At 35.3% G+C, this 69,515-nt stretch overlaps 1 protein-coding gene and 2 long non-coding RNA genes across 3 annotated transcripts; 2 read left to right on the top strand and 1 right to left on the bottom strand.

Moving 5' to 3' along the window:
• Window positions 1–10,514: 10,514 nt before the first annotated feature.
• Window positions 10,515–18,746, bottom strand: LOC149925361 (uncharacterized). Its single transcript, XM_090161734.1, has 2 exons — window positions 18,631–18,746; window positions 10,515–13,856 (listed from the first exon to the last, which is right to left on the bottom strand). Exon 2 carries the CDS (start codon window positions 13,827–13,829, stop codon window positions 10,515–10,517), a length of 3,315 nt encoding a protein of 1,104 aa, XP_090017860.1. The 5' UTR covers window positions 13,830–13,856; window positions 18,631–18,746.
• An 11,740-nt stretch (window positions 18,747–30,486) lies between these two features.
• Window positions 30,487–30,918, top strand: LOC149925360 (uncharacterized). The gene is made up of 2 exons (XR_016477054.1): window positions 30,487–30,668; window positions 30,754–30,918. It is a non-coding gene; the product is annotated as an uncharacterized LOC149925360 (long non-coding RNA).
• A 25,783-nt stretch (window positions 30,919–56,701) lies between these two features.
• Window positions 56,702–57,434, top strand: LOC149925359 (uncharacterized). Its single transcript, XR_016476832.1, has 2 exons — window positions 56,702–56,794; window positions 57,103–57,434. It is a non-coding gene; the product is annotated as an uncharacterized LOC149925359 (long non-coding RNA).
• The last annotated feature ends 12,081 nt before the right edge of the window (window positions 57,435–69,515 follow it).

Below are 69,515 nucleotides of genomic sequence, written 5' to 3'. Positions count from 1 at the left end.
AAATGAAAATAAAATCAAATTTGTGTGGATAAGATTTGTAAACATCATTTTGAAACTAATAATTTTCACGCTTTATTTAAGTCAAGCAAATTTATTTTTAAAAATGAAAGACGTAAAACAAAATAAAAAATTTTAAATATTGTAAATATTTTTAGACAATCTGTAAATATAATTTTGAAACTAATAATTTTCACGCTTTATTTAAGTCAAGCAATTACATTTATAAAAATGAAAGACGTTAAACAAAATAAAAATTTTAAATATTGTAAATATTTTAAGGCAATAAAGAAATTAAGAAATGTTTTAATTAAAATATCTTTTATAATCTACAATAGTAACCTTTTATTACTATAAATATTCCAATATTAAATAGGAACCGCGTATGCGTAACAATTCCAATTTGTAAATATACGTATAAAAATACGATAAAAACCGCTTACCTATATTTTAATTACGGTAAATTAAAAATACTTAATTGATGTACTAAGTTACGTTTAAAAGAACCTTTTGTAACAATTCAAATATGTAAATATAGGTATAAGGATGGAAAAAATACTAAAAGTAAGTGGTTTTACTGATACACTCTAAAGGAATTTAACTTTAAAGCGTATCTTAGATTATTGTTTTTAATTTTATTCAAGTTCAAAACCTATTAAGAGTCCTTCAAAGTACTATAAAAGGAATTTATTTACGAACTAAATTCATATTTTCATCAAACTTTCAATTCGTTATAATTTGAATTTAAATGAAAACATCATGGATTATAGGTGCGTAATCTACTATTAGACCGAATGGATTAAAAAAATACTTAAAATAAGTGGTTTTACTGAAAAACTCTAAAGGAATTTAACTTTAAAGGTATCTTAGATTATTGTTTTTAATTTTATTCAAAGTACTATAAAAGGATTTTATTTACAAACTAAATTCATATTTTCTTCAAACTTAGAAACTTTGTATGAAATACTTACTAATACCTGAAAAATGAACTTTATCCCTTTTTAAATTTGATAAAATACATTTCCGATATGTTAATAAGTAGAATAATAATATAAAAATTCCCTTTTCCACTTTTAATACGGCATAACACAACTCCGATACGCAAATATAGACAGAAAATACTAAAAAAAACTCTTTACTCTACGTTCGATTCGTTAAAATACGTTTCCGATACATAAAGAAATACTACAAAATTTAAAAAGGTAGAAAAATACTTCACATTAACCATTATGAATTTAATCTTACAACATTCTTTCCGTACACTCTTAAAATGGTTGGGTTAAAAATATATAGTTAAAATATATTTAACCCATCGCTAGTAAAAAATAACTACACTTTGGGTTTTGTCGATTAGATATTTTAAAATGGGCAAACCTTTTGTAGCAAGATATACGACCCAACTCTTAGTTAAAATTAAAAACACAATTTTAGTCACTTTTAAATATATTTGGGTGTTATTTAAAACATTCAACCCAATCCGGGGTTTCTTAAAAGATTCACTTGATCTTCTACGTATAAGACGACAGCGCTGTCTCATTTCAAGAAAGTTCGAAGCAGCCTTTTTAACGGTTGGATTTTTTCGGCCGTTTGTACTTTATTTAAAGTTGCAAAATTGACATTTGTCATCTTTGAAGGACTATAACCTAGGAAATGACATAGAAAAGGTAAGAACTGTCTTTAAATTTTTTTTTAGATTATAAATTTCATGCATCACATTTTGCTCTTTTAAAATAGGTTAGACCTTGGATTGTTGCTTAGCAAATTCTACATGGTCTTTTAAAACTCGTTATTGTAAATTTATAGATTTAAAGATAGTAATGCAAAAAGTGTTAACCGCAGTTTATTATTTAGAAAGAAATGATAAAATTGTTACTTGCCACCAATTTTTACCACGGAAATAACGACATATTTTGAGATTTTTGTACGTGTTGGAGGAGGTAGGACTGATGACGAAATAGTTTTAACGGCAAGACACTACTAAATTTAATATAAGAAAAAGAGAACCAAAAGACCGCAAAACAACACAACGCCAATGAAATTTGGACGAGGTAAAGTAACCGAAAGTAAAAGTGAAACATCATTTATCTGTCTAAAACAAATATACAACCGATAAGCAAGATCCAAATACCACTGTGAGCAATTCGGTTAGAGCTATGCGCCAAATTTTTCATAGAAATGTTTAATTTTTATATGTAACGACTACCCAAACGGTATTAAAATGATCTTGCCGTATTTCATTTGTTGTTTCTCTAATTTCAAAATATTTAACAAAAATACATTATTTTAAGGTTTGAGTTAATTGTGGCTTGTGCAAATTGTAATCCCTTAATATTTTTCTAATGTTTATAAGAAAGATTAAGTCTATAACCTGCAAATTGAGTAGATAATTAACCTATAATTGGGTGGGTTTCACTAGCTTTTGAAAATCTACACGAAATGGCTTTGAGCTTTTAACTAATAAAGTGTTAAGATGTCTGGCTGATTGTTCCAAAATTAGTTAGTTTCTCCAACCCAATATGGGCTAAAATAGAAGGTTAACTAAAATATGGTTGAATTTTAACTTAAGTTATGGTTACATTTTAACTAAAGTTTGGTTTTAAATTCGACCCATATTTGATTAAAGCCAAATATTGGATTGTAATAAATGACACATATTGGGTTATAATTTAAACAACCCAATAACTATATTTTAGTTGAGACTGAACCCAATATTGGATTGTAATAAATGACTCATATTGGGTTATAATTTAAACAACCCAATAACTATATTTTAGTTGAGACTGAACCCAATATTGGATTGTAATAAATGACACAAATTGGGTTATAATTTAGACAACCCAATAATGGTTTGAAATAAGTGACACAAATTGGGTTGAAATTCAAACAACCCAATTTTTAGTTGGTCGCATACGGACCCAAAAATGGGTTTCCAAAACAACCCAATGTAAGTTAAAAACAACCCAACCATGTAGAGTAAAACATATTTGTTCAGAGTGTACTTGTTTCCTCGTTATCTTTATCTCATGTGTTTTAAATAGCGTATGGAATAAGTTAAAAATGTATTGAAATGGTGTATGTTAAAACGTTGTAGAACAAAGTGTAAAACATACGCGGTTCCTATTTAATATTGGAATATTTATAGTAATAAAAGGTTACTATTGTAGAAAATAAAAGATATTTTAATTAAAACATTTCTTAATTTCTTTATTGCCTTAAAATATTTACAATATTTATTTTTTTTTATTTTGTTTAACGTCTTTCATTTTTAAAAATGTAATTGCTTGACTTAAATAAAGCGTGAAAATTATTAGTTTCAAAATTATATTTACAGATAGTCTAAAAATATTTACAATATTTAAAATTGTTTATTTTGTTTTACGTCTTTCATTTTTAAAAACGTATTTGGGTCAGTCCATGTCAAATCGAGAGGTTGGGAGGCACTACCTCACCGATTTGTACATCGAATTTTGGTGCGTAAGTAGCCTTGAAATAATGACCATTTCCAAAATATTGGCCCTCTATCGATAAAATTGGCCATTTTATGAACAATTGAAATTTTCCCACACCAAAGGCTCCGCCGACCCAAAAATCAACATTATTGGCCATATCTTCCAGCGAAATACCTTTAAACTATCGCAAATTTGTTTTCTAGGTATATTTTTGACAAGGAATCGTATTCTTGCTTCAAAATTTACCTGCAGATATTGGTTTAGAAGATATTAACGTTTTCGGGGGGTCTAAGAAACCCCCAAAAACGGAAATGACGTCACCTTCGATTTTTTTCATTTTTTTATATTTTTTAGCTATTGACCAAAGAAGCACACATTTAATGTTTCAACAATGAGAAATGTTTGGTTAAAAATGTATAAAAAAAATTCTAGTTCGAATTGAATTTTTGATTCTGTTGATAATAGAGATAATTTGTGAATGACCTTGAAAAAAGTGTTGAAGGTCATCAAAATTTACATTATCGCTGAGGCTTTTAAATGTTTAATGTGCCCTGAAAGTTTCATTTACTAGACATTATTAGCTTTAGAATTATTGACCCTTAAGTGCATCTTCTTGGACCATGTCTGTTTAACATAAACTGAACAATGTTCAATGTAAAGAGTTTATTTCGAAATTATATTAACTCTAAATGAATAATGTCTATGACCAAACACTTCAGGTATAATAAGTCTGAAACTAAAAGTGCCATATAATTCAAACTTTCAGGGCACATTAACCATTTAAATGGCCTAGCGATAAAGTAAATTTTGATGACCTTGAACACCTTTTTCAAGGTCATTCACAAATTATCTCTATTATCAACAGAATCAAAAATTCAATTCGAACTAGAATTTTTCTTATAAATTTTTAACCAAACATTTCTCATTGTTGAAACATTAAATGTGTGCTTCTTTGGTCAATGCCATATAATTAAAACTTTCAGGGCACATTAACCATTTAAATGGCCTAACGATAAAGTAAATTTTTATGACCTTGAACACCTTTTTCAAGGTCATTCACAAATTATCTCTATTATCAACAGAATCAAAAATTCAATTCGAACATTGAAATTGTTATTATTACAATTGGCATATCATTTTCGGCTCATCTTACACCATAGGTATATATAAATTTATCAGGTCCTCATACGGAATCGCGTGTACAATTACAATACTTGAGAAAGATACGTTTATCATACTAAAACTTGAGATATTTATTTTAACAAAATGCTTGTGATGTTGGCTAAAGCACTACTTTGGTATATAGGCACTTAATGATATTAAATGGAGTTTATGATTAATTTGATTCACTTTAACAAAACTCTTGTGACGTAGGATGATAAAATACGCGAAAAAGTAGATTAGTCCATAATTAAAAGGGATAATATAGCTAAATCCTAAACAAATTTGAAGAAATTAAAAAACTTACTAATAACTCGTACCCAATAGGTCTTCGAGCAAAAAACGCGAAACTCGGATCAAATAGATCTTCGAGTAATAAACTAAATTAAAATTAAATAAAATAGCCAGAAATTCCAACGGTAGACCGGTTTCGTTCTATTTGGAACTCATCAGTACCGTGCGGGAAATCTGGCTGGCGACTGTCAAATCTAAAGGAGAAACTAAGCCTAAACATTAAAAATTTCAAAACGCGTTGCATATAGCAACGGAAAGCCGAAAAGGGGGGAGTGTGGTGGAGAATAGAATATACGATAAGTTAAGTTAGAAGAAACCACCTATGGACTGTGAGAAGGATGATAAAATACGCGAAAAAGTAGATTAGTCCATAATTAAAAGGGATAATATAGCTAAATCCTAAACAAATTTGAAGAAATTAAAAAACTTACTAATAACTCGTACCCAATAGGTCTTCGAGCAAAAAACGCGAAACTCGGATCAAATAGATCTTCGAGTAATAAACTAAATTAGTAGAGAGAAGGATCTTTCAGACGACCTAAATTTTAGCATTTCTGATAAAAAAGTGTGTCACCGAATTACACGCAATACTATACAGCAAAGAAAGATATATCAAATGTTGTGTTGATAAAATTTTAAAACAAAAATTAATGAATTTTATTGAAATTGTGCATTATAAGCCGAATATTTTTAGCGTATTGTCTCAAGGAATATATGCGAAGGTCAAAAAATTAGCAGAACTCATCTAAACATAAGTTTATCAAAAAATTATACCCAATTCTGTATACAGCAAAGAACAATTTATTAAGTTATTTAAAGGGGAACGGCCAAGCTTTTCCAACTATGGCCTTATTTCCGTTTCAAAAGATTAACAAGACGTTCAATATACTAACACGTACCTTTTTTTGTCTTCAAAAAATAGCTTTTGGCCCAAAAAGTTGAAACGAAAAATAACGCCAGGTGTTTGGGTTTGCATTTTCGCCGCCATATTAGGGGCTGCCGCCAGCGCGCCTAACCCCGTATGAGCGATTTGCGAACTATCCTAACTTTTAAAATCGCGCAATTTAGGCTTAGGTCTCTTATAACTGGAACGCGCCGCGCGTGCGAAATATATTTTTTGCGTCTACAGCAGCGCGCGCTTTTACGTTGTTTTTCTGTCTCACCGACTTCTCACCAGGTGTCGCGGCGGACGCGCGCTTTTCGATTTCCCGAAATTTCTTTATTTTATTAAAAATTAACCACTCAATATTTTTTGAAGTGGTTTTCGCCATAAATTTTAGTTTTTAATGGGCTATAGGTCTATCTAACTGGTTAAAGCTTGACCGTTCCCCTTTAAATATTTTTGAATAATCTTGGGTTAGTCAAAATAAAGCAAAACAAATTAGTTACTATTATTTAAATTGTACATTAGCAGGCCAGTATTTTAGCGTATTGTCTCAAGGATTATGTGCGAAGGTCTAACACTAGAACAGGGTTGCCACAAAATTTTCAGATTCAAATTCCCTTTACTTTTTCAGGCCAGAATTTTCATGTTACATTTTACTTTTATCAGAAGTTAATAAACTTAAATGAACTTATATTTCAATAAAAAGGTTATTGTAATGTTGAAAAAATTAGCCAAATTTTCAAGAAAATAAATGATAATCCTTGAATTTGTCATAGATCTAGAGTTAAATTACCTTCAAAAGTAACGTTAAAAGGAACCACCTATGGACTGCAATGTAATTTTACCTTCAAAAGTGTCAAGAAAAAATTGAATTTCCTGCCTTTTCCCTTAATAACGAAAATGTCCTAATAGGCCAACCGCGTTCGAAAATTATTAGTTTCAAAATGATATTTACAAATCTTATTCACACAAATTTTATTTTATTTTCATTTTTGTGATTTTATATTGAATCTTTCCGACTATATTTGTGTATAAGAATTGTATTTTACCGTATTTAAAATATAGGTAAGTTGTTTTTATCGTATTTTTACCTATATTTACACATTGAAATTGTTACAATTACAATTGGCATATCATTTTCGGCTCATCTTACACAATAGGTATATATAAATTTATCAGGTCCTCATACAGAATCGCGTGTACAATTACAATACTTGAGAAAGTTACGTTTCTCATACTAAAACTTGAGATATTTATTTTAACAAAATGCTTGTGATGTTGGCTAAAGCACTACTTTGGTATATAGGCACTTAATGATATTAAATGGAGTTTATAATTAATTTGATTCACTTTAACAAAACTCTTGTGACGTAGAAGAGAGCAGGGGCGTAGGAACGTTCTAGAAGTTGGAGGGGTCAAAGAGCAAAGAAAAGGGGCCTAAAGAATGGTTTTGAATTTTTAATGGAGTGTAGCTTCTCCGAGTGTATGTGTAATTTTTACTTATATGTGAGTTGGTGGGAAAAGACTGAAAATTAAACACAGTTGTGGTTCTACAAGCTTTATATGCGTTTAAAATGAGCATTTGAGCCTTTTGAAGATTTCAACAGACCAAAAAGTTGGAGGGGGCAATAACATTAGTTGCCCCTCCCAGCAAAATTCTAGGGAGGGGCATTGCCCCCCTGCCCCCCCCCCTGGTTCCTACGCCCCTGGAAGAGAGAAGGGTCTTTCAGACGACCTAAATTTTAGCATTTCTGAACTTTTTATATTAATTATGTTTTATTACTTATAACCATATGGATTTCAATAAATTTGAAGAAGCGGGTAAAGTAGTGGAAGAGTATAATGAGACGTGGTTAGATGTGCAAGACATAAGAAAGCATTTGGAAGAAATGGAAAAGCATATTGAAGAGTGGAAATTTAAGCTTGATGAAGCTAGTCAAAGAGAAATTGTACTGATAAATAAAGTTAAAGATATAAAAACAGATATAATTGGATTGAAAATATTGCAAGATATTTGGAAGAGAGCAGAAAACTAGAAAGCGTGTTTACAAAAGGTTCTTTTAAACGTAATTAATTAAGTATTTTTAAATATTTGAATATCGGAATTGTATTTTGTTGCATTAAACGTATTGCGAGTAGAGTATATACATATATATATATTTGTACATTGGAATGTAATTTAACGTATTCTTATAGTCATTTGAAATGAGCTAGTCGAGAGCTTTTTATTTTCATTAACCCCTCACACGTCTTGTAACCAAAAATGGACCAAAACGGACCGAAAGTACCCTAAAAGCGACCAAAGTCACCATTACCGGCCCTATGTATCCTATTTCGGACCATAAGTACCCTCAACTGGACCTATTAGCTTTATTGTAATGTTAAACTTCCAGAGATTCACCTAAAAGAAAAAAAACTTGCGGTCCAATTTTGAAGTTTAAAAATATTTCCATTCTACGTCACTTTAACAACTACTTTGAATATTCCATGACGTCACTTTTTAAAACACTTAAATCCATGTTTTCATTTAAATTTAAATTAACCGCACCGCGAAAACCACGCCCCAGGAAATCCGCGTGTGAGATAGGTTCAAGTGCCAAGCGTACTACAATGAAATTAAAATGAAGTTTAAAAATATTTCCATTCTACGTTACTTTAACAATAAATATTCCATGACGTCAAAACACTCCATGTTTTCATTTAAATTAACCGCGCCTGCCGGGTAATCCGCGCACGCGCCGCCTGGGTTATCACTTTTTACATAATTTCATCTTATTACGTACGATAAAACGCGATAAGAAATACGTTCAAGTGTCACTCGCGATAAGCAGAGATAAATGAACAAGTTGGCCTGAACACCATATAATATCATAAATACATTGACTTTTTGACGATTTTACCCCCATTTCACCCCTTAAATCCCGGATCCCGATCCCGGGATCGGCGTCTCGCCCTCACTCTCCTTCTACTTATAGGGAATATAAGTAGATCAGATAATTTAACTTTTCTGCCAACGGGATTAACCCAAGCAAAGGATGAATGGCGCAAATTACGTTAAAAACGAGTCTTAGAGCGTGTTAGCAGACGATCTTTAATCCATATTATTTTTAACAACCATGCTTCTAAACGTTGTCCCTATACATTTTTCAAGCTTATTCGTTGATATTTAAAAATAATTCAGAAACCAGATTTATATCGTAAAATAACTATTTCTACGTGTTATTTTAAAATTTTGTTTTTAAAAAACAATTATTTTTCATGATTACGTCCTACGAATGCCTTTTTAAATAGCTATCTGTAAATGCAATATCGACAATAGAATTTACGTGTAGTTAGAACATCAAGCTAATCAACTACCAATTCATGATGTGTTAATTCAAATCCGTAGCTGAATCATTATTGGTCTACAATTAGTAATTCTTATTTTCTAGCAATGCCGTATCATTTACATTTGTCGCCTTGCCGGGTTCTGAGAAATCAAGGGCCCAAACGAGTATTGCGATCGAGACCGATTTTAATGTCCTATCAATTGACACTACTACTACTACATTTGCGGTACAACGCAGTCCTACTAAAATATAATTCGATGTGGAAGTAAATGCTGTCCGAGGAACAAAGCTGATTTAGATAGACGCATGCGCAGATGTTTCTATTTATAAGATATAATTCCTATCTGCATCACGACACCGGTTGCCCTTAAAATGCTGCAAGTCCCTGTAAGAGCCAAACCACACCAATCTATTATACTTCAATGTATTTCATAATAATAATAATCAGCTAGGCTTGTACCCAAAGCACCACCTTACGTCCAGTCAGCTAGCGACTTTTAATGGCTTTTTTTACAAAAGCAATGTAAATTCAGAACTAAAATCTTTATTTTTAATTAAATATAATTAAGGTTAATTTAAAATTTAGTTAACGCTACAGCTGCACTTACTTTTTTAATCACTTTGTTAAGCAAGATGTTAAAAATCAATAAATTAATCAACAATTAAAATCAATAAATATTGATTTAAATCAAATAAATCAATTTTTTTTAAATCAACAACCTCTGGCTACCGTAATTTAAATAAAAATATTTGTTTATAATATACAAAATTTAATAAAACAAAAAGTATTACAAAAATATGTTAAACAGTCTTTTTGTTTTTTTAAGAAATGAAAGTATTACAAAAATATGTTAACAGTCTTTTGTTTTTTTTTTTAAGAAATGAAATACTTTTGGTAGCGAGTATTCGGTTTTCAATTCATCCAGAGCTTCTGAAGCGCGTTGAAAGCATTACCGAAAACACCGGTTAAACTTTTCTTGGCAGTACGGTGATTGCGCCGTGGTGGTTGGTAAACCTGCTCGCGGTAATTGGTGTGCTCAGAAGCCCTGCCCTTCTCGAACATCTGCACCATCTTCCTAATGGTATCGCCGTTGATTTCCAGGTCGAACAGCTGACTAACGGCGTCGTTGATATCGTTAACCGTCACGGAATGCAAGACTTCCGTGCTTCCATCTTGCGCGGCGAAGTTAATGCTTTGGTCCAAACATCTGACTTCCGCCTCGTAACACTCCTTCATTTGCGTCAGTTCTAGGACCAACGCTTTTCTTTCGGTATCCCGCACGCTTTTCTGTTCTTCGACCGATATTAAGTGCTCCAGATAATCTTTCAGTGAGTCGTTGTACGGCGTGATGGCGTTGCGTTTTAGAAAATTGGCGAATTTGGCGCTGGTTTTCATGATTATGACTTGCTCTTTTTTAACAAATCGCTTCTTTTCTCCAGATCATCTATCAACGTTTTGGCACCCTCTTTGCGTTTCTCTTCGTTGTCGATGTCGTCTTGGACGCTCTTGTTTAATTTCTGCTTGAAAATTTGTTTGTTTTCGTAATAAATGTGCATATGTTTATCGTAATGACAACCGCACTGGCGACAGTTATCACCGGCTCCCATTGCACAGCAGTGCCTCAATTCCTGACAGTTAATGACCTCTTTCGGAACGCCGTTCAGGTAACAGTGATCGTGACAAACTTGCGAGTAATCAATTTTTGGTATTTCGTCAATGGTTTGCAAAGTGTAGCATTTGGAAGCTGCGCAAACCGTTCTCGGATAAGGAAATTCCATCGGTTCCAGATCGACCAAGGGGACGTACAGATTCTTCTTCAACTTCTCAATATCGTCGCCGGCTTTCTGGATTTTCTCCTTCTGATCTTGAACCATGCTAATATTCAACTGAATATTTTGGGTGATATCTCCCAGAGGTTTGGACAGAGCCACGATGAGTCGTTTGGCCTCGTTCAGAGAAATAGTTTCCCGCACGGAATGGGGCTTTAACTTGGACACGTGCGTTATCAAGCGTTCGCATTCGGCGACCGATCTTTTCCAGCTTTCGGAAAAGTTTGAACGGTAATCTTCGTCGAAAACCACTTGGTTCTTCAAAGCGACGAGAAAACGGAATGACTCGTTGTCCAGGCAATAAATGGTACTCATTTGCGTCTTAATTTCAACGTGAGGCTCTTTATCTTTGATCTCTTGGAGAAGTTTCTTCAGCGGCGGAAGGGTATCTCCTGGTCTGTAGAAGGTACTTCTTGCGTTGGTGAAAACGAAAATGATGTTTTCGCTGGCGCTTTTGTGCAAGTGACACAGAAGCTCTTGAATGCAAAATCGAAAAAATATGGACAGACGAGAGTTGTTTGGTTTGAGCAACATGAGAATGCCGTGAATACTCGAATAATGAGAGATGAAGCCGAGAATGTTTTCGAAGTTCTTGGCGTCTTGCTTGACGCCTCGAGTGTCACCGATTCCGGGTGTGTCTATGATGCGGACGACGCGGTCTTCGGAGGGAAAGGTATAAGCTCTACACATCTGCGTTTTACTCGCTCCAGTTTCTTCCACTTCATTCTCATCTTGTCCAAATTTAACGGTTCTCTCTTCGTAAAATTGGTCGGTGACCGTGAACGAAGACGGAATCAAACTAATCAAATCTGAATTCTCCGCTTCACCCATCGTCTGAAACGAGAGGTAATTGGCGAAAGCGTTGATGAAGGTGGATTTGCCAACGCCAGTTTCTCCGAGTACGAGAATGTTTATCTCCTCTCGAGGCTTAAGAGATTTCAATCTCCTCAAGCATTCCCTTTGGTCAAAGCTGTGGTAACCGCCGCGATGCGAGGCGTTGTTGCATCTGAAGGAGCAGCTCGTGATCGATCCACGTCCACAGGAGCAAGTAAAATTCTCTTCGAAATCGTATTCTAAGAATTTTAAACAGTCTTCGCAAAGGAACTTTTGCTCTCTAGACGCTTGGCAGCTTCCTCGCAAATATCCGGGACATACTAATTTTACAACCGCGCTACTGGATGGTTTGACGATGGCTGCGGCGTCTTCGAAGCTGATGTTCCATTTGCAGGAGGAAGGATTGTTATCCGAAGCACAACTAGCGCTGGATTGTCGACGATCGAATGGAATAGTGCTCGCTGAATGGTTGCTGTCTAGCTCAAAGTCGTAGTCGTCAACCGTCTCCGAGTACGGGGCAATTAGTTGTCCGTTCTCGTATTTTTCGATGACGCACCCAGTTTCGGTGATTGATGGCGAGTCATTTTCGGTGTCGTCGCCAAATATGGAGTCGAAATCGTTGCTCGAAGTTTCCTGTTGTTCGTAAACAAGGAAGGTCATTTGAAATTCGTTCGGAATTGTGTCTAAGCCGTTGCTTCTGCGCGAAGCGAATGCGCTTTTCTTCTTGTCATCCACGAGTTTAAAAAACGACTTTAATTGTTTTCCAAACTCTCTCGGGTGCTCCTCTTTATGTTTTCCTTCGATGGACAGCGCGTAAACTTCGTTGTACGCTTGGCACGCCTCCCTAAGTTTGACTTCTCTCTTAACGTAGCTGATTCCTCTGGCGGAGAGCTCCAAATAAAATTTCAATTCGTCGTATTCTTTGGAAAACTTTTTGATAAGTGTCTTAACGGCGCCAGTGGAAATCTTCGATGGCCCGAAACTAAATCCTTCATCGGCGACAGCGAACTGGCTTCTTCTCGCAACCAGCCATTTCTTAAACTGACTTCTCTTTTCCAAGTGATCTTCGGATAAAGTTTTATTGAAACTCTTAATTTGTTTCAGGCCGCTATCCGGCAAGACGAACGAGCCGTATTTGGAGACGGTATCGAAAAAGTTCTCGAACATTTGGACTTCGTTCTCGAAATCGCAAAGTGTCTTGACGCATTCTTTGGCGATGTCGGTGAAAGGCTCACCTGTTAATTTCGACTGGACTACGTTCCGTATGGGGACTAGTAGCAGCACGACGGGTCGTCCTTCGTTGCCGTCGACTATTTCGCGGTGCGTATCCTGTATGTGTCTCAACGAGTCTTTGAGGGTGACGGTTACGGCGTTATCTTCAAAACTGGACGCGTCGACGTCGGTGAATACTGCAGACGCCAGCCCGTCGATTTCGCTAAATTCATTTTCTAGAAAATTGGTGGCGTCGTCCCGTTCCATGGCTTCTTTGAAACGATCGAACGTGTTGGAAAGAGATCGAATGAGTGCCTGGTTCGATTCTGGCGACATGACGGCGCTCCTGTAGTTTACGACCACGTCGACTCCCCAAACCACTCCGTAGACGACGTGAGTCGCTTCGAACTTTTCGATCTCGTTCAGCTTCTCGGAACATATTTTCTGAAACTCTTCATCGGCAAGATTAACCTCCTCTTTCTTCAACCGGCTGCTGTATTTCAGGTATCCTTTGAAAACGTTCGGCGTAGAGTCGAGTCGAAGCACTGCTCCGGCACCTTGGCAATCTCCGATACCGACTAGAATGCTGGCGGCTTGATCCGGTTGTACTTTGAGAAAATTAAACAACTGCAACGGCGAATCTTCGAACGAATATTGCAAGTGGAAATTATCGGGGTCGTTCAATTGCTCCTCTTTTACCAGTGGTTGATTCAACGGCTCGAAAATTGAGTAGCCAACGAGACTCTCCGTCCTGGCATTGTACAGACTTCCGACGGTGGCGTGACGTCCGAAGGCGCGGCGATTCGTCACTTTCGCGTTTGGAATATTGGAAGGCATCGTTTCCACTTCGTTCTTGGCGATATCCTAAAAGGATAAAACAAGATGTCATGGACATTTAAGTACACACAATCCCCCCGATGTATTAACTATATTTTAAGTACTTAATAAACTCAAGAAGAATTTTATTATTGTTTGGGAAATATGGTACCGAAACGCGAACGCGTTAATTTAAATTAATTTTTAATCAACACGATTTTTCTGAGTTACCTGTTTTGGAAATTAGGTAGCGGAACGCGAATGAGTTAGATGGCTCCTGTATCAATTGGCACGAGATTCAAATATGACGATAGTGCGTACGTGGGTTGTGGGGTCAGAAATATCACTTCAAATTAAAATTTTTAAATAAACCGAAAACGTACGTAGTTCAGAAATAATCAGTACAAACCAAAAATATAACTTACAACTAAGTCTTAATTTCAAAAAAGTTATGTGCATTCGAAGTCAAAAATCGCTTGAAATTAAATCGCCAATAATTACTAAAATGGGCCGATGTCCCACTTCCGGGGCCCCGATATCACAAATGTTAGCAATGCCGATGAGGACTTACAATTGATTGACGTAACATGTGTCTTTGTACCTCTAACGTACCGCGAGAAATCGTGCGAACACCGGCGGCAGCGGACATCATACGTGAAACTAATACACACAAATCCTCTACGATTGTGTGTAAAAATGGATTGGTGCCTTAATAAAGAATAGTGAAAGTGCTCAAATGGTCGGCCATGGAGATTACATAGTATGTAGCCGGCATTTCAAAGAGGGGAATTTTAGCAAATCCTGCTCAAGGAAACGGTTGCAGCCAGACGGAGTACCAACTGTGATAATAACTCACTGTGAAATTTCAACATTCTCCCCAAAAACGCCTTTTTTAAATGCCGATGTTTTAGTGACATTTCAAATATAAATGTCATTGTCGATGCTGTTGATTGCACAATTCCAGTTAAAGCAATAAACGAGCTGCGGAGAAAGAAGATAACCGTACAAAATGAAAGGAATTCATACTCTTGAAAGAAATTGAACTGCCACAACTGAAGAATGTTAATCTAGTCTTATTATAGCAATGCAAACTGAAAATTCCGATGATATTCCTAGACACCTTATTTTTAACACATCAGAGATCAAAATAGGGAAAAAACGTACTATTTGCAATAAATATATGTTAAAATAGGGATTAAAATTTTCAAAGTTGAAACCAAATAGGGACTTGGTATTTATATTATTATTTTTTTTTAATTTTACAACCTAACAGGCACATACTGTCCTACAATTTAAAAATGTTACCAAACTAGTGGCTATGTTCGAACTATTTTATCGTTAATCCTCAGATTTGACTATTTTGTCCATGAGTAGACGTATAAAAATATTTTAAGCCTACGATGGTTTCCCCGAAATTCATGAAAATAGGATGCTTTACGAACCAAATCCCGATTTTAGGGTAGATTATTGAGCTTTAAGAAATATAAGGACTATTGGGTATTTTAGGGACTTAAATTAGACTTTTAGTATTTTACTATAATTAGGCAATTAGCAGTTTAATCATTTGATTTTTGAAAGTTAACAATTTGTAATAAGAGTAGTTAAAAATACTAAAATTCACAATTTAGTAATTTACGTAATGTAATTTTAGTAATTGACGAAATTGCAAATTTTGTAATTTCCTGTTTGTAGAAATTACGTATATTTACTACAATTAGAAAGTCATTTATTTATTACAATAAAGTAATTAAGTACTTTTATATTTTTAGTAATTTACTGTAAAATTTTTATAATCGATTAATTTATCAAATTCATAATAATAAAATTTTGAATTAAATAATTTACTAGTCGTTAATATACAAAATTAGAAATTTGGTTACTGGCAGCATTTTTGTCTAATTTTAATTAACTTGATTTAAATCACACTAGTTTTTAAAAACGTTTGATATAAATAAATTTGTTTAAAACAATTGTTTTTTAATAAGTAAAACATGAAAATCATTCAAATTGTTAGAAATTAGAATGTATATAAAATCTAAGCTATTTCATTTTCGAGTACTCTCGCCCCTCTCGGGGGTAAGTTTTAATTTTTTGAGCCGTCATTTTGTGGTACCTAGACATTTTATTTAACATTTTGCACTGTGATAGACTACGACTAACCAAAATTTCAAACGGGATTTTTTAACAATAGGTACTTTTGTTTTTTTTGTTTTATTTTTGTTTTTTGGGTTTGTTATTTGTCAAGGATTACAGTAATACAAAAAGTTTTAATCGCAAGTTATTATTTAAAAAGATATGATTTATGTAAAATTCTTACATGCCAGCAATTTTTACAACGGAAATAAAAGTTTTGTTAGTCCATGGTATACTGACCGCCACTTTTTCAGCTCTCCGAATATTAGTCGGACTCCCCAAGGAGCTAGAGCTCCCCTATCTACTTATCTGTGAGGCCAAAAATTTGGAAAATTTGGGCCTACCAGGGAAAAGCCTCTTTTAATTTAAACAGGTGTGGCCCGTGTGGGGAATAATTTTCATACATCGTTAGTCTTGCCAAGGATCCTATATGTTAGGATATAGGATCCTTGGTCTTGCTCTGTATTCCATTAGGCACAGTGCCATTGAAGACCTAAATTTAGTTTGATTAAAATTAATAAAGGTAGAAAAAATTAAGTCCGATGGGTTTGAAATAAAGACTTTAATAGTTAAATTAATTGTGAAAATATTTACGAGCATTTTAATTTACCCGATCAAGAATATATATAAAAATATGTAAACTTTGATGTTGAGAATATAATAATATATAATGAAATAATGCTGCCGTTCGATTTCTGTCTGTCTCGTTTATAATTACAATAAAAAACATTTTAGGCTTAGCCTGGTTAGGTGACATTTATTTTCGAATATAAAATGGAGGAATAAAGAGAGATTAAAGAACATATAAATTTAAACGAGGGGGGCGAAAAAAAGGGGAAGAGTCCGGGACTCGTCGAAAAATGGATCGGCGGAGGGGTCCGGGTCCAGCGGACTCTCTTAAAAATATACACTATTTACAAGTCTGGAAAATACGACGTATTTCGAGATTTGTGTACGTGTTAGATGAGGTAGGACTGCTGACGAAAAAGAAAAAGGCTGAAATGCAAAACAGTACTAACTTTTAAGAGTTGGGAATTTTTTTTAACCATACTATGTCATATTATATGTGTTCTGTGTGACGTTGACTTATACAACGTCGAATGTATTCTTAAGTATTGGCGCCTGACAAATGTCCCCGAAGTTACTAGTTATGAAGCGCATGACTTTCTCTGTGAGCTTCATATCTCCGAGGTTGCCCCTAGGGACCAGATGGAGAGTGAGAGGACAATTAACTAAGTAGTGCTCAGAATTGCCTGTATCTGACCCACAAACACAGGCAGGACTGAGCACATGTCCTAAACCATGCAAGTAGCTAGGAAACTTGCCGTGACCACTGAGAATCTGCGTTGAGAAGTGGTTAGGGTTGATCGCATTGTCTCCCACGTTAGGAATAAAATTCCTTGTAACATTGCCTTTATCACTGTCGCTCCAACTATTCTGCCAATGCCTCTTGGTAATGCCCATCAAAATACTTTTAATACTACCCTTATCGGGTTTAATAGAATGGATCACCTGATTCGTTAATGCGCTCTTGGCCAACGCATCCGCTCTCTCGTTACCTAGAATACCACTGTGTGCTTTAACCCAGTTAAGGGTGATTCTAGCGCCGTGATTATTAATCAACTCCCTAATGTTAGCACACATTCCATTAAGGTTGGAAGGATTTCCAATGGCTCGTAGATAAGATAATCTATCACTAAAGATAGATACCTCTTCGTCGTAGGGTCGCTCCCTAGCGAACCACTTAATGCTCTCCAATGTGGAGTAAAGCGCAATATAATAAATACTAGGATTATAACTCATGTCTAGACGAAATGTCTTTGACACGAGTTCCAATCCATTAGAGAAGACCACAAATGCCTAGAGGACAGCACCAAGCCTGACGCATCAAGTATCGTCAACCCGATATTAATCCAACTAACCTAATAATATAAATAACCTAACCTATTTTCCCCGCCAAAAACCCCTAAAATGCATTTCAATACGGCGAAAACACCTGAAATACAAAACTAAGTTAGTAATGTTTCGCATTTCCACATTTTCCTTTTTCGTCATCAGCCCCACGTTATCCAAAACGCATTTAAAATCTAGGAATTTAAAGAATCGTCCTAGGGAAAATTCATTGCAAAAGGCCAATGTTTAAAAATTCATATCTTTGTAAATAAAAATAGCCTTCATTTCCGGAAAAAAAAGTATTTAACATTAAAATAATCCCCATCTTGCCCTCTATCCAAAAAAAAATATATAAAAAATCGGGTGGGGGGCAGCTATTCTACACTTTACCCAAAATTGCTGGCAAATAACAATTTTATATTTATCATATCTTTCTATATAAAAAATTGCGGTTAAAACTTTTTGCATTATTGTAATCCTTGACAAATAATAAACCTAAAACAATAAACAAAACCCAAAAAAAAACTAAAGTACCTATTGTTAAAAATAGCCTTTCAAACTTTTATATAAATATATAAATTTTTGATTTTCTGAATAAAAATAATGCAAATCCTAACGACAGATCGGCCAAGTGAATCTCGCTTCCTGATATTAACAAGACGTTAACCACTGAATCATATTACGCCTAACAATGGGAAGTTGGGAACCAATGCGGGGGAACATTAACGGAGGCAACGAATTAGGGCAAGGGTTAGTTTATCACCAAATTGGAATCGAAATATTTTAATCTGCTTACCTTTTAAATAAATGCTTTCACTGGTATGATAAAATTACTACCTTCTTTTGTGTATAACGAAATTTCCAAATGAACTCTTAAGACAATGAACTATAACGCTCATTTGGATAGACACTAATGAACTCACCCAGTGAAGAAGCAAACAAAACCATGTACTGGTTGTTTTTAGTTTTAGTTTTACTTTCGTAACTTCGGTGGAATATTATGTTACAAAGAACCACGGCCAACTTTGACACTCGTGCAATTATAGCAGCCAACCCATCCACCGAAATTTCATGAACAAGGATTTTCCCGCTATAAACCATGCTAATGATGCTATTATCCATTGAGTTGGGAATAAATAGAGGTACAACTAAATCTGGCTGGCGCGGGACCAATTTCGTTCCATAAGGATAATTTATCAACTTTATCGTTCTACCGTGGCGGCATCTGTCTCTAGTGGTGGAAACTATATTGCAATTGAATTTTTTCGCGAATCTGATGCGAAATTGAAATGTCTGATTTCTTGTAAGAAACAAACCTTTGAAGTTGTTTAAAAATAATTTTATTCTGTCAACACGATCCTTTTTAACTCAAGTTACGGTGAGTTAGCTAATAATTATTTATTTTTAGCCATATAACTTTACAAAATATAGATGGCGCTACCGCCTAATTATAAAGATGAATTTCGTACAGTCTTATCAGAACAGGTCCCGTGTTACCATGGCAACCGAAATCGTAATTGTAATTCTAGTAGTATTATTCCCAATTCAATGCTATAATCTATTGGCGCCGGGATATATTTTTGTTCGTAGGTTAACATAGAGTTGTAAAGTTGGAAGAAACCACCTATCGACTGTGAGAAGGATGATAAAATACGCGAAAAAGTAGATTAGCCCATAATAAAAGGGAAAATATAGCTAAATCCTAAACAAATTGAAGAAATTTAAAAACTTACTAATTACTCGTACCAATAGTACTTTTAGCTATATTTTCCCTTTTATTATGGACTAATCAACTTTTTCGCGTATTTTAACATAGAGTTGGCCGTGAAAGAACTGACGACGCAACTTGGAAGTGTTGCCAAAGCTGGGGGAAACTTAAAATTAAAACGGTATTGGTTTTATTTGGGGAGTATTGAAACTAGGATTATGAAAACTCGGTTTGCTTGAATCATCCTAGATGCCTAGATTGCAACAGCCACGTAGAAGATACTACCAGAATACACCCCAAAATATCGTCTTTGAACATTTGGCGGGAAAACGAAAGTTGGACCTCTTCGGTATATGGCAAATGAAATGATCTGAATCTGACTACACTGTTAATTTTATTTGGCCGGCTCGAAATGTTTACGCCAAGCCAACGTTCTTGGTCCCACACTATCACTAATCGTTGTTTTTAAGTTTGCCTCCGTTATTATCGGGTACGCTTTCTTTGAATACAGTATTACAAGTTCTTCCCCCCTGTTTAAAGTCTCCAGAGTTTTCCAACATTTAAAATTTCTAGTTTGTTTCGCATTAGCTAAAATTTTCAAGCAATACTTTTTAAAAGACCTTGTTTCTTCGCAATACTTTGTTTTGTTCGAACTGAATATTTAGTCACCTATAATTTGCTTATAAGAATATACTTTAAACGAAATAAAAAAAACTAATGGAGGTGTCGGACGAATACTAACTTGGAAATTTCAGGCGCACCTACAGAGAAAAATACATTTAGTACAATTACAAATTTTGAATGTCACTAGGACCGTTAAATAGCAAGCTCTAAACAAATCGTAATACGTGTAATCCCGGTGCAAATCTTATAGTAGTAAATACAATTTCTTAATCTAAAAAGACTAAAAACCCATCTTTAAATGTTGTTGCAGCGAAACCAAAATATAAGCATACAGTGAAATTGTTTTCTAAACCAGTTGCAATTTAGCGAATAGTTAATACTATCCTCGTATACATGTTGGAACATAAAACTAATGTGGTATTTAAAAGTTAAAATATTAGCTTTGACTTTCGCAAATATACTAATAAAAAGTTATATATACAACGCTATTTCAAGTGCACAAAAAATATTTTATTTAAAAACATATAAATATTTAAATAAAAACATTTTTGTGCACTTGAAATAACGTTGTATATATAACTTTTTATTAGAACTTATGTGGTCCTCAAACACGGATGTTTCTTGCCCTGTTTTCACAAACTTTCAGCTTTTATTAAAACGGTTTTGTGAGTTCATCCGCGTCCTCTTGGTTCCAACAGTGGCATGAGTGTGAAGTCTATGATCTTCGACTTTGTTCGAGCAACATATTTGAAAGACTTTAAAATTAAAGAAGTACGCCACTTTTCCGACCAAGAGAATGACTGGGTAGGATCTTCTACAGTCTCTGGTCCCACAGGCTCACAGCCTACTGGGTTTCAAATCTATGACCATCGACTTTGTTCGAGTGACAATCAATCTCTTAAATTATAAAGATACGAAATAATTAATAGTCAGATTTATTTTATTTATTTAAAATTTATTTATTAAATTCTCGAGACGTCCCTTAAAGATATCTCCGCAATTCAGAGTTATTTACTAAAAACGTAATCCCGGTTTAATCCCGCCCGGTATAAAATTTTAATTGTAAAATAATTGAGACGAAACAACCGAGTTTAATTTATTCAGAATAATATAAATTAAGTAGTTACAACAGCGAGTTAGACGTACTAAAACAATGCACAATTGAATTTAAACCTATTTACAGAACAAGATTATCAGTTATAATACGAAGCAAATTTTAATGAAAGAAATATATACAACGGGTATTTGTATTTTTCTCGCTTACGACATACTTACCGCATCTTTAACGCGCATTTTAATTCAACACTTGCCCTTGATGAATATACCGTCAATAGCTATATTCGACATCTGGTAATGGACGACTCGTAAACTTCCTGTTGACGTTGTGACACATACCGCGTGAAAAAGACCAAAACCGTCCAATTTCCAATATCATATAATGACTCGCACACCCAGGAAATCAATTATGTCCAAATATCCACACCAATAAAAAATGAATTAACAAGAAACGAAAAACTTACCATTCACAAAGCCCCTTGACTAAATAATAAATGACCGTAGACGGATTAGTTAGGGCTCTTTATAAATAAAACAAACTAACCCGATTGATGAACTGTATTAAACATCTTAATCAGTCGAGAAAACGTTTAAAATAAATTACGAAGTAATGACGGACGACCCAGTTAAAAACCCAGACCACTATGTAAACAACTCGATATTTTCTTCATAAACGAACTATTACCCTTGAAAACTAATACGCTAGATAAAAAAAGACTGAAAAAACGAAATAAATTACAAAAAAAACCTAACCTTTTTACGTGCTGACTGCGCTAAAACAAGATTTGACCTTTTTCAAACGTAAAATATTTAGACTTTAACAAGTTCACAAAAATTAAAAAACAAAGTTCAATAAACAATATATACAGATATTGTACTCATCCGTTAGTAAAAAAAACCGCCTTCTCATAATAGTTCCTTTACAATGGCTCGGCGGTGAACTATCTGCATTGTAACAATACGACCCGAGTTCAATTCGTGATCACGATCAAATTTTAGATTAAAATACTAAAATGTTTAATTAAATATAAGATTAATATAATTTATAAATATTTAATTAAATAAAAGATTGATATAACTTATAAATATTTAATTAAATAAAAGATTAAAATACTAAAATGTTTAATTAAATATAAGATTAATATAATTTATAAATATTTAATTAAATAAAAGATTGATATAATTTATAAATATTTAATTAAATAAAAGATTAAAATAATTTATAAATATTTAATTAAATATAAGATTAATATAATTTATAAATATTTCATTAAATATAAGATTAATATAATTTATAAATATTTAATTATTTATATAGATTAATATAATTTATAAATATTTAATTAAATATAATATTAATATAATTTATAAATATTTAAATAAATATAAGATTAATATAATTTATAAATATTTAATTAAATATAAGATTAATATAATTTATAAATATTTAATTAAATATAAGATTAATATAATTTATAAATATTTAATTAAATATAAGATTAATATAATTTATAAATATTTAATTAAATATAAGATTAATATAATTTATAAATATTTAATTGAATATAAGATTAATATAATTTATAAATATTTAATTGAATATAAGATTAATATAATTTATAAATATTTAATTGAATATAAGATTAATATAATTTATAAATATTTAATTAAATAAAAGATTAAAATACTAAAATGTTTAATTAAATATAAGATTAATATAATTTATAAATATTTAATTAAATAAAAGATTGATATAATTTATAAATATTTAATTAAATAAAAGATTAAAATAATTTATAAATATTTAATTAAATATAAGATTAATATAATTTATAAATATTTCATTAAATATAAGATTAATATAATTTATAAATATTTAATTATTTATATAGATTAATATAATTTATAAATATTTAATTAAATATAAGATTAATATAATTTATAAATATTTAAATAAATATAAGATTAATATAATTTATAAATATTTAATTAAATATAAGATTAATATAATTTATAAATATTTAATTGAATATAAGATTAATATAATTTATAAATATTTAATTAAATATAAGATTAATATAATTTATAAATATTTAATTGAATATAAGATTAATATAATTTATAAATATTTAAAATGATGTAGAATAAATTATAGTACCTAACGTTCTAAAATCAATTTTAATTTAAACTTGAACGTGGGTTCAGTTCCAGGTTACTCAATATCTACGGGAGGGGGCGGGAACTAATCGTCATTTTAGTATCGTATTATACAAAATTTCGAAAACGTGGTACACACCGATGAAGTGGACAAGCATAATGATTTGTAAACACTTCTGTCGGTTAAGTTGTGTGGCAATTGTTTTATGAAATAGTGGAATATAATTAATTACAACCGATACTATAATTTGGTTTTAAAATATATTTACAGGAGTTTATAAATCATAACTAATGAGTTTAATAACCTGTAATATGTTTAAAAAAATGCTTCTACCATTTCTTTAGCAAGTTGCGCTCCAAGATCATAAGATGTAATGATTGGTTTTATCGCACTTAATAATATCCTATTGGTAGAAATAATCCAATAAAAAGTCATCAATGGCGATGTCATCCATGGGTTTATCTATTTGAATGAAAATAGACCTTCGTATTATCTACCAATTCAGATAAAGCTTAATCGGAACATTTAATTTTACACGTTTCACCTTTGACCCCTATTTATCTGTAAGACGTTCAAACCATATAAATAAACCGTCGCGTATGATCAGAATTTAATTATTAAGTTTATCTAATTAGGAGGTCTATCCGAAAAAATAAATAAAAAACAATTGTTCGTTGGGTAAATTATCCCATAAATAAAGTAGAAATTCTTTCAGATAAAAACAACATAACCTTTATCTCATTCGTTTTCGGAAATGAACATTGCATCGGTTAATCTAATTACCTCTCCGAGGGGACAAAGTCCCCTAGGAGGGGTTATACAACGACCGTGTCTGTCTGTGGGTCTGTGGGTGGGTCTGTGGGTGGGTCTGTCTGTCTGTCAGGACTGCGAACGCGTTCGCATTTTCGGTGCAAAGTGTAATCACTGCGTACGCAGTTTCTCAAAGGGTTGGCAAAACCACCGTGTGACGGTGAGCGTTAACGGATGCATTTGCGGTTTGGTTTGGATGGTGTTTTTTCGCTCACCGTCGTGACGGTTTGGTGTATTACGTTTTTGTAATGTTTATGCGTAGGTTGTGAGTGTTGAATTTGTTGTGTTTGTGTTCTGATGGTTGTGCATGTTGAGTCTGTTGTGTTTATATGGGCGTTTTCTCTCCAACTTCTTCTTAATGACTTTGGGACGGACCGAGTGCTGAGTGTAATGCTACCTCTCAACGTCCAATGGCAGGGTTTCCACCAGTTGTACACGGTATTCGTCCTAGTATCAATTTGCGATCGCATCGGGCGGGATTTGAACCCGAGACCTCCTGATTGACAGGCGGACGTTCTACCACAGAACCACCGACACTTGTTACGCCTTATTGAAAATTAGACCTTCAGCTTTATCGGAAGCGTATTTAATAGAGTACGAAATTTTGGTTTAATTGAAATAGAATTGAAATTGAAATTATTGCATCGAAGAAATTCTAATTTAGCGTTTCTCTATTAATTAAAAACAAATGCGCCACCCAGGTTTCGAACCCAGACCATTCGGCTTGGCAGTCGAGTGCTCTACCACAGAACCACCGATAGCTGCTTAGATTCACGGAAATTAAGACAGGCATCGTAAGCATAATAGGTAATAAAGTCTTTTTTTATTAATGAATTTATGAAGGCCTAATCTGGTATTTTTTAAAGGTTAAATCTTGTTTTAGCGCAGTCAGCCGAGATTAGAGGGTTAAAGGGTAGACCCTGTGGGTGGTCCACTTTCTTAACGACCTATATATAGTTCTGTTAATTCAAAGGAGATAATTTAACGTTAATTGCTTTAAGAGGTGGCAGTTAGTCAAGTGGCTCTCTGTGCTTTGTTGATGGTAAGGTTTTTGCTTCTTGTAAATACATTTGGTGTGGATATTTGGATATCTACGATTTCTAACGCAGTCAATGATTTCTTGGGTGTGCGAGTCATTATATGATATTGGAAATTGGACGGCATTGGTCTTTTTCATGTGGTATGCGTCACAACGTCAACAGGAAGTGAACGAGTCGTCCACTACCAGATATCTACGGTATCTTCATCAAGGGCGAGTGTTGAAATAAAATGAGCGTTAAAGATGCGGCAAGTATTTCGTAAGCGAGTAATTCCAAAAAGCCTCTGTAGATATTTCTTTCATTAAAATTTGCTTCGTATTATATTTAACTGATAAACTTGTTCTGTAAAAGGGTTTAATTCAATTGTGCATTGTTATAGTACGTCTAACTTACTGTTGTAACTACTTAACTTATGATATTCTGAATAAATTAAAATTGGTCGTTTCGTCTCAATTATTTTAATTATAATAAAAATTTTATACCGGGCGGGATAGAAATGGGTTAATATTTTTAACAAATAACTCTAAATTGCGGAGATATATCTTTAAGGGTTATCTCGAGAAATTAATACCACTAGGGACAATTCTTCCGAGGAGAGGTATATTTTGGCTTGCCAACTTGTTTTTTTATCCGATTATCCGTTACGCGATAGGCTTCATAGTTTGGTGGAATTCACAGATGACTTGTAAACTCAGTTCCCGGACCAACGGATCTTCAAACGGAAGCGTGGCAGGCACCTCTAAACTGCGGAGTGACGTATATGGAGACATAATAAAGTGTCGTTTGGACCGTCTGAGAAAAGTATACATCGCTCTATATTGTGTCCATAGAGTAATTAAAGTGCTTCGTACACGCTAAAAATAACAAAGATTCCAACCAACCTCTTTTCTTCGTTCAATTTTTAAGCTCCCAATTGATGAAATTAAGGCAGTTCAAACTTTTGTTACCCTAGCAAAAGTAGTCTGGAGTTTATTAACGAACCAGCGTGGAATCTTTGTTATTTTTAGTTTTCTTTCTTCTATTTCTTAGCTTCTTATTGGTCAATTTACATCGGTACAAAGCTTATTAGACGTAGAATGCGGTAGCACACACTTTTCTAATTGGAACAAAATCTCTAAACCCAGTGGTTCTGAAGTGAGATTTTGAATGACCTTGAAGACATGATTCAAGGACATTGAAATTTTCATCGTCCAGTGGCCCCCTGGGCGTGCTATGTGACATGAAAAATTCAAAATCCAAGCTAAAACCGATTTTGAATTATTCGCCCTGGATCGTTTTTTAGTGGACACCCTGTATAACAATAGCCGATGCCCCGTAAGATGCTTGTTAAATAAAACTCTTTTCAAATAATTTGGTTCAAAACGTCCCAAAGAAAAACGTTGTTCACGGTTTTACCTTCGATATTACTTAAATCCACAGCCAGAACTTGCCCCCTGTTCAATTTCACCACCCTAGCTACTTTTCTTCGGGCATATATTGGGCAAAGTTGTTGTACACTCAGGATTCGAAGGTTTTTACCGTAAATAAGAGGTTTTTACCATATTGTCCTAGACATCTTGTTTTTGCCCTGCTTTCGTAAAAACGTTGACACGCGCCTGCTAATTACCCACCCGTGGAGGTTTGTACGGTTCTAGCCCGCGCCTAAAGTAACCCACGGTCGTAGCACTGTATGCCAACACTGCATGCCAAAATACGCTTGTTAGGGCTAGAAAAGTCAAAGAATGTACTGTATCAATAAATTTTTGGAATCAGAGCCCAAGAAATTGGGTAGATATTTTGTTAAAATTAGGTCCGATAACGACAAAAAAAGGGTTAGGTTAGGATTCAGCGAACCTATATTTTCCGTTATACCAGTTATTATTAATTTTAAGTATGGTTTTCGGGGTAATTTACGTGGTTTTATATTTTCGCCTAAAAGTCGAATTAATGTTCCTTAATTTATGTCCGATTTTCATGAAAGTTATATTTTTGAAGAGCTGTGGTTTCCATATAACCTAGTTTTGCAATTACGTTGCTTAATTATAAATCTAATTTTTTGGAGCAGCCTATACAAACCCCCGCAATTTCCAACATTGTCAATCCGTGTGTTTACAGAGGTTTATACGAGAGTTTTTTTTGCATTTATCAAAGCTGTTCTCACACTCGACCAGTTGCGTACTTAGAGCCTTTGACGCTCGGGGCGCATCACGAATTTGCCGCCCTCCCAATTTCCAAAAGTGTTTTCGTTTAATCGTTAAAAACAGTAAAAACTACAACACAAGGCTAGTAACCTTGCTTTATTATCTACAAATTATTTGAAATGTTCATGTGTCCCGCGTTACAGCAAAAGTACAAAAACACTAAGAATACGCATTCATTCGTGCCAAATGAACAAAAAGCTAGTCTCACTATGAGAAAAGGATAAAGGTTAACCATGTCTAGAGGTCGGGGATGGTTAACTTTTATTCAATAGATAAAGCTATCAAAATTATTCGTAAAATGTTTTGATCAAGTAATTTATATATCTGTATTATCCGATTAATTTTTTGATAAATTTGTAAAATTAATCGGAAAAATGACGTTTTGTTCGATAAAAAGCTCCAATTTTACGAATAATACATGTTTTTTAATCATTTTCCGAAATATAACCCGTAAATTTCTTTGTTTACATTTTTTCCCCAAAAAAATCAATTTACTCATGGATAATGATTAACCGTTACCGACCTCTAGTCCATTACTAAAAACAGGCAATTTTCTTTACTTGAATGAAAAATGTCGCCCTATAGAAAATTCCGCCCGGGGTGGACAGCCCCTTCCGCCCTCCCCTAGGTCTTTGACGGATTTCGGGTGGCCAACCTCACTCAGCTCTAAACTTTCGCCCGGGGGCAATTTCCGAGTGGGCGCCTACTGGAACCCGAGGAGCGAAGGGGGGGGGGTGCCAAACTTAGCATTTCGTTTATGTTCTGAGTGAAACCGCTTTGATACCAATTGAAGTAGCGTGTTTGACGCGTACCCTTGGGGGGACAAGGGGGACCTTCCCCCCCCCCCCCAATAATTATTTATAATAATTGCCCGCGCAAGGGATTAGGTAGGGTACCTTGAGTCGATAAAAATTCGGCACAATTGGAAACCTAAGTTGCATTTTGTAGTTCGGGTTTCAAAATACCAAACACTTATATCTTAATCCAAACCCTACAAGGTTGATTTCAAAATGTCAGGAAATGATTTTTTCGATGCGCTTTACGTTAACATAAGTATTATTTCTATCACGGAAAATATTGCAATAAGCTCAGAGAAAATCCAATTCTAGTAGTCGAAGAATTCGGTAAAAAGGCAAAGGTAGAAAACCGTAGAATGTCTCTCATTATTTCCTAAAAATATTTCTTTGTATAATAAAGATAATATATTTTTGACAATAAAAATACAATGATATTTATTTTGTGTATAACACTTAGGGGCCCATAATCTGACTGTTGTCTGTTGACTCACTGAAACTGTATTACTTGTTACCGATTTTAATGTCCAATAAGCGTAATTAACTTAACAATTACCTAATCAATATTGAATGCCCATTTAACACGCGATATATTTAAAATTACATTAAAAAGTTTAGGTTAAGCTCGGAATTAAATAAACCTTTTTAAATTATGATTTAAAGTTTACTTACATTTGCAAATCCAAATCCAAATAACCAAAAATTACCGTCTATATTATAACATTAACTGTTATAAAAAGTTTATTAAAAAACAATCAAAATACAACAAGGGCTAACATTTACAGCGACGAGTAGACGATTCCCAGATTACGTCACTAACAGCATATGTAACATAATTGCTCATAAGTATGCTACTAGCTCAATTTCTTCACTAACGGTTTGTTTCACAGATATTTCATCGTCCGTACCCTACGTAATATTTGACGTCATATTTGACGTCATCGAATCTCAAATGGCGATAATGCCGTCGCCCAATTAGCTCTACGTCTGATAAACCGACGGCCATTATTTTAGTAAACAAACTGGTTTGAACAACCAAGGCTTACGAGTTAAAATGAACTACAATATACTGTCAAGTTCTGTTAATGTAATTAATTTGCAAATTAATGAAGTTCTCGGAGACTCACGTTCTAAAATAAATTTGCATTGCCAAATAAAAGAAGCAGGTTTATTGGAAAAAATAGTTGAAATTCAGGTTGAGCTTTTCTGGCGCATTTACAAGGTTGGAGTTTTTGCAGATTCTTTTGAGCCTAGGCCTAACTCTTCTAGGCTTGATATGGGTTTTAATAACGCTGGTAGAATATCCCACTTCCATTTTCGGAAAGCGATCACTTACTTGTTATTTTTCCCAACCGAGTTTATAAATTTCAATACAGCTACATTGGGCTGACTAAAATTCCGACGCAAAAAATTCCTTCTCAATTTAAAGGTTTTCCATTGGCTTAAATAAATATGTTTGTAGTCAATAATGTGACTCCCAAAATTACTAGGATGAATAAAAAGGTTAAAATCTAACGTAGTCCATCTTTTTACTGGTTCGTGGTGAAACAAACCGTTAGTGAAGATTTTTGAATGGAATAAAGGTATAGTGGCATACTTATGAGTAATTATGTTACATATGCTAACAGTAAGGAAGTATAACCCGAGGAGAGACACGATTGCCGTGGATGGTGCTGGGTGTCGGAACATTATCGCCTCAACGCGAGATTAATCCTATAATCAAAACGGGACTATATTCTTCCCTCTCAGTCACTAAAACTAAATTTTAAAAAAGACTTTATCGCGCCAAAATAAAGTGTGTAACAATGCCATTATTCAAATTTCAAACGGGTAAATTTTGTTTTTAGATGTTTTAGTGTTTTCCGAATTCACTATGGGTATAACAAGATTTCTTCAGCGCCCCTATTTGGATGGCGCCCGGGGGCAATTGCCCCCCCCCTTAATCCGGCCCTGGACCGATTCTCCCCGATTTAGCGTCGTTCTTAAGTATTTACGAAAATATGTCTTTTGGTGGTGTAATTGTCATGGCCTTCGTGGCGTCAGTCTTCGCACTGGTCAATTCAGGAGCCGGTAAATTCAATGATCGTGGTAAGTTGCTGTGGATGTAAATTAATTGTCGTGGGTTGAGATAGGGCAGTTAATGTATATATATAAATTCGTAGGAAACGGAAGTCTCTTGAAGCTGGTCGTGACCCCTTGCAACAGCGATCCGAGCTCGTAAATTGGATCAATATCTTCGATTTCTTTGACATCACCTGGTTCTAATCTTGTTTCTGTCCTCGCAGCTTGCGGTGCCAAATCGGCAACCACCTCTATTACCGGCAACTAACGTGGTCACGAGATGGTCTTCCCCAAGGACAATGAAGACATCTGTTTGGGCAAGATCAAACCCGCCTGTCCCGTCAAGCCAGGGAACATCTACACCTACGCAACCACCTTCCACATTCACAAGATGATCCCTGCCGTGAGCTCCTGCAATCAGTTTAAGTTGAACGAATTTATTTTTTTTTCATCACTTAATCACGAGTGTTTATTTTGGTATCTGGTAGCAATCGATGGAAGTCACCTACAAGGGTGTGAACGAAGACGGGAAGAATCTGGCTTGCGCTCGCTTGAAGGTCCGCATCACGAAGGCATAAATATTGGACCGTATTGTATTTTTTATCATCTATTGTATTTTAGTGTACAATAAAACTGTCATTTTACCGCTTTAATATATCGTTTTCGCTCGGCAAATTACATTTTGGTAGTTATAATTTTTGAATCGAAAGGAAAACTAAAGGTTTCAACGACAGCCCACATTTAGCCAGTGATATTACCTACGTTTGAAGCTAGATATTTTTGTAATTTAATTCTTACAGAACTACTTTGATATAAGTTCCACCAGTGTGTGTGTTCAGGTTAGCATCAAACCTTATAACGATTTAATGATAACATACTTGTAATTATAATGAGTACATAATGATAACATACTTGTGTTTCAATTCAAACCAACGTTCAGGATGGCCAGTTACGTCATTACATATCAATAATTCTTACGTAAGATTAACATTAGTTTACTTACCGAGTGGGGTGGCGGAATGGTTAGCACTTTCGTCTCGCAACCAGAGGAGCCTGATTCGTTCCTAACTTGTGGAACTGGGTGGCAACTCAGAATCACTTATTCTGCGTTGAGTTCGCAATCTCTCCCCGCTGGTTAAAGGGGTTTTCTCTTGAGTTCCCCTTGAAGAGGTGAACAATAATGGTAAGCGTAGGGAGCTGTTGGCTCGATTGTCGTGAAGGACTTGCCACCACCATCCTACGCATTGTAACCTGGTCACCTTTTTAAAGGCATTAAAAGTTGCTCGATGACTTGTGCCTAAGGCCTTATCCTTGGTTATTAGTGTACTATTCACAGTGGTCTGCCCAAAATATCGGGAAATGTCGCGGTGTGCATTAGACACCTTAGCTGTTCAAATTGACGCGTTCGTTAAAATTCTCAGAATGACTCGAAACTACCGTAAATTACTGGAATAATATTTTCTTCCGCTCAATGTAGATATTGTTATTATTATTCGAAATTTAGTATCTTATTCGCTCAATCAAGGGACTTTTGGGATCTTGTGTAAATGATCAGGGCCGGATTAAGACTATGGCCTAAGTTAATTTTGGTGCCCCCTTTCAATAGCGAGCGAAGCGATCTAGGCGCTTCTTCAATTTGTAATTGAGAAATGGAAGGAAAATTCGTTTTGCTGCCAGATTTAGTACGTCGTCAGGGCCTGCTTGGTGCCCTAGGTCCAGGCCTATTCGGCCTATAGGTTAATCCAGCCCTGCAAATGATGCAATTCACCGACATGGCTATTAGCGAAGACGCGAAGAATCTGGCTTGCGCTCTCTTCATGGTCCGCATCACGAATAGATAAAATACTTGAACGCCGTGAATACCATTTAACCCATATTGTATTTAGTGTACAAGAAAACTGTTTATTTAACCGCACTTATAATTGTAGTGTCCCTTTCCCAAAATAATTATAGTTTCGGATTACAACATTGTCAATTATTTGTCTTCGTGATGCGGACCTTGAAGCGAGCGCAAGCCAGATTCATCCCGTCATCGTTCACACCCTTGTATGTGACTTCCATCATTTGCTACAAGGTACCAACAAAATTGTGATTAAGCGATAAAGATAAATCAATTTCGTATAACTTGAAACAAATTTGGAAGGCGGATGTGTAAGTGTAAATGCTCCCGGCCTTGACGGGACAAGCAGGTTTGATCTTGCGAAAGCAGATGTCCTCTTTGTCCTTGGGGAAGTGCATATCGCAACCACGCAAATTGCAGGTAATAGAGGTGGTCGCCAAACTAGCACCGAAAGCTTAGATTAGAACCAGGTGGTGTCAAAGGAGTCAAAGACATTAATCCAATTTACGAGCTCGGATGACCGCTCGCATCTGGATGGTGGACCCGTGTTTGAAGATGTACGGTTCGCTGTTGCAAAAGGTCAGAATCAGCTACAAGAGACTTCCATTCCCTATCGAGACTTAAATGCGAAGTAGTAATTTCGCCATCTTTACCCACAATTCATGGATTGGACAACACAGTTATACGACACAAGCACATGAAATCAAATTACCGCGATCAGAGAACTTTACAGCTCCACCATTGGTCAATACGACTAAGGAAGCCACCAGGGCTAAGATAATTACTCTCAAGGAGGCCATAGTTCCACCTTCACTATTTTGAATAGAGAGTAAAATAAATCTTAAATTGGTCGCCTGGTTACCCTTTCTGGAATTATGCTTGAGTATGCTTTCCGATTATTTTTATACCCACTATCGGCCCAGGTTTTTACCGTATTCTTACCTTTATTAACAACGAAGGTAATTAGATTACGTAAATCACGTATAATATAAAAAGCTTCCAAAATGTTTAACTCGAAAAAAATTTTATCAGTTACCGTTAAGAGATCGCCTAACTTTCATTGTGAATTAATTAGCTCTCCTTATTGGGAGAGTTGGGGAAGCATTGTTGAAATGGGGGAGAAAACAGTTAATTTATGGAAATGCCTATTGTCATAAGTTTATAATATAATAGCTCCTTATAACTTAGAACCGTACACAGGCTGTGCGTTTAAAATTTTGGAATGGGCTGCGTTAGAAAAATTTGTCTCGTTTCTAACAATTAATAAGCTATAACATGTGCGACGTACCTACTTGAATAGATCGTTACTCGATTGATATAGTGGGAGCTGTGTTTATCGATCTCCATACGGCCGTCGATACAGTAAATCACATAATACTTCTTTCGGAATTAAAAAACCTTGGTTTCTCTGCAGAATCGCTAACCTGGATTGAATCATATTTGAAGGGCAGAATGTAAAGAGTAGATCTTGGAGAACATTCTTTCACGTTTCATCAAATTAACCATGGGGTCCCCCAAGGAAGTATTTTGGGACCGATACTCTTCTCTACATACAGGTTGGTTTTTTTAGCTCGAAAAATGGATGTTATCTAGAAATTTTTACTCTACATTAAACGTGCCGGGGGACACTTTCTACCAAAATTGCATCTAAATCGAAAAATATTTTAACGTTTTTTGAGAATATAAATTTTAACCGCTAGGTGCTATAAGAAAATTGTCAATGAGAAAATTGTAGAGCGTCACCTAAAACGTACAAATAGCGTTGGCGCGAAAAAAATAGACGTATTTTCACGGAAAAAATACGACTTGAAAAAGTGTCAAGTTGGGCAAGCTAAAGTAACTTTTTTTGAATTCCATTGGGAGAGTAGTGTAACTTTATGAAAGTCAGAAATTTGTTAATCTGGTGTTTAATGCAATAAACACCGCTGAAAAATCGAGGAGACAATGGCGAAGAAATTAAATTAATTTATTAAATTATTAATGGCGATTTAAATTACGTAAGATCTGGTGGACTTGCTGGCCAATGTTCCGAACCGTTTCACCATATTCATCGTTTTGAAATTTAGTATTTCACATTTTGGGGGTCATGAGGCGTGGCACTCTTTTTGAAACCACAATCTGGCTCATTTAGCTATTGACTTTTCCTATTAGTTTTTTAATCTAATAGGCCTGTGTTTGCATCTAGTCGTATTCGAATCTTTTTTTAACCCTGGTAGGCGAGAAGATAAATAGACCACTGGTTTAAAGGTCAGTAAAAACCTTAAATTTATTTAGTATTTAAATAACTGTAATACTAACTGTCTAATATTAATGTCGTAATCAATCTTAACAATCATGCCTCAATATACCAGAACTGATCGTACGGAACTAGTGGCCATTTACTACGCGGAAGGTGGAAGAAATCTACGACGAGTGAGTGAGATCTTTGAGCAACGATATCGAGATAGAAGACCATCCATAACTACTGTAAGGCGAGCTGTAAATGACTTTCACCAGTATGGTAACGTACAATCTCGATTTCGTGGGCCTGGTCAGCGGGATTTGGACTTTGAGAACACCGTTTAAGCCTATTTTGCCGCAGTAAAACTCGCATAAATTTGTTAAATTTTACATAGGCATAAGTACCATCCTTACAGAGCAATGCTTCACCACGGTTTACGAGATGGAGACGCTCAACAATGGCTGGATTTTGGCAACTGGCAGCTAAATTCCGTGCACGACGACCCACAATTCCTCCGCAACATGCTATTCTCGGATGAATCCTCGTTTGCAAGAGACGGCCCTTACAATCACCAACATAATTATGTTTGGGAAGACACAAATCCACACTGGGGATATGAACACCGTCACCAATTTCAATATGGGCGCTTGAATGTGTGGATTGGTCTTGTTGGAAACCGATTAATTGGTCCAGTATTCTTACCGCAAAATCTAAATGGCCAGAGTTATTTAGATTTCTTGAGAAATGAGCTAGAACAACAACTTGACGAACTGCCGATGGCGCAACGAGTAAGACTGTGGTTTCAGCAAGACGGTGCCCCGCCTCATTACCACAGCGCCGTGAGAGATTACCTAAACAACGAATTTCCACAACGACGGATAGGGAGAAACGGTCCCGTACACTGGCCAGCAAGGTCGCCCGATCTGACTCCGTTGGATTTCTTTCTTTGGGGCTTCGTCAAGGACAAGGTGTACGCCACTCCGGTTGAGACCCTTGAAGAGCTGCGTCAACGAATTGTAAGCGCTTGCGGGGAAGTAACCCCGGAAATGATTCAAGCCACCTTCGACAATGATTGTTCACGCCTAAGCCGGCATCGCAGCCGAAGGTGGTATTTTCGAAACGTACTTATAAATTTTGTTTGTAAGTAGATAAATAAAATGTCTTTTGTTTTTTCAAAAAATTCGCATTCTTCATCCTACGAAATTAAATCGTGTAATACCTTCTTCGCCATTGTCTCCTCGATTTTTAGCGGTGTTTATTGCATTAAACACCAGATTAACAAATTTCTGACTTTCATAAAGTTACACAACTCTCCCAATGGAATTCAAAAAAAGGTACTTTAGCTTGCCCAACTTGACACTTTTTCAAGTCTAATTTTTTCGCGCCAACGCTATTTGTACGTTTTCGGTGACGCTCTACAATTTTCTCATTGACAATTTTCTTATAGCACCTAGTGGTTAAATTTTAATTTTCAAAAAACGTGAAAATATTTTTCGATTTAGATGCAATTTTTACCTCTCCGAGGGGACAAAGTCCCCTAGGAGGGGTTATACAACGACCGTGTCTGTCTGTGGGTGGGTCTGTGGGTGGGTCTGTGGGTGTGTCTGTCTGTCAGGACTGCGAACGCGTTCGCATTTTCGGTGCAAAGTGTAATCACTGCGTACGCAGTTTCTCAAAGGGTTGGCAAAACCACCGTGCGACGGTGAGCGTTAACGGATGCATTTGCGGTTTGGTTTGGATGGTGTTTTTTCGCTCACCGTCGTGACGGTTTGGTGTATTACGTTTTTGTAATGTTTATGCGTAGGTTGTGAGTGTTGAATTTGTTGTGTTTGTGTTCTGATGGATGTGCATGTTGAGTCTGTTGTGTTTATATGGGCGTTTTCTCTCCAACTTCTTCTTAATGACTTTGGGACGGACCGAGTGCTGAGTGTAATGCTACCTCTCAACGTTCAATGGCAGGGTTTCCACCAGTTGTACACGGTATTCGTCTTAGTATCAATTTGCGATCGCATCGGGCGGGATTTGAACCCGAGACCTTCTGATTGACAGGCGGACGTTCTACCACAGAACCACCGACACTTGTTACGCCTTATTGAAAATTAGACCTTCAGCTTTATCGGAAGCGTATTTAATAGAGTACGAAATTTTGGTTTAATTGAAATAGAATTGAAATTGAAATTATTGCATCGAAGAAATTCTACTTTAGCGTTTCTCTATTGATTAAAAATAAATGCGCCACCCAGGTTTCGAACCCAGACCATTCGGCTTGGCAGTCGAGCGCTCTACCACAGAACCACCGATAGCTCCTTAGATTCACTGAAATTAAGACAGGCATCGTAAGCATAATAGGTAATAAAGTCTTTTTTTATTAATGAATTTATGAAGGCCTAATCTGGTATTTTTTAAAGGTTAAATCTTGTTTTAGCGCAGTCAGCCGAGATTAGAGGGTTAAAGGGTAGACCCTGTGGGTGGTCCACTTTTTTAACGACCTATATATAGTTCTGTTAATTCAAAGGAGATAATTTAACGTTAATTGCTTTAAGAGCTGGCGGTTCGTCAAGTGGCTCTCTGTGCTTTGTTGATGGTAAGGTTTTTGCTTCTTGTAAATACATTTGGTGTGGATATTTGGATATCTACGATTTCTAACGCAGTCAATGATTTCTTGGGTGTGCGAGTCATTATATGATATTGGAAATTGGACGGCATTGGTCTTTTTCATGTGGTATGCGTCACAACGTCAACAGGAAGTGAACGAGTCGTCCACTACCAGATATCTACGGTATCTTCATCAAGGGCGAGTGTTGAAATAAAATGAGCGTTAAAGATGCGGCAAGTATTTCGTAAGAGAGTAATTCCAAAAAGCCTCTGTAGATATTTCTTTCATTAAAATTTGCTTCGTATTATATTTAACTGATAAACTTGTTCTGTAAAAGGGTTTAATTCAATTGTGCATTGTTATAGTACGTCTAACTTACTGTTGTAACTACTTAACTTATGATATTCTGAATAAATTAAAATTGGTCGTTTCGTCTCAATTATTTTAATTATAATTAAAATTTTATACCGGGCGGCATAGAAATGGGTTAATATTTTTAACAAATAACACTAAATTGCGGAGATATATCTTTAAGGGTTATCTCGATAAATTAATACCACTAGGGACAATTCTTCCGAGGAGAGGTATATTTTGGCTTGCCAACTTGTTGTAGAAAGTGTCCCCCGGCACGTATAATGTACAGTACAAATCTCAACTTTCCAGATAACATAGTTTTCGAAAAAAATCACTTTATTACCGCAGTTGTGTTGCCTCCTTTCACGTCGGGCATCACTCCTTTTAAAAGTCTTATTTATCCAACACTGGCCATATTGGTCAAAACTACTAAGTCCGTTATCTCTTTAAAAAAGGATTGGCCTATGTGGAATTTTATGACAAGTTTTGCTCAATCGCAATCTCAAAATAAATTAGAAACAAATGGTTTGGGTTGAAAATATATTAATGCGCTTTTATTTTCATCATTTTATCCATACAAATAATTTTTTTCCAAATGATGAGGGTAATCAGCTAGGCTAATACCCAAGGTATGAACTAGAAGCAAAAATAAACACATTAGGAAAGTTATTTCACTGAAAACAGAAAAGTCGTTTACATTTTATTGGCGTGGTCGTTCGGAAGAGTGTTCGGATTGGATGTCACTGGTTTAGTAATAGCCGCGATGACCGTAAGGGTATCCTCCGCCGTAGTGTCCTAATCCAAGTCCACCTCCGACGCCAGGGTATCCTCCGCCATAGTGTCCTAATCCAAGTCCACCGCCTTTGTTGATGCCGAGACCCAAGCCTTTGTTCATGCCAAGGCCGAAGCCCCCAATAGCCTGGCCGACGGCGAAGATACAGGCCACGATGACTAAAAAGGCGATCTGTGGGCGGGAAATTTGTTACTTTTATAGCAAAACAAATATTTTTAATCATTTGTAAAATGGAAACAGTAAAGACTATTTCACACGGGCAAACGTTGTTGCCCAATCGATTTCCATTGTATTCCCTTGGGAACTCTGAGAGAAGCAAAAAGTCGTGTTGCTTTATCCCGTCAGCATATATTAAATCCAAGGATTAGCTTAGACGGAAGATCGGTCTCTATTAGCAAGGTTTAGCGCCAATATTTAACGGTTGTTTGCAGTTACATATTTAAAGGGATCAACGAATTTCAAATTAATGCTAGTAGGTCTTAGATTATTTTACATTTCTAGGTTTGAGACCATTGGTGCCATCAGTTAGGACTTCTGGTATTACCAAATGCACAGCTATATAATGGAGTCACTCCCTTGAAAATATTTTCCCCTTTCTTAAACCTGTATGTTTTGCGAGAATAATAATGAATTTTTTCACTTACCATAGACTTCATGTTGATGGGTCTGAGGTTTTCTTCACGACTTGTAAATGTCAAAAGGCGAAGGCAGAATGAGTCTTTGTCTCCCCCTGGAGTCCCTTTTATACTCGGATTATAGTATTAATTCTTCAAAGGGGTTAGAATAATTAACGCGTTTATCTCAATATTTGGAGTACATTTTAAGACGTCTTCAATATGGAAATTTAAAACTCTATCCGTGGAGCTCTTCAAATTGTAGCACTAACAAGAGGAACAGATATTAGAAAAGTGTTTAGATGGAAAGAAACATTTTTAGAATCATTTTGGAAATTTTTCGAAGAATTTTAAAAGATTTAATAAATTTTAAAAATTGCCAATGTGTTTTCATTACTTAGAGCTAGAAACCACGTAACTCCTTACTTAGAGCTAGAAACCACGTAACTCCTTACTTAGAGCTAGAAACCACGTAACTCATTACTTAGAGCTAGAAACCACGTAACTCATTACTTAGAGCTAGAAACCACGTAACTTATTACTTAGAGCTAGAAACCACTTAACGCATTACTTACAGCTAGAAACCACGTAACTCATTACCTAGTGCTAAAAACCACGTTACTCATTAGTCATTACTTAGAAAAAATGAAGTGTAATACTTTTAATTATGTTTTACTTTTCTACAAACAACAAATGAAGATAGGACGTATTTTGAATTAACTAAGTAATTTACTTTTATTTTCAGATACTTTTATTTGGTGAAAAATTTGTAACGCTTTGCATTTCGGGTCGGGTTGAAACAGTGGCAAAACCGTGAACAAAAATTTAGAGTTTTAAAGGTAAGATAACTATTTTTCCCTAAAACCACGTAACTCATTACTTAGTGCTAGAAACCACGTAACTCCTTACTTAGAGCTAGAAACCACGTAACTCCTTACTTAGAGCTAGAAACCACGTAACTCCTTACTTAGAGCTAGAAACCGCGTAACTCATTACTTAGAGCTAGAAACCACGTAACTCCTTACTTTGAGCTAGAAACCACGAAACTCCTTACTTTGAGCTAGAAACCACGTAACTCCTTACTTAGAGCTAGAAACCGCGTAACTCATTACTTAGAGCTAGAAACCACGTAACTCCTTACTTTGAGCTAGAAACCACGAAACTCCTTACTTTGAGCTAGAAACCACGAAACTCCTTAAATAGAGCTAGAAACCACATAACTCATTACTTAGAGCTAGAAACCACGTAACTCATTACTTAGAGCTAGAAACCACGTAACTCAATACTTGGAGCTAGAAACCACGTAACGTCATTACTAAGAGCTAGAAACCACTTAACTCATTACTAAGAGCTAGAAACCACGTAACTCCTTACTTAGAGTTAGAAACCACGTAACTCCTTACTTAGAGCTAGAAACCACGTAACTCCTTACTTAGAGCTAGAAACCACGTAACTCCTTACTTAGAGCTAGAAACCGCGTAACTCATTACTTAGAGCTAGAAACCACGTAACTCCTTACTTTGAGCTAGAAACCACGAAACTCCTTACTTTGAGCTAGAAACCACGAAACTCCTTAAATAGAGCTAGAAACCACATAACTCATTACTTAGAGCTAGAAACCACGTAACTCATTACTTAGAGCTAGAAACCACGTAACTCATTACTTGGAGCTAGAAACCACGTAACGTCATTACTAAGAGCTAGAAACCACTTAACTCATTACTAAGAGCTAGAAACCACGTAACTCATTACTTAGAGCTAGAAACCACGTAATGCATAACTTAAAGCTAGAAACCACGTAACGCATTATTTAGAGCTAGAAACAACGTAACGCATTACTTAGAGCTAGAAATCACGTAACTCCTTACTTAGAGCTAGAAACCACGTAACTCCTTACTTAGAGCTAGAAACCGCGTAACTCATTACTTAGAGCTAGAAACCACGTAACTCCTTACTTTGAGCTAGAAACCACATAACTCATTACTTAGAGCTAGAAACCACGTAACTCATTACTTAGAGCTAGAAACCACGTAACTCATTACTTGGAGCTAGAAACCACGTAACGTCATTACTAAGAGCTAGAAACCACTTAACTCATTACTAAGAGCTAGAAACCACGTAACTCATTACTTAGAGCTAGAAACCACCTAATGCATAACTTAAAGCTAGAAACCACGTAACGCATTATTTAGAGCTAGAAACAACGTAACGCATTACTTAGAGCTAGAAATCACGTAACTCATTACTTAGAGCTAAAAACCACGTTACTCATTAGTCATTGCTTAGAAAAAATGAAGTGTGTAATACTTTTAATTATGTTGTTTTACTTTTCTACAAACAACAAATGAAGATAGGACGTATTTTGAATTAACTAAGTAATTTACTTTTATTTTCAGATACTTTTATTTTTAGACTGTATTCCTAGATTATGATTAAAACGTCGTAAGAAAAAGCCTGCTAATTTATATAATCCCAAATGGTATCTTGATTCATTACGCAATCCTCTAGCATACAGTTCTATGCACCTCTAAATCTCCTTTAAAAATGGCTAATTTTACATGTTATAAATGTGGTAATATTAGGTACACATTTTTAACTTGGTTAAAACATATACGGCAAGCGCATAGTCATGTACCAAACACAACCTTTAAATGCATTTTTGGCCCCTGCACTAGTTTTTTCAAAAAATTTGAATATTTAAGATATCATTTATATAGGAACCATTTTACTAAAGGTCATCCTCGTGAAAATAGTTTAAATGAAATAGAAAACACAATTGAACATGGTATAATTAATGAAGCACCGGATAGTCACGAAAGTAATTCAAATTTTGAAAATGAAAACCATATTGTTCCAAATATTAATAATCAACTAGATACATTTTAGAATTAGAAAGATTTGCTGCACTAATGATATTAGAAATTCGCTATAAACATAAATTTCCGATATCGATATCTTCAACTATCGCTAATAATATAAGTACGCTATTAGATATGTCAATTGAGTCAGTACGTAGAGCATACCAAAATATTCCAGAAGAACCACTACAAATTTTTAGCTTAAGCCATTCTGTAACAAAGGTTATTAAAAGCTAATATTTACTTCATAAATATTGTAAAGATAATCTAAATTTGGTAGAGTCAATTGGTTTAATACTTGGCACAGGGAGCATCTTTAGGATATGTTTGTATTATTTCATTAGTAGTAGTATATTTCGGCTTGGGCATGTTTTAGGCACTAGGGATCACTGTGCTGAACTTAACCTGGAATACTCAATAACTTTGAAAATCAGTTCGGTGATAATTTTTGCTAATTGCCTTAATTATTATTATTGTTACTTATGCTAATGCATTTTAACTACTTATGACATTATTTCATATTTAATCGGACACGTGGATTGAATCACTTAAAACTAAACTTGGACATGAAAGAGAACCTCTAGAGCATTTAGAAGATGTTAAATTAAATAAAGAGATATTTGGCAAAAACAGCAAAGGGTACATTAAGAGGAAAGAAAATAAGATGAAGTCCATGAGAGAAGATGACGTTCCACCACAATTATCAAAGTATAGACGTTTAAATCCCAAAGTAATAAGTCTAAATTTTGTTTATTGTCTCGAGTTTCAATTTAAAAAGGTTTAATGACGTCTTTAGGTTTTGTCACGTATCGGTTAGGACGAAGAGAGCATTGAAGCTCATACACTAGCCCTACAACAGGAGGCTAATAAACTAAATCCAGATAATGCAATAATCCATGATAAAATGCTAAGAACTTTGGGAGCAAGACAAGCATACACTTTCAAAAAAGATGTTACAGTTGCCGAAGTTGTTAAAAAGTTTCCAGTTTTGACCCTGAAAAATCAGGTAAAATGATTTACTTAAGGGGGGAGAATACAGTCAAAGCCTCTTTTTCGTGCAAGCTGAACGTTTTATTTATAGGCTGAACTTTCCTCTAGTGCTTAAAATAATTTTGATGATTCTAATATCAATAGTTGACGATATATAACCCAACGTATTTAGCTCCGGGGGTTCGAATTAAAACGTAATAACTGAACTACTTTTAAATTCAAAATTGGCAAAACTATTTAAAGCATAAACAAGAGGCTGTTGTAAACATAAATATTAATTTTATAAGTTACCACACAAAAATTAAAGAGTTCAGCTTGAAATAGCGCCAAAGTAGACCATGGCCACTGTACTCTTCCCCATAAAGAATAAATTTGAGAAAATAATAATTTTCCCCCAGCTTATTAAAGAGCTCAATCGACTTTATGAGATCAAGCCTTCAGCTGAAATACTGAAATAATACTTGTTCACTACTTTAAAGAAAAAGCAGCCAAAATATAAAGATATTTACAAGTTGTAAAATCCCAAGCAGAATTGCTTACTGAAGAAAATAAGAATGGTTAGATGTTAAATATTATATTACCTCTAATAGTACAATGTCACCTAATATATTTTTAAGAATTCGAGGTACGTGCATACATTTTGTTATTGCCATATCTGTTTGGAGAGAGTCTGGATAAATGGATAACCGTAAATATGCCGGTAAAGTAATTGGAAGTAATTATATTTTTATACATAATAAATTAATATTATTTATATTTCTAGGGAGAAAAGGACCTGACACCAATTATTCACTCTTTCAATGAGGATTATTTCAATTCGTTACTTGAAGTAATGATTGAAAGAGTTGCATTTGAAGTTAACTCTGTCGAATCTGCAGTAACCACGTTACTAGCTGGATATTATTCATTCCAAATCCAATACCCGAAAGAACTGCAAAAAACCTTGGAATTCTTACAAAAAATTGTGTTAAAATTTCACCTAAAAATATTAGGTATAGTTATGAAAGCTGTAATTTAGAAGTTTGAATTTCGTTAACATATTTCTAAACTTATTATTTATTATCTTAACTTAATGTTTTGAAAAGTTTATTCAAAACGATTAAATATTTGAAAATTTGTACTTTTGCGTTTCTTATTTGAACTTAATATCACAGTTAGGTGAATGATAGGGGAACCGGGCTAAACTGAATGAAAAGGTAAGTATAATTGAAAGAAAAAGTGAGCAAAATAGAATGTAAAACTAAGCAAAATAGAATGGAACACTAAGCAAAATAGAATGGAAAACTAAGCGAAATAGAATGGAAAACTAAGCGAAATAGAATGGAAAACTAGGCAAAATAGAATGGAAAACTAAGCGGAATTGAATGGAAAATTAAGCTAATTTGAAAGCAAAAATACGCTAGGCTGAAAGGCAAAGTGTGCCTAAATGAAAGTCAAATTACGCGAAATTGAAAGTAAAAATACGCTTATCTCAAAGCCAAAGTATACGAAAATAAATGCTAAACTACGAGAAATTGGAAGAGAAATTACACGAAATTGATAGTCAAACTACGCGAAATTGAAAGAAAGAATATGCTATCTTACGCAACTTAATACTCAAAACTGAATCGATTTCCGGGGATTGTCTAATTTGCTGAATTTCTGGACCGGAAAATTTTACTTTATTTTCGAATAGTTTCTTTAATTTTCAAACTGTCTGGACAAAATAGACTAATTTGCTGAAGTGCTGAATTTCTGGACCGGAAAATTTTACTTTATTTTCTTTAATTTTCAAACCGTCTGGACCAAATTTACTAATTTGCTGAAGTGCTGAATTTCTGGACCGGAAAATTTTACTTTATTTTCGGAGACTTTCTTTAAGTTTGAAACCGTCTGGACCAAATTGACTAATTTGCTGAAGTGCTGAATTTCTGGACCGGAAAATTTTACTTTATTTTCTTTAATTTTCAAACCGTCTGGACCAAATTGACTAATTTGCTGAAGTGCTGAATTTCTGGACCGGAAAATTTTACTTTATTTTCTTTAATTTTCAAACCGTCTGGACCAAATTGACTAATTTGCTGAAGTGCTGAATTTCTGGACCGGAAAAGTTTACTTTATTTGAATTGAATTTGAATTGAATTTTTTATTTTTCTATTAAAAAAATGTTTTACAGAGATTAGAGGGCTAAGTCAGCTTGCGACTTGTAAGCCCTCCTTTAGGGGTTTAGTTATAATGAATATTTAAAATAAAACAGCAAGAGTAAAAAAAGGAAAAAATAAAAAATAAACTATATCTACATTATATAAAACAAAGTTAATTTAAATTTACAGGTTCAAAGAATTAGCCCTATCATTAAACTAAATACCGTCAGCAACACTTGTATGATTAAATATCGAATAGCTTCTTCAATTTTCAAACTTTCTGGACAAAATTGACTAATTTGGTCCAGACGGTTTCAAACTTAAAGAAAGTCTCCGAAAATAATGTAAAATATTTCGGTCCAGAAATTCAGCACTTCAGCAAATTAGTCAATTTGGTACAGACGGTTTGAAAATTAAATTAAATAAAGTAAAATTTTCCGGTCCAGAAATTTAGTACTTCAGCAAATTAGTCAATTTGGTCCAGACGGTTTCAAACTTGAAGAAAGTCCCCGAAAATAATGTAAAATTTTTCGGTCCAGAAATTCAGCACTTCAGCAAATAAGTCAATTTGGCCCAGACGGTTTGAAAATTAAATTAAATAAAGTAAAGGTTTCCGGTCCAGAAATTCAGCACTTCAGCAAATTAGTCAATTTGGCCCAGACGGTTTGAAAATTAAATTAAATAAAGTAAAGGTTTCCGGTCCAGAAATTCAGCACTTCAGCAAATTAGTCAATTTGGTCCAGACGGTTTCAAAATTAAAGAAACTATTCGAAAAAAAGTAAAATTTTCCGGTCCAGAAATTCAGCACTTCAGCAAATTAGTCAATTTTGTCCAGACGGTTTGAAAATTAAAGAAACTATTCGAAAAAAAGGAATATTTTCCGGTTCAGAAATTCTGCACTTCAGCAAATTAGTCAATTTGGTCCAGACGGTTTGAAAATTAAATTAAATAAAGTAAAATTTTCCGGTCCAGAAATTCAGCACTTCAGAAAATTAGTCAATTTTGTCCAGACGGTTTGAAAATTAAAGAAACTATTCGAAAAAAAGGAATATTTTCCGGTCCAGAAATTCTGCACTTCAGCAAATTAGTCAATTTTGTCCAGACGGTTTTAAAATTGAAGAAACTATTCGAAAATAAAGTAAATTTTCCGGTCCAGTAATTCAGCACTTCAGCATATTAGTCAATTTTGTCCAGACGGTTTATAAGATAGTAGCTTCTATGTAGGAGGAAACCTTCAATATTCAGCGGTCCAGACGTCCAGAAATTCAGAAAATTAGACAATCCCCGATTTCCGTGCAATTTTGAATCCCTTTTACAGCACGCAATATTGCACGACGGAATTGGCATTCAAAACTGAATGAGTATACATGTAACCACAGTAGCAGATCATTGCATGCTATTTTATTCAAATTTGAGAGTATTTTTTTTAAGAGTGTCCGTCCTGAATAATCATATTTGGAGTGGTATCCTCAAATGGAACCGCTCACTTTTTTTAAATTACCCATTTGGATAGGAAATGTTGTTTAGTAAGTATAAGGTATTCGGCACGCTAAACTTTGAAATTGAATGACTTTCGATCAAATTGCTTAAATTTTTGGGTAAATTATAGCCTGATTGATTCTTGAAAACGTGTCCCACGAGTTCAATAACCGAAAAGTAATGGTTCATCATTTCCAAATTCATGGGGGTGGCGGGGCCGAAGCCCTCATTGGGAAAAATCAATGGGGGCTTTGCCCCCATGGGTAAAGCCGCCGTTGTTAAAGGCCGTTTACTTTTAAGCATTGGTGTTCGAAGTACCTGACGACGTCAGGCTGATGTCCAACAGCCATCAAACTAGTGGCAATACCAACAGCCATCAAACTAGTGGCAATGACTGGTCAAAATGTAACAGTCGGTCAATACACATTATTTAGTCGCGAAGAACGAAAAGTAAGCTCCTTAATAATTTATATCGGCCCAATATCTCGTTGGTTTCCTAATCTAAGTGGACGCGGAATGTAATAAAATAAAGACAACGTTTTTCTATACTCTATAAGAGCTATTTAATTAAAGGTAAGAGGTGCGTTACATGTTTTGGATTATCAAGATGAAAACACCGCCGTTGCTACCACGTTTTTCTCCCAATTTTACCAATTTATTTTTTATTAATGATAAATAGCTGTTTAACATGGGAATCTGAGCACTTCTAAGGGTACCCCCTGTGAAAAATTTCAAAAAAATTTCAAATTTCAAAACCAAAAAAAAATAGATCAAAATTGACAAATGAATTTGGATGAATTTTGGTCAATTTGATCAAGATATGTAAAAATGGATCAATTGTTATATTCAATGGGACAATATACAGACTGTGTTGTCACAAACATTTTCGGTTGCCATGGCATAACTAATGCCCATTGCAACTTTTCCCTTGGTGAAATTTCATGTTACCATAAGGTCTACACACCCACCCAGTTTCAACAAAATCGGTGATTATCACCTCGGGTAGTCTCCTCGTAAATACAAAATTGGTTTAATGGTGTTCATGGCGTTCAAGTATTTTATCTATTCGTGATGCGGACCTTGAAGAGATCGCAAGCCAGATTCTTCGCGTCTTCGCTTACACGCATGTCAGGGACTTCCATCACTTGCTACAAAATCCCAAAAGTCTCTTGATTAAGCGACTAAGATACATGAATTTCGAATAATAATAACAATTTCTACATTGAGCGGAAGAAAATATTATTCCGGTAATTTACGGTAGTTTCAAGTCATTCTGAGAATTTTAACGAACGCGTCAATTTGAACAGCTAAGGTGTCTAATGCACACCGCGACATTTCCCGATATTTTGGGCGGACCCACTGTGAATAGTACACTAATAACCTAGGATAATACCTTAGGCACAAGTCATCGAGCAACTTTTAATGCCTTTAAAAAGGTGACCAGGTTACAATGCGTAGGATGGTGGTGGCAAGTCCTTCACGCCAATCGAGCCAACAGCTCCCTACGCTTACCATTATTGTTCACCTCTTCAAGGGGAACTCAAGAGTAAACCCCTTTAACCAGCGGGGAGAGATTGCGAACTCAACGCCGAAGTAGTGGCTCCGAGTTGCCTCCCAGTTCCACAAGTTGGGAACGAATCAGGCTCCTGTGGCTGTGAGACGAAAGTGTTAACCACTCCGCCACCCCACTCGGTAACTAAACTAATGTTAATCATGCGTAAGAACAATCCATATGGAATGACGTAACTAGCCATCCTAAACGTTGGTTTGAATTAAAGCAACACAAGTAGGTTATCATTAAATTGCCATAAGGTTTGATGCCAACCTGAACACACACACTGGAGGAACTTATTCCAAAGTAATTCTGTAGGTATAATCTTACAAAAATATCCAGCTTCAAACGTTGGTCATATCACTGGCTAAATGCGGGCTGTCGAAGAAACCTTCAGCTTTCCTTTCATTCAAAAAGTACCAATAATGTAATTTGCCGAGTGAAAACGATATATTAAAGCAGTAAAATCGATTGCTACAAGATACCACAATAAACACTCGTGATTAAGCGATAAAGAACTGATTTCAGGAACTCACGGCAGGAATCATCTTGTGAATGTGGAAGGTGGATGCGTAGGTGTAGATGTTCCCTGGCTTGACGGGACAGGCGGGTTTGATCTTGCCCAAGCAGATGTTCTTGAGGAAGACCATCTCGCGACCACGTAAGTTTCCGGTAATAGAGGTGGTTGCCGATTTGGCACCGCAAGCTGCGAGGACAGTAACAAGATTAGAACCAGGTGATGTCAAAGAAATCGAAGATATTGATCCAATTTACGCGCTCGGATCGCTGTTGCAAGGGGTCACGACCAGCTTCAAGAGACTTCCGTTTCCTACGAATTTATATATATATACATTAACTGCCCTATCTCAACCCACGACAATTAATTTACATCCACAGAAACTTACCACAATCATTGAATTTACCGGCTCCTGAATTGACCAGTGCGAAGACTGACGCCACGAAGGCCAAGACAATTTACACCACCAACAGACATATTTTCGTAAATACTTAAGAACGACGCTAAATCGGGGAGAATCGGTAAACCCGCTACTACTGGAATGCTGCTTCAAGTCTCTTTCCGACTTCTTTTATACCCAAGATTTTACCGACTGGGAGGGTTTTATCCCCGATTACAATGGGCGACCATATTTTTGGAAAATAACATTTAAGCTAAAAAATCTTTATCAGAAAATAAACTTAGTGCAAGACAAATTTCGAAAACGTGTACTAAATGTTTAAAAAACATTAATGAAAACGAGAATGACTAATTATCGTGAATTTTGGTGTTAATATTTCAAAGAATACACCATGCTTCCTTCTGATTGTTTACCTTTTAAAATAATTTTTGGAGTGATTCATAAAAACATAAATCATATATTTAATTCTAGATTGCATTTTCATGTATATTAGTTTTGTCGGTAACAAAAGTATTCCAATATTGTAAATATAGGAAATATGATTTTTGATTGAAAATTTTGATTTATTTAAATGCATCCTTTCATTAAAAGCGATCGAAGGCGCTTAAGTTTAGTTTAAAAGCCGATAATCTAGTAATCATTTTTTATTATTATTTTCGTACGAGAGTAAAGCACAAAATTAAAGTTTCAGCCCTCACGAGTTATTTTAGGTCCAGTAGGATTCGGCAGTAAATAGATTTAACCAGTGATGGGACATATAGCGGTTCAGATAATGTGTCTCGCGCATATCCATTCGTATCAATCATCTTTTCTCATCTCTTACCTCGCTCAATTTGCTAAATGTCGAATTGATTACAGCTTAAGCTCTCTCACGCCCAGCTCATCTCGTTAAACAGCTCATCAAACTCAGAACCGTAATTAGTTCTTTAAATTAATGGAAACTGAACTAATTTTAGCATTGTTCCAATTTTTCTGAATTATCTCGTCAAAAGGCTTGATTTTATAGGCCACTTAACCCGGTTTTTAAGCTTCATTAACTTTTGCTCGCCTCAGTTTGTCAAATGTTAATGGAGAAAAACACAGCTTCGCTCTTTTCTGGCTCAATCTATTAGTAAGTGAAGCTCAAAGGAAACATTCCTCTCTTCAGCTCAGTTTAGTTAACAAATCTAAAAATTGGATTCTTTATTTTTAATAGCCAAATACGGAGGGAACTCTGCTCTTCTCCTCTCAATTATATGAAAATATCCCGCTCATTCCGACCTCAAACGCGCGACTAGCTCTAAAATGACCGGAAAGCGCCCATCACGGAACGATTTTCTTTTTTTTTTCAGGTTGTGTCATTTTATCTTTCCGGCTTTGTCAGAAAGTGTTGCGAGCAGTGCTATAACAAGTGGATACTTTTCGCTTTTTGGAACAAAAGGTGTACATCTTTTACGTTATATTAAACTATTCGCTTCTTTTGGCGAGGAGAATTACCCTACACCGTGGTTCACGATAGCTGTAAAAGATCGTCTGCTTATCCATAATTTAGCTACTAAATGAAAGGCCACAGGCCGACATTTTGATAAAATGTTTTAACCGACTCGAACTATTCGCCACCACAGAATTCAAGATTAATCGCAGCATAGGGCTACTGTTCTTACCCGAATTTCGACCTGATAAAGCACCCGAATGGGTTGGCGAAACTAGTCGTCCTATATTTAAAATTTTAAAGATTTTCAAATTAAATGTATTGTACACAATGTGGAATTTTCCTTATTTATTATGCGTAGATACCTACGAGTTTACACAATGGTTAAAAAGAGCCCAGCCTAAAATCGGTTTAAAACTTACAAGGCCTAAGTAGAGAGACAGACTGGGAAGAAGATTAAAATAATAAGAACTGATAACGGTCTCGAATATTATTCTAATTAATTTGACGAATATTCTCACAGAGATGGCATGTAACATCATAGAATGAATACTTACTCCACGGCAATGAACGGGGTAGCGGAAAGAATAAATAGGACCTTGATAAACAAGGTACGGTTGTTTTGGGAGGATGGTCATTTGCCTGCTAAGCTGTGGGCCGAATTAGCATTGACTGCAGTGTATGTTAAAAATCATGCCTAGCATGAAAAATTTAATGATTTGGATGGGTAGAAAACCGAGTTTCAGAATTTTCCCACTGACCATTTTGTTTCCGCCACCGAAAGAAAAGTGAGAAATCCCATTTTCGACGATGTTGGCAGAGGTTTTTCTCAAAATGCCGCAGGTACCAATTCAAACTTTTAACGGCAACTACTAGTACAAAACCCCAAAATTATCTTCTAAATAATTTCACGCGTTGATATCCGCGCAAATTAAAGAAAAAATAGTTTTAAATTTAAAAATAATTTTCCTAAAAAGTTTTGGGCTATACCTTTGGCTGAAAAAAAATATTTTAGTTTTTGTGCTTAAATATTTTCTTCGTCTACCTGGCTTTATTCAGTATTGTAATTCCATAATACAATGTAAAAAGTAAAACTAACACCTTATTAGCACATGGTTTATTACAAATATATATATAAATTTAATTATATGGGTCCATTTCATCTTCTATTTCAATGTGCTTTCAGTGTAGTCTTCGAGGAGTTGGTCCTCGTCAGAGATTTCATTTGATTCGTCTGAAGAAAATTAATTGTTCGGTAATGGCGGTTTGTCAGGTTCTTTAAGTAGTTATAGGGCGAAGATGAAATGGAACCAGATAGTTAAGGTTATACAAGGTGGAAGGCAACGCCGTGGCCCGTGGTTAGGCCTCGAACCTTCTCCTAGTACACTTCTGCGGGGTTGACACTTCTACTGGAGCTGGTAGGTCAAAAATTTCAAACTTCACTTTAAGTTCTATAGGATTGGTCGTTATTTTCGACCTCTTTAATTTAAAAAAAAAGAAAGTAAAAAAAGGGTCAACCAAAATATTCTTTACCACATGTCCTATAGAACGGAAACTGAAGTTTCAGATTTTTGGCTTACCAGCACTTGTAGAAGTGTTCAACCCGTAGCGCACTTGTGTTCTACGAAAAGTTCGTCAAGTTGAATGGGCCTCGTTTTCACAGCCTCTTGTACACTAGGAAACGCCATTCTCGAACATTGAATTTTCAAATGTAATATGGAATTATAATACTTAATAAAGCAAGGCGCACGAAGGAAACATTTTGGTACAATAAGCTAAATAATTTTTTTCCAGCCAAAGCTAGCCCAAAACTGCCAATGTTATATATATATTTGTAATAAACCATGTGCTAATAAGGTGTTAGTTTTCCTTTTTACATTGTATTATGGAATTACAATACTGAATAAAGCCAGGTAGACGAAGAAAATATTTAAGCCCAAAAACTAAAATATTTTTTTTTCAGCCAAAGGTAGCCCAAAACTTTTTAGGAAAATTCTTTTTAAATTTAAAACTAATTTTTCATTAAATTGCGTGGAGATCAACGCGTGAAAGTAATTAGAAGATAATTTTGGGGTTTTGTACTAGTAGTTGCCGTTAAAAGTTTGAATTGTTACCTGCGGCTTTTTGAGAAAAACCTCTGCTAACATCGTCGAAAATGGGATTTTTCACTTTTCTGTCGGTGGCGGAAACCAAATGGGCAGTGGGAAAATTCTGAAAGGACACCGCACACGGCCTATGGAAAAACACTTTCGGCCAATTTTGTTGAAATTTAAAAATGATGTACTACCGACCACGGTGAACTAATATACGTTTGGATCATTGAACAAAAATTATTTGTTTGGCCGCTAGGTACCTTCGAAAAAACCGATTTTGCCATTGAAATACATACTGTTAAGTTTCAACGATTAGTATCATCTAGTTTAAAAAAAATCTATTTTCGCGAGTCCGACGTTACAATATATTGATTTAAACGTTACACAGCCTATAATATTAACTATTTTTTAAGCCACTTTTGAATGACACATCCAAAATGGATTTTAAGGCTAAAGCTGGATACGTGATAATTGTGTAAATGAATAAACTGTCTAACTGTAGTATTTCTTCTCGTTATTATATTAAATGATTTATAGCTATAGAAATATTTAGGATTTTACCTTTGAAAAAAGGGGTCCGCAAAGTACATTACATTGGCGGAGCATTAATTATAATTACCTAAGCGATAGCTATGACGATGGTTTATCTACACAACTTGGAATTCAAAAGCGATGTATTGGGACCGTTACGAACAGTACTGCAAGCCCGCGACCCAAGATTATTATGGCGCTCGACGCCCTATCTATTTATGAATTGTTGAATTTTTTTCTTAAAAATTCGCACTATTTGCACCTTGGCAATAGAGCCCATTAGTAGCGCCATCTGCATTATAATTTTAAGTATTGGTAATTAATATATAATTTTTAAAGTACGAAAATATTTTATAACAGCTTTAGTGATGATTAAATTATATTTACATTTAAAATAACAATAATAATAATTATTAATTAGTTATTTCAAGACTTTGTAACAACATTTAATTGAAACAAAACACGCGACGATGAAACTCTGATTAGACTAGAGCGAAGCCAGAAATCTTTCAGGGGGGGGGAACTGAACTGAAGCCAATGATTAGGGGGAAGAAAAGGGGGATGGCAGCTACTATTAAGTAAAAGACTAAATCTAAATAGGAAAATAATAATTAAAAGAAATACTACAATTAAACTCTTTACTAACGTCTAATCACTTAAACAATTGTCACGTACCCAGCTTTAGCCTTAAAATTCATTTTGGATGTGTTTTTCAAAAATGGTCTGAAAAATAGTCAATATCATAGGCTGTGTAACGTTTTAATCATTATATTGTAACGTCGGCCCCGCAAAGAAAGATTTATTTAAATTGGATGATACTAACCGTGGACAACTTAACAGTATATTTTCAATGGTGAAATCGGTTTTTCCGAAGGTACCTAGCGGAAAAACAAATAATTTTTGTTTAATAATCCAAACGTATATTAGTTCACCGTGGTCAGTAGTACATAATTTGTAAATTTCAACAAAATTGGCCGAAAGTTTTTTTTCATAGGCCGTGTGCGGGGTCCTTTTTAAAATTGACTAACCCGATGGAAAACTACAGATTGCGATTAGTGCTGTTGCAAAATTCCGCCAGGGGGGCTAGTTTCACCGCTAGGGGTCGCTGAGAATCAAAATTTTTGTGGGTGCAATCTGATTTTACACGGATTCATAATATGCAAAAATATTTTTGAAATATTCGATGGGGAATTGATGCCGTTTTTTGGGCGTTTTGGAACATAGTGCATAGGGATATTCCGGTCTCGTTGAAATTCCCTTCACTGACGGAAAATGTTTCGGCGATGGCGATTACGCCACCGTTCTCAAACACGTATAACAAATCGAATGAATAATAATAATAATAATAATAATCAGCTAGGCTAATACCGAAGGCACAACCTTAGGCCTAAGTCATCATGCGTCACTATTTGTTATAATCGTTTGACTCAACGGCGGCCATCGCCGAAGCATGTAACGCACCTCTTTAAGGGAAATTAAAAAAGCTTTTATAGTCTACGAAAAATTGCTGTTTTTTCTAAGTTGTTACTAGAACTGGAGGAGATGGATCAATTTTAACATAATAGCTAAATCTGATGAAATGACTAAGAACGATCTCTTCTTAAAGCAAGTTCTTATTATATAACGGGATTAAGTGTTCGATTTAAATTATTTCGTAGATAATTTCAAATGTTGCCACTTGTATAATGAACAAAAACAAATACGGTGACTAAGATTTTAAGTCGGTCCTTCTTGCTCGTCAAGTGAGTGCGCTACTACCGAACCACTGACATATATTTTCTTACAATGATATTTAGAGAAACAACTTTGGGGACAATCCTTATAACTTATACGTTTTTATGAACTTATTATCCTCAATTTATTCTTAAATAATTTCACGTTAATAAGATTATAAAAGTCCATTTATTCTGCAAATTTGTTTATTAATAAATTAGATTAAAATTAATATTCAGATTGCTGTGTATAGCTCAAACAAACTTAACACATTAGAAGGATTGTGTGTATTCTGACCGTCGTACGTCTTGTTTATTACCTGTTCCTCTTAATTTGAAGAGCTCAACGGATAGAGTTTTAAATTTCCATATTGAAGACGTCTCAATTCATGATAAGAGAAATATTAAATGTAAACCATAACAAGTTGGCAAGCCAAAATATACCTCTCCTCGGAAGAATTGTCCCTAGTGGTATTAATTTATCGAGATAACCCTTAAAGATATATCTCCGCAATTTAGAGTTATTTGTTAAAAATATTATCCCATTTCTATCCCGCCCGGTATAAAATTTTAATTATAATTAAAATAATTGAGACGAAACGACCAATTTTAATTTATTCAGAATATCATAAGTTAAGTAGTTACAACAGTAAGTTAGACGTACTATAACAATGCACAATTGAATTAAACCCTTTTACAGAACAAGTTTATCAGTTAAATATAATACGAAGCAAATTTTAATGAAAGAAATATCTACAGAGGCTTTTTGGAATTACTCTCTTACGAAATACTTGCCGCATCTTTAACGCTCATTTTATTTCAACACTCGCCCTTGATGAAGATACCGTAGATATCTGGTAGTGGACGACTCGTTCACTTCCTGTTGACGTTGTGACGCATACCACATGAAAAAGACCAATGCCGTCCAATTTCCAATATCATATAATGACTCGCACACCCAAGAAATCATTGACTGCGTTAGAAATCGTAGATATCCAAATATCCACACCAAATGTATTTACAAGAAGCAAAAACCTTACCATCAACAAAGCACAGAGAGCCACTTGACGAACCGCCAGCTCTTAAAGCAATTAACGTTAAATTATCTCCTTTGAATTAACAGAACTATATATAGGTCGTTAAAAAAGTGGACCACCCACAGGGTCTACCCTTTAACCCTCTAATCTCGGCTGACTGCGCTAAAACAAGATTTAACCTTTAAAAAATACCAGATTAGGCCTTCATAAATTCATTAATAAAAAAAGACTTTATTACCTATTATGCTTACGATGCCTGTCTTAATTTCAGTGAATCTAAGGAGCTATCGGTGGTTCTGTGGTAGAGCGCTCGACTGCCAAGCCGAATGGTCTGGGTTCGAAACCTGGGTGGCGCATTTATTTTTAATCAATAGAGAAACGCTAAAGTAGAATTTCTTCGATGCAATAATTTCAATTTCAATTCTATTTCAATTAAACCAAAATTTCGTACTCTATTAAATACGCTTCCGATAAAGCTGAAGGTCTAATTTTCAAAAAGGCGTAACAAGTGTCGGTGGTTCTGTGGTAGAACGTCCGCCTGTCAATCAGGAGGTCTCGGGTTCAAATCCCGCCCGATGCGATCGCAAATTGATACTAAGACGAATACCGTGTACAACTGGTGGAAACCCTGCCATTGGACGTTGAGAGGTAGCATTACACTCAGCACTCGGTCCGTCCCAAAGTCATTAAGAAGAAGTTGGAGAGAAAACGCCCATATAAACACAACAGACTCAACATGCACATCCATCAGAACACAAACACAACAAATTCAACACTCACAACCTACGCATAAACATTACAAAAAAAGTAATACACCAAACCGTCACGACGGTGAGCGAAAAAACACCATCCAAACCAAACCGCAAATGCATCCGTTAACGCTCACCGTCACACGGTGGTTTTGCCAACCCTTTGAGAAACTGCGTACGCAGTGATTACACTTTGCACCGAAAATGCGAACGCGTTCGCAGTCCTGACAGACAGACACACCCACAGACCTACCCACAGACCCACCCACAGACCCACCCACAGACCCACCCACAGACAGACACGGTCGTTGTATAACCCCTCCTAGGGGACTTTGTCCCCTCGGAGAGGTAAAAATCATGCACGTGGTCTAAGAGACCTTTATAGAACCGATTATAGTAAAAACAATATATATATAAATAATTATCTCTGGTTTAGAATTAAAACTACTTAAAACGATGAAAACACATATTTCCTTAAGAAGAAAGGTACTCCAAAGATTGAGATAAACGAATTAATTAATCTAACCCCCTTGTAGTATTAATAATTTAATCCGAGTATAAAAGGGACTACAGTGGCTGACAAAGACTCATTCTGTCTTCGCCTTTCGATATTTACAAGTCGTGAAGAAAACCTCCAACCCATCAACATGAAGTCTATGGTAAGTGAAAAAATTCATTTTTATTCTCGCAAAACATACAGGTTTGAGAAAGGGGAAAATACTTTCCATTAGAGGTGCATTTTATAATACCAGAAGTCCTAGCATAAATTTAAAATCATCTAAGACCTACTAGCATAAATGTGAAATTCGTTGATCCTTTTAAATATGGAACTGCAAACAACCGTTAAATATTGGAACTCGATTGGGCAACAAAGTTTGCCCGTGTGAATTAATCTTTACTGCTGCCATTTTACAAATGATTAAAAATATTTGTTTTGCTATAAAAGTAACTAATTTCCCGCCCACAGATCGCCTTCTTAGTCATCGTGGCCTGTATCTTCGCCGTCGGCCAGGCTATTGGGGGTTTCGGCCTTGGCATGAACAAAGGCTTGGGTCTCGGCATCAACAAAGGCGGTGGACTTGGATTAGGACACTATGGCGGAGGATACCCTGGCGTCGGAGGTGGACTTGGATTAGGACACTACGGCGGAGGATACCCTTACGCTCGTCGCGGCTATTACTAAACCAGTGACTTCCAATCCGACAACTCTTCCGAACTACCACGCCGATAAAATGTAAACGACCTTATTTTTGTTTTCAGTGAAATAACTTTCCTAATGTAAATATTTTTGCTTCTAGTTCATACCCTCATCATTTGGATTTTTTTTTTATTTGTGTGGATAAAATGATGAAAATAAAAGCGCATTAATATATTTTCAACCCAAACCATTTGTTTCTAATTGATTTTGAGATTGCGATTGTGCAAAACTTCCACATAGGCCAATCCGTTTTTAAAGAGATAACGGAGTTTGTAGTTTTGCCTAATCCAACAGTTGACCAATATGGTCAGTGTTGGAGAAATAAGACTTTTAAAAGGAGTGATGCCCGACGTGAAAGGAGGCAACACAACTGCGGTAATAAAGGTATTTTTTATTTCTCTGAACAATATTACAGCATTGTTAATCACAAATATATTGTAACGCATAAAAACAATAGCCCTATAATATTTCATTTCAACATTCACATTATTTCACTTTTATCACATCCTTAACTTTATGAATCTGGGTATCTTTCTAGAGTCATTTAAAAATTATCAGAATTATATCTCTAAAAACCTTCCCTACTTAGACGCTGGCCATCTAGCTGACGGGTTCAAGGGGTTACCCCTTTTTGGATCCCCTCTTTATAGGTGGTCTTTCTGGGACCTCTGGCCATGGTTCCACTTTCGCTCTCTTGTTGCCGTCCCGCGGAACCGTCTTTATTGGGTATAGCGACTCTCCTTCTCTCGACCACCGTTATTTCTTTCAAGTAAAGACCTATTTCCATCTATTTTACCCAAAAAGTTGAGGTTTTCCTATCTCGTTGAGAATACTTTCTTATTGTTATGTTTTATTTTATTTGCGAGAATTCGTGGGAATTAAGCTATTCATTTACCAGGGCAGGAGACATGACTAGGACTGCGGTTACATGGGGGGTTTGAAAAACGTTTTTAGTAGAAGCGTCGTTCACGAACAACGGCGTTGAAAAAGCGAAGGGGTTACATTACCGGTTTTGGGGAGAGACCGAAGTATTTTTCCACCTAAATTCCATCCTACAATTCATCCTAACTGACCCACACACCCGCGCAATGACCGGCCGGATTATTTAGATCTAGATTTCGCGAAGAAAAGGTTAAAAAAATGGAAGAATTTGATAATGTTTTAATATCTGTATTAATTCAAGTTTTACTATCGTTAATTAGCCAGTATAATAATTTACAAATGCTTAGAATTCAACTATTATCGCGAATGATGAATTTTCGAAAAAAAACCGTTCAAACAATTTTAGAAACTGCCTCAAATTACGAAGGAAATTTAATTGATCCCATACCAAATCAATTGCCCCACCTTTTTCCAAAAAAAAAGAAAAAACGAGTTTGGATGAAACCCAGGAGTAGTGACTGGTGGGATCGTATAGTTAATGAAAATTTTGACGACGAAGACTGGTTGGAAAACTTCAGAATGAAAAAAGAAAGTTTTAATCGTTTGTGCGAGATTGTGGAAAACGAGATGTCACCTAATGAATTTTGCGTGAGAGAACCAATAGCTCTTAGAAAGCGAGTGGCAATTGCCATATACAAATTAGCTAGTTGCTGTGAAAGTAGGGTGGTTGCTAACGCGTTTGGTGTTAGTAAAAGCAGCGTGGTAAACATTTTTAGGAAATTTGTGATGGTCATGTCACGAGACAAACTAAGAACCTTTATTTCATTTCCAAATGAGGATGAAGCAAAACAAATAGCTATGAATTTTGAATCAAAATTTAAATTTCCGCAAGCGTACGCGGCAATAGACGGAACGCACATTCCGATACTTCCACCTCAAGACGGGTTAAGGTAAGTTTACTTATAATTAGTTTGACTGTCTGCTCAAAACCTAATCAAGTACTCCTCTACTTTAATTAGAGACTTCATAAATCGAAAACAATGGGCATCATACGTTCTCCAGGCTGTGGTTGATGACAAATTTTGGTTATTAAATTACCTCTTATACGCGAAACATCGTAATTTCTTTAATGGACGAACTGAAATGTTTTAATTATTTTGTTATGTTAACAGTTTTAGGAACATAAGTTGCAAAGTTCCCGGAAGCGCGCATGACGCGCAGGTTCTTAAGGAATCTCAAATTTTCAAAATGTCTCACCAGCTTCCTAAGGTATATTACATTACTTTAAATCAGGGGCTGCGTGACCCTTCCAAACCAGTTGATATTTACCACGCGGGATTCTAGGTTAGTACTTGGATTAACAATCGTAATGCCTACCGGGATATATCACTTAGAAAAAACTCGACAAGCAAATTAATTTTGCGACAGCAGCGCCGCTCGGCAAAGTTAATGGAGAATTTACGAAACTCCCGTAACAAGTAGCCTTCTACAAGGCAGAACCCGTAACAAACACAAATGCACGCGGAACGCTAGAGTGATATATCCAGGTAGGCACTACTATTATTTATTCAAGGTTCTAATGTGAACAAGATATTGAAATGATCCGGGGTGTAGTTTTCACCCGGCACGAGGGGGGTAGGAAAAGTGTCACAAGCGTTTGCTTCAATCGCGTCGTTTATTGTTAATCCAAGGCTAGTCTCGAGCCGCCCCTGCTTTAAATAGTCTGGCTTAGAAGCTATTAGAAGAGGAATGATGTCGAAAAGTATATTTTTTGTGTTGCGTAATTTGTTTCAGCTTAATAAACTATATTTGTAAATTCATTAGGCACCATTGAACGTAAATGGGGTGGATGTACCTCTTTTGATTTTGGGAGACCCAGCATACCCGTTATTACCTTGGCTTATGAAAGGCTATACAGGGGCTGCGGCTAAATCATCTCCAGAAAATGAATCTTTTAATGTATACTTAAGCAGCGTACGAATGGCTGTTGAGATAGCCTTTGGGAGGCTCAAGGCAAGATGGAGAATGGTGTTGAAACGAATGGACGTACATTACACACTAGCCCCACATGTAATAGCGACTTGTTGCGCTTTACATAACTTTGTAGAAGAACAAAAGGAAGTTATAAATCCTAACTGGATGACAACTGTTCAAAACGTTGAAACCGAACAATTTCCCCAACCAAGACAAAGATCAAAAGAAAACTTTGACGACGACGCAGCTTCTGTTAGGGAAACAATTAAAACATACTTAGCTGAAAATTTTCCTCTTAAAAAAAGTATAAATATGTAAATAACTAAACATTTTAATTTTCTAATGAATAAATTCATTTTTATTGTTCCCAATAAATTCATTTCTATAGTAGTAACCTTTTATGTACTTCCCATTTCTAGGCTTAGTTTTATTTATTTATATAACTGACTCGCTGCATCCATTCGTGAGTAGCCAGGCTGTCCATAAATAGGCATTGGAAAACCAGACAGCTGATTCAGAAATGGCATACTTGAACCAGCTAATTGAGCCAAATTTGACAAGGGCGTTCCAGTCGGTGATGTAATGGGCCTAATTGGTTCAGATTGCGATGTAATGGATCTAATTGGTTGTTTTGGCGTAAAATGTATTGATTGGTTTAGATGTGAAAAAGGAACCCCTATATTTGGGAATGGTGTTCCACTGTGGCATGGCTCGTTTCGGAGGGGTGTTCCACTGTGCCATGACTCGTTTTGGAGGGGCGTTTCTCTGTGGCCTGGTGAGTTTTGAAATGGTGTTCTGATATGGCTTGGCGAGTTTTGAAAGGTGGTGACGATGTGTTCTGGTGCTTTATGAAGAGGTAATCCGTTGTGGCCGGTTACGTTCTGTGAGGGTAGGTCAGGAGAAGTGCTGGGTGAAACGACGCTGCTGTTTTTTTTATCCAGTATATTCATCAGAATTTTCTGAAAATCGGTAATTTTCGACCCTAATTCAGCTTGCGATTGATCTATTTGTTTATTAATCTTTTTCATTTGTTTCTTCTCCCATTTTCGCTGTTTTTTTAAAAGATTTTCTGCCCATTCTTGTTGAAATTTCTGGTTGATTCTCGATTGTTTGGAATGTTCTTCAGCGTAACTAAGTAAAGCCAACTCTTGCTTAGATCTTTTGTCTTTCATGTTAGTCCTGCTGCATTTATTATTATTATTGGTGGTGGTATTATTTTCAACATCAGTTTCTTGCCCGGTTTGAGAAGATTCGCCCACATGACTGGCACTTGGGCAAACGTCTGTTATTTCGTCATCTGTTCGTGTTAAAAATTTCAATTAACGTTAAGGCCTAATATCAATTGCCCGTCTAAATATCAAACTAAAATCGACGTATTTGTAACCATGTTTTTAAAATATTAGTAAAAGTATGAACACGAATTATTTTGATTATCTTACTTCGCTTAACTATCGGATCGTTAAACGCTACCTAGTTTTGTAATTTATTGAATTTAGATAAAGGAGTTTAATTACATAGTTCATCCCTCGGTTCATCCTGACAATCCTCATTAGATTTTCCGCTTCTTTTTCTGGGGGCGGGAGACTCGTTTTCGCTTTCGGAATCTGGTAAACCATTTTAAATCTTCCGTTATTATAATGGCAAACTGTATCCTTAATTACTAATGAAATAAACTTAAAATAATACGTCACCTTCTTGAAATAGACTATCCACGCCTCCTTCGCTGGTTTTGTTGATTGGACGGCACGATAAAAAGCTATCTAATTGCTCGTAATAGGGGGCGATGGCAGGCGCTCTCCCGGAAGTTTTATTATTTTTTTTAGCCTCCTGGTATTTTAATCTAAGGAACTTCCACCTACATTTTATTTGCTCCACGGTTTTTTCAACGCCTTTTTTCTCTAACTTTTCTCTAACTTGTTCAAATATTATGGAATCCCTATATCTTTTCCCATCAAATAAGCTCATTACATTTAACTCTTCAATTAAATCAATTAACTGAACCGTGTCCGATACTGTCCACGAAGTCCTTTTTTGCGACATCTTTCACCTTCTAAATTTAAACTAGTTGTGTGTGATTAGAAATTTTGTTTCTTCAATATACCCATCTACAAGGTAAACATGCGCCAAAAAACCCAAGATATCGGAAAGTTTTGGAAATGCCCATTTGGTAGGAGCAATGGTCGAAAAAAAAACCCCGTTGTTTGCGAACAACGTATCAGAGAGGTTACATGCTGAGCGAAGAACGGCGTAAGCCCTTAAAACGATGGTCCGAGGTAGTTTTCTTAAGAACGTTTTTAGCGCTTTTAACAACGGCGTTAGCGGGTTATATGCGTTTTTCCAACACCGCTCTTCCTTAAAACGTTTTTCAAACCCCCCATGTAACCGCAGTCACAGTCGGGCGCTTTTCCCAACGCGCGCTGTTAACGAAAAACGCGTCTTTCCCTTCTCAAACTTTTACCCCCCAAACCGTGGTATCTCCAGTCTCGGAGACGGACCCGAGATGAAATATTTTAGTGACGCTCTCTAGCGAGGATTGTGGGAACTACCGCTGAAGAAAAAACCAGTTCTTACTGGGTTGTAAAACTTGTAGAGCCGCCTCAGCGTGAGCCCGGGAGAAGGGTTTTTTTCTCCCAGAGGGCGAGAAAAAAAGAAAATGCCAGAGAGAAAATTCGAGGGGTGGGTAGAAAGCGGGAATTATTGGGAAAAACGGGTTTTTGTGTTCACGACGCCGGGGTCCATTCACCGCGGCAACCGCTGTCAACTCCTAGTCATGTCTCCAGACCAGGGCGATTGACCTAATTGGGATCGCCCTGTCAATACTTTTGCGTTCATATATGGCAAACTTTGATAATTTATGGTGGCCACCGCCCTGGAGCCACTTTTGACATTTATACGGGAAAGTGATGAGCGGGTCAAACCTTTGATAACGCCGGACATCGTGGCTGATCCCACGGTCATGGATTGGTATAGATACTCTTTCCCGGGCTTTTTCACAGAGGTCACGATTGGCCCGAATTACAGACGATCTGGAAGACCACGTTGCCATCTGGTTTAACACTCGGACTTCGACGATTCTGAGAGATATAGAACTCTGGATGTCCACCGGAGAACACGAACACCTGATAGGAAGTGTCGGAAAGCCACCAAACTAGACGCAGTACGGGTCGCGCAGACCGCTCTTGGGGAAAACGCGTTAATCTGAGTTCACGATAAAGAGTCGACATGTGAAATTAATGTGTGAGTGCTGGTCTTCGCTAACGCAACATCGCCAGTTGTTCCTTCGAGAAGCCTGCAGCATCCACCGCCTCTGGACCATATCGTAAAACATGTACAATATATATATTTTGTATTGTTGGTTATATTTGGCATCATGCTAATTGGCACCTTAATATGACGCCTTTGGCTTCATTGGACGTAGTCCTATCTTTTAATGTGATATAGTTCGCGGCATTTTGCAATATATCTTACTACTTTGACCACTGTAGTGAAGATATAGTTTTAATTAGGATTAGTCACTCCTTATTGTAATGGAAAGGTTCATGTTAAATATATTATCGCTACAATATATAGTAGGAAGGTTAGGCCATTTTATTTGTTTTGTATCCAAGGCTTTTCGTAGACTAGGTTGGGCTTTTATCACTTTGAAATTTTCTCTTGGTTATTTTTCAGTTAGATAATTACTAAACGCTTTTCCATGCGTATTTACATATGTGATTATTAAGACATGGAATATTTTAGTTTTAAGTTTAATAGGAATGTCATTGCAGATATTATCCCATTTTTCTATAATCAGGGAATAATTTAAAATCTGGTTGTCGGTTTTTAACTAATTCACAACCTTCTGAATATTTCGCTGTTATGATTGCGATTTCTTTAAACATTTTAAATGTTTGTTCATTTATATTGCAAAGTCTTACACGGTTAATTGCACATGTCCAATGTTCATAATCTGGTCCACCATCCGCAAAGCTTTTGGTCATGTGATTGATTGAGTGGTTAGCACTTAATTTAAAAATCAAATGAAAACATAGATTTAAGTGTTTTGCGCGGTTAATTTGAATTTGAAACATGGATTTGAGTGTTTTGACGTCATAGACTATTCGTTGTTAAAGTAACGTAGAATGGAAATATTTTTAAACTTTATTTTAATATCATTGTAGTACTTAAATATGCTTGGCACTTGAACCTATATCACGAGTATTTCTTAAAACGACTATACATCTAAACTCTACTTTTAACGCAACGAAATACAATTCCGATATTCAAATATATAAAATACTTAGTGAAAAGAGACTTTAACCGTTTTTAAAATTCACAATATATTTATTTAAAAAATCGAACGTTTCGGAGGAACTGTTCCTCCTTCTTCATGGGATTTTTACAAGTCTGACAGTACGATGGTAACACTTTGGGACGAAAAAATATTTATGCATACATATAGTGGATGCCACTGTTCTTTAGCCGCGAGCGTTTTTTTTTCTCAAAGGCGAGTCGACCCCCGTCGAAGTGTTATATGGGCTCGATATCTTCGTTCGCGCTCGAGGCTACTATGGTCTGAATGGGTGGATTCTGCGAGAGGAGGAATTGGTTTGTTGTCTGTGTGAGGGGGTGAGGTCCATAAAACATTTAAAAAGTGGAGAAAACGGGGCTACGTTAAAGGGAACCATCGTCACGGTTTAAACATTGCGCAGATTTATTTTTTTAAATTTCGATGGATTCGCGTACATTGAAATGAGTTTTATGTAATTTTGGGTTGAGCTAGTATGTCTATTGAGTCCCATCTTGCATTATGGCACCAAAAACACGAAGGTGTTCGTTAAGGGGAGAATTATTGTACGGGTTGTTTATATTTTTGGGGCTTTTACGCCCTTGAAGAAATGGGCTACGGCATTGCCCCCCCCCCCCATGTAATAATCACCACAATCACAGGAGATTTTATAAATGAGGGCCTTGTTGGTTCTTTGTTATTACATAATAAAGCTGACAATTTGGGCGGTGGGTGATAAATAGGATCGAGACCTACTGATTTAAGATTTTTGGCTATTTTTTGGAGAGAAAACATGATAAAAGGGGAAACATGCTGAGATGAAAGAAGGAGGAACAAGGGGAATCCCAAAATAGGCCTCACTTCAATTTAAATGCACTTTTTGAAACTTAATACTTTCATATGCTACACTGCCGAAACGTTGGATTTTTTAAATATATATATTAAGATTTTTAAAACCGTTTAAAGTCTCTTTTCATTTGGTTTTTCACAATGTGTTTTCTCTTCACTTCTAAAAATACTTAATTAAGTTAGTTTGTATGAAATACTTACTAATACCCGAACGATGGACTTTAGATTGGATAAGATTTGTAAATATAATTTCGAAACTAATCATTTTCACGCTTTATTTAAATCAAGTAATTACATTTTTAAAAATGAAAGAAATTAAACAATACACATGTAGTCAGAAAGATATTATAAAAACACTAAAATTAAAATTAAATGAAAAACTCTTTATTCAACTTTAATACGTTACGCTATTTAAGAAACGTAATTTTAGAAAACAGACATAACGTAAAACCAATGTGATGAAAAAGTAGCAAAAATAATCTTAAAACGACTTATATTTTCTTACACACGATTTTTCGGTACCACACAGCGATTTTGTGAGATTTCACAACGGCGAAATTATTAGGGTCACGGTGAAAATGACAATGTTTAGGAGCACTTATACAAAGAATGGTAGATAATTTAGGACAGTCAAAATCCTCGACGTTCTTGACGTTAACTCCTATGAAATCCGATAAAACTTTGGCCTTTACTAAACCTTTCCAAAAAAAACTTTAACCCTTGTTCTTTTATATAATTCGCGATGGCTCCTAGGCTGTTGTAGTCTTTCCGTCCGTTTTTGAATTGAACACCATCTCTTCTGAATACCTGTGTTGGTTAATTCTAAGGGGGGTTACATATTTTTTTCGATTCAATAAATGTAATTCTGGGGTGGAACAAATTGCATGTAATAAAGTTATCGCATTGAAAGAAGCTTCAGTGTTTTCATAGTGAAATGTAAGGAAAGTTGGCTTTAAATATAGTGGAAAATTATCTTTGTTATTCTATGTTCACCCGTTGAGAATGGTAGCAGGTGAAAAAATAATTACCCAACCTAATACTGTAATATATGCAAAATTTTCACTAAGAAGCACAATTATTAAACCCAAAAAATATTTAGCTATTTTATTATTACCCATACAAAGCTAGTCAGACTTAGGGAAGCTTGTTTTAAGATAAGTTTAAAATTAACTTGATAAAAACAATGGTTGAGCTTTTAAATGATACAGGGTGGATACCGAAATTTCAGAAAAGCTTGCTAAATGAAATTTTTTCACTTCCTAACATAATCAATGGGTGGACACAGACTTAAAAAGATAATTTTCAACTATATTGTAATGCAACTTCCCTTAATTATCACTCTGAAAACACTGAAGTTTCCTTCAATCCAATAACTTTAACATATGCAAATTTTTCGCTCGAATCATCACATTAACTGAACCCAGAAATATTTATCTCTGTTAATAGTACTCTACACAGCTATTCAGACGTGCTAAGTTTTTAAAGTGATTGTTAAATTAGAATAAAAAAAATAATATGTAAATGATATAGGGTAGATACAAAAAAAAATCTTATTTAAAAGCTGAAGTAATTTTCTTTTAAATTGAACACTACAAATGTAGTTTTCGCATTTTAACTTTAAATATTGACTATTTTACCATTCTCGAGTATCTTGCATATTGAAATTGTTACGCATACAGGGGTGCCATTTAATTTTGGAATAGATCACCGAAATGTTTTAATTAAAATATCTTTTATTTTCTACAATAATTACCCTTTATAAATATTGCAAAAATACTCTTTACGTTCAATACGTTTAAATAGCTTTCCAAAATGTAAATATAGGTAGTAAAATACTATAAAAACCCCTGACTCTACGTTCAATACGTTAAAATAGCTTTCAATACGCCAAATATAGGTGGAAAAATAATAGAAAACAAACATACTATTATTATTTTTTAATTTTTGGAAATACACAACATCCACCAGTTACTTCGCAATATGACAAATTGGCTGCTCTCTTAGTCCCTAACATATCACAATTTAAACACAAATATATGTGTGGTAACGCTTTTAATACACCTGGTGGAATTCTTATACTTAGAATTCTTTTAGATTGGAAATAAACAGCTTTACGGTACTTCAAACAGATTGAGTATCCGTCACAGTACCATGCTAGCCCTCCGACAGTTGGAACATGAAAAACTGAACCGTCACAATATATACAGAAGTAGTCACCAGTTCTTAATAATGACGTGATTCCGTCTTTCTTCAATTCTTCGACTGATATTGCATTCACTAGTGGTAAATACACGCTTGGTTATAAATTCATATATATTTCGTATAATAGTTTCTAGGGAAGGCTACCAGTAATTAAGAATTAACATTACAACTAAATAATTATATATAAAAATAATGTGATTTCTAAGGTAGCTTTAAAAAAATAACCTAAAACAATCTTACTTTTGAGAAATGACTCTTTAATATCAAAAATCGTCTGTCATACTCGGAAACAATTAATTGATCACTGATGTCGTTTCTAATATTTCTTCAGCTTTTAAAGAAAAAAAGAGTTACTCGAGAAGGGTAAAATAGTCTATATTTAAATTTACAGTGATTCTTATTTTGGATTCCACTTTCACAATGGGAAAAGTGTCTTTCTCAAATGTTGTAATTGTACTATTGTTAGAACTATTTAAATCCATAAGATAGAATCGTTCAGTACTTTGCGGATATAAAAAGAGGGACTCGTTTAAATGGAAATATTTTTAAACTTCATTTTAATATCATTAGCGTGTAAGTGGTCCGTGTACCCAAAATTGAACCGCCAGTTCAGATATGCAAATACATCGAAAATACTATAAAAGCATCTTAACTCTACTTTTAATACTAAGTTACGTTTAAAAAGAACCTTTCGTAAACATGAATTCATCCAATTGTTAAACATAGATTCCAGATTAGATGGTGTATGTATGATGGGTAAGACTCTTGTCAGAAAGGTGAATTCTGCTTTTAATACGTTAAAATACATTTCGACTATACAAATATAGTTTTCGCACTTTATCTTTAAATATAGACTATTTTACCATTCTCGAGTATAATGCATATTGAAATTGTTACGCATACAGGGTTACCATTTAATTTTGGAATAGATCACCAAGCTAAAAATATAAAAATTGATAAAAACTTACAGGGCTACGTCCTCATCCGAGAACAGCGGAGATGGATTTCTAGTGGACTTGGTTGGATACAAAAAAGACCAGAGTTGTGATGTCTTAGGGACCAAATCCCTGGGTTTTTATACCCAAAAGGACCCCCAAATACACACTTTGAGGGGGCACCCCCCTATGTAGGGGCCATTTGGGATGTAAAAACAACAATCTATGAGAATCCCTCGTAGTTTAAACTGAAATAGTTAAGAGGTTCTATTCCCGCTACTAGTTTATGGGCCTCCATAAAATTCTACGCGCCAAAAAAACATTTTTGGTGGGACCACTCGTTTGTTATAACGATTTTAGCGCTAAGAATCCACACCTGATGTAAAAAGTTGGGGGCCACTTTTTCAATTTATTCGCCATGGTCTCTACAAATCATAGAATGTCGTAGAATAATAAACCGTTTTTATAATACACTCGGCTCTTTTTTACCAAAACGACACTTTTAGCTAGCGAGAGGGGACACCCGCTGTGTCTATTTTACGCGCTGAGGGTAAGGGCCATTCTCTAGCTACCCTTTACCCCCCTAGGGCCGATATTCCGTAAGACGGGTAGCTTTGCGCATCGTGAAAGTGTTTGAAAATAATGTTACACGGGGGAAAGTGTTTGTCGGCGAAAACACAAAAGGCTCGACCCATTAAACTATTTGGATTTATTTATAGCTACTGGCTGTTTGCATAACATCATGTCAGCGCGTCATTTTTTAGATTACGTAATTAATAGTTCATTGTGTCCATTCATTCGCCCACGTTGGAAAAATATTATAAACGTATTTTAAAAATATTAAGTGTCAATTTACCCATGTAAAAATTACTTTATACGGTCACCTTTAAAAATAACAATGTATTCAATATAAAAACGTTTATTCACATTTTCTTTACAGCGGTTTTAATATTATGACTTTGATTAGTTTTACAATATTCTTGAAAATAAATCAGAGCAGCCATTTCCTTTTCAGTCGGCATTTTTAATTCGGCTGGCAGGTTAGATGTAGTTGGTTCGGTTGATTCCATTGT

This window comes from Leiobunum rupestre, chromosome 10, assembly GCF_980474605.1.
Source record: "Leiobunum rupestre chromosome 10, qqLeiRupe1.1.hap1, whole genome shotgun sequence".
NCBI lineage: Eukaryota > Metazoa > Arthropoda > Arachnida > Opiliones > Sclerosomatidae > Leiobunum > Leiobunum rupestre.
The sequence above is the reverse complement of the archived record's forward strand: the minus strand, read 5'-3'. Positions and strand labels throughout refer to the sequence as shown.

Bases quoted from the DNA above. Each gene is read 5' to 3' on its own strand.
- LOC149925361 (XM_090161734.1), bottom strand. From the start codon at position 13,829: ATGCCTTCCAATATTCCAAACGCGAAAGTGACGAATCGCCGCGCCTTC.